Source organism: Notolabrus celidotus, chromosome 13 (assembly GCF_009762535.1).
Source record: "Notolabrus celidotus isolate fNotCel1 chromosome 13, fNotCel1.pri, whole genome shotgun sequence".
NCBI classification, from domain to species: Eukaryota; Metazoa; Chordata; class Actinopteri; order Labriformes; family Labridae; genus Notolabrus; species Notolabrus celidotus.
Window position 1 is genome coordinate 33,217,513 of NC_048284.1, and position 72,089 is coordinate 33,289,601.

The window sequence follows — 72,089 nt, forward strand, 5'->3', positions numbered from 1 at the left end:
TCTTCCTCCTTTGCTGTCCTCCTTACTGTACATGGCATGTGACACCCCTCTGACTGAAGAGTGCATTCATTTATCAGCTCCAGTCTTCATCTGTGGAGTCCATTAATGAGGCGTGCCCCGGTAGAATTAAAACCTCGGAGGGCTAATGACTTCTCCATGGGGAAATGATGGGAGGTGTGGTGCAGCTAATAGGCTCTTCCATTATCTACAACCCCAATTCCAATGAAGTTGGGACGTTGTGTAAAACTTAAATAAAAACAGAACCTATATTCAATTGACTACACTACAAAGACAACATATTTAATGTTCAAACTGATGAACTGTTATTTTGCAAATATTCTCTCATTTTGAATTTGATGGCTGCAACACGTGCCAAAAAAGCTGGGACAGGGGCAACAAAAGACTGGGAAAGCTGAGGAATACTCAAAAAACACCTGTTTGGAACATTCCACAGGTGAACAGGTTAACTGGAAACAGGTGAGTGTTATGACTGGGTATAAAAGGAGAATCCCCGAAAGGCTCAGTTGTTCACAAGCAAGGATGGAGCGAGGTTCACTACTTTGTGAACAACTGCGTAAGCAAATAGTCCAACAGTTTAAGAACAACGTTTCTCAACATGCAACTGCAAGGAGTTTATGGATTTCATCATCTACGGTCCATAATATCATCAAAAGATTCAGAGGATCTGGAGAAATCTCTGCACGTAAGTGACAAGGCCGAAAACTAACATTGAATGCCCGTGACCTTCGACCCCTCAGGCAGCACTGCATTAAAGGTGACATATCATGCAAAATTGACTTTTTAATGGTTCTCTACCTGAAATATGTTTCCCTGGCATGTCTACAACCCCCCCGAGAATGAAAAAAATCCATTCTGCCCCTGTTCTGATTTCTCCACCTTTCTGTAAATGTGTGTGAAACGAGCCGTTTCAGACTTCAGTGTTTTTGTTACGTCACAACAATATCCGGTCTGTCACGGAGTCAGAGCTCGGAGCTTGTTCAGCCCATAGACTGTATAAACTAATACTGAATCCCTCCCCCGTTTTTCATTACCTGCACAAATGTGTGCAAACAAGGAGCTTAGGAGGGAGGCATGCTAGTTGTAGGCTGTCTTAATAAACACAAAGGTCGGTTTTACTCCCCACGTCTGCAGATTTGAAGATCTAGTGGATGATTTTTATTTGTCATGGATAAGTGCTAGCGCTAGTTAGCATAGCCACATAGCTATATAGTCATAGCTGTAGCTGTAGCTGTGTACCAAGACACACGTCGACATACTGACAAATAAAACAACAAGAAACACTAAATCTGTGACCAATCCTTCAGAAAAGGTCCTGCTGCCTTTCTGGCAGAGGTCGGTTTTACTCCCCACGTCTGCAGATTTGTAGATCTAGTGGATGATTTTTATTTATCATGGATAAGTGCTAGCGCTAGTTAGCATAGCCACATAGCTACATGTTCGTAGCGGTGTACCAAGACACACGTCTACATACTGATAAATAAAACAACAAGAAACACTAAATCTGTGACCAATCGTTCAGAAAGGTCCTGCTACAGGCGCCTCTCCGTCAGGATCAGATTCTGGATCAGATTCAGAGGGTTGAAATAACGTGATCTCTGAGCAGCCGTGTATATTCAGCCAACATGTAAACATTAGATCAACGTGCTGGAGAGCCGAGGCACATCCACTTCCTGAGGGGGCGTGGTCAGAGGGAAAACAGAGTGTTCTGATGAGGAATGAAGAAGAGGACTTCTCAGGCATGCCAAAATCTGATTTCAAAGTGTTTTTTTGAGCATAAACTTTAAAGACATGTTTTGGGGACCTCTTAGACCAATATGTATTGATGAAAAAAGCGTGATATGTCCCCTTTAAAAACCACCAATTTTGGGACCAAAAAACGGTGATTGGTTGGTGTTTTCCCAGGTTTACTCCGGCTGTAGATAGCAGCTTTTTTTTTACCTCTTTTTAAAGAATACATTATGTATTGTTTACCATCAGGACATAAAGATCATTTTAACCAGTATAACAAAAAGTGGATCTAAATTTGACTACCAACCCCAGCTTTAAATACCAGGTCTTTTAGTGATTAGAGAATCTCAACCCTTTTTGCATATCTTTCAATCAGTATCACACTCTGAAGTCCTCACTGTGGTGAGATGCCTAAGTGTACCTGAGGTGTCTCGCCTTCACACGTACCCTGTTTACAAAAGCTGAGTTTCTTTAACTTTCAGGTCACTGGTGTGATATTTGTATACATGTAAACCTTGGCTTGTTTGCTCGGCTGCTGCTCAGAGAGAAGGGAAGTCTGGGATCAGGAGGGGTTTGATTTGTAAATGTCGTCTGAGGTGTGCCATGGAGGTGATTTGCCTTGGCAAATCATCTGAGGGGCTTTATCGGCTCAACTTGTTATGAAACGACACAGAGCTGTTCAAACACTCATCGTGGTTTCTGACGTTTGAAGCATGATCACCTGCAGGGATTTGTACTGTAAGTACTATCTGTATATCCTTCAGAGGCTAATATTGGATAAAAAAGAAGATCTTTATAACTTGATTATTATTATTATATCTTCATTATTATTATTTGTATCATTTAAAATTGTATACTCTTTCCAGCCACATGTGCTGGATTGAAGAGTTGGATTTATTCAGTACACACTTGTGAGAACTGGAAAAATATATATATATATATATGTAGTGGTGTAAGAAAAATGAAAAATGAAGAGAGAAAAACATTTAAAAAAACAACATCCAAAGTGTAATAACTTTGAACTTTGTTGCGGCAGCAGGCTGAAATAAAACTGAAATACTGGACGATAAAACAACTTTCTAGGGCTCTCCATGTTAAAAAAAAAAAGTGACCTCACTCAACCTTCAATGTAAGAGAATTAATACAATTTGTGATTTTGTCAATATACAGTGGATATCAAAAGTCTACACACCCTGTTAAAATGCCAGGTTTTGTGATGTAAAAAATAAGACCAAGATAAATCATGTCAGAACTTTTTCCACCTTTAATGTGATAATAAAAATAATACATTTTATTTAAAGGCGCCTTTCTCGGCACTCAAGGACACCGCACAGATATAAATATATATATACACGAATTCACATTAAAGGAAACAAAATCAGAGTCAGAAATGAAAACAATATAAACTAACAAGGGGTAAGAAAAAAAAAGAAACAATAACAAAATGACAGAGCAATTGGAGTCAGACGGAGTAAGCGGTTTTGAACAGATATGTTTTGAGTTGTGATTTGAAATGGGGGAAAGAATCTGTGTTTCTGAGTTGAGGTGGTCATGAGTCCCAGAGACGGGGAGCAGAGCGGCTGAATGCTCGGCTCCACATAGTGGTGAGACGGGCGGAGGGGACAGACAGGTGTATGGAGGAAGAGGATCTGAGGGAGCGGGAGGGAGTGGGAACATGGAGGAGGTCGGACAGATATGGGGGGGCGAGGTTGTGGATGGTCTTGAATGTCAACAGAAGGACTTTGAACTGAATGCGGAACTGAACAGGGAGCCAGTGGAGCTGTTGGAGGACAGGAGTGATGTGGTGGATGGAGGGGGTTCGGGCAATGATACGGGCAGCTGAATTCTGGACCAGTTGGAGTTTATGGAGGGATTTGTGAGGGAGGCCGAAGAGGAGAGAGTTGCAGTAGTCCAGACGGGAAGTGACAAGGCTGTGGACAAGGATGGCGGCAGTGTGGGGGGTGAGGGAGGGGCGGAGACGATTGATGTTACGAAGATGGAAGTAGGCAGTCCGGGTGATGTTATTGATGTGTGATTGAAAGGATAATGTGCTGTCAAGGATGACACCCATGTGACCTATAACATGAACTATTCAACTGAAAAATAAATGTAAAATATTTTAGGGGGAAAAATTAAAATAAAAAGCTAAAATAATGTGGTTTCATAAGTGTACACACCCTTTAACTAATAACTGTTTGAAGCACCTTTTGATTTTATTACAGCACTCTGTTTTTTTTGTAGGAGTCTATTATCATGGCACATCTTGACATGGTGATATTTGCCCATTCTTCTTTACAAAAGCTCCAAATCCATCAGATAGTGAGGGCATCTCCTGTGCACAGCCCTCTTCAGACCACCCCACAGATATTCAACTTGATTCAGGTCTGGACTCTGGCTGGGCCATTCCAAAACTTGAATCTTCTTCTGGTGAAGCCATGCTTTTGTTGATTTGGATGTATGCTTTGGTTTGTTGTCGTGTTGAAAGGTGAACTTCCTCTTCATCTTCATCTTTCTAACGGAGGTCTGGAGGTTTTGTGTTAAACTGACTGGTGTTTGTAACTGTTCATACTTCCCTCCACCTTGACTAAGGCCCTGGTTCCAGCTGAAGAAAAACAGCCCCAAAGCATGATGCTGCCCCCACCATGCTTCTCTGTGGGTCTGGTGTTCTTTATGTGATGTGCAGTGTTGTTTTTATGACAAACATACCTTTTGGAATTATAGCCAAAAAGTTCAACCTTGGTTTCATCAGAACATAAAACATTTGATGTTTTTGGGAGACTTCATGTGTGTTTTTGAAACATGTTGCAGGGCTTGGGTTTTTTTCTTCATAAGAAAAGTCTTCCGTCTTGCCCCCCTACCCATAGCAGAAACATATGAGGAATAGGAGAGATGTTGTCACATGTAGTACACAGACAGTACTAGTCAGAAATCCCTGCAGCTCCTTTAATGTTGCTGTAGGCCTCTTGGAAGCCTCCCTGAACAGTTTTCTTCTGGTCTTTTCATCAGTTTTGAGGGATGCCCAGTTCTTGGTAATGTCACTGTTGTTCCATATTTTCTCCACTTGATGATGACGGTCTTCACTGTGGTCCATGGTATATCTAATGCCTTGGAACATGTTTGTCCCCTTCTCCTGACTGATACCTTTCCACAATGAGATCCCTCTGCTGCTTTGGAAGCTCTCTGTGGACCATGGCTTTTGCTGTAAGATGAAACTGAGGACATGTGATGAAAATCCTCCTAGAACAGCTGATCTTTATTGGGATTAATCAAAGTCACTTTAAATTATGACAGGTGGATACTGACTACTATTTGTCATGAGTTTGAATGTGATTGTTAATTCTGAACACAGCAACATCCCCAGTTATAAGAGGGTGTGTACACTTCTGAAACCACATTATTATTATTATTATTATTAATATTTTATTCTTCCCCCTAAACTATTTTGTTTTCAGTTGAATTGTTCATGTTATAGGTCACATTAAAGGTGGAAAAAGTTCTGACATGATTTATCTTGGTCTCATTTTTTTACATCACAAAACCTGGCATTTTAACAGGGGGGTGTAGACTTTTGATATCCACTGTACATGAAGATTAGGGGTGCAAGGATACACAAAATTCAGGGTTGGTTTGATACGTTTTTGTCCCGGTTCGATACGTTTTCGATACAGAAAAAGAGACATTTCCATGCCTTTTTCTACTTGTAGTTTATTGAAATTATTAACATTTGTTTCAGCTCAGAAGCACAGTTTTTAAATTAAATTAAATGTATCAGGGGCAGCTATACTTGACACATGTTCTGCTGTGCATGGGGGGGTTGTGCGTGTGTGTGTGTGTGTGTTTATATGTATGTATGTATGTATGTGTGTGTGTCTGTCTGCGCGAGCATCTGCCGTGCGTGATAGAGAGCAGAGGAGAATTGTGAAAGCGTGACCATGTAGAGACAGAAATGACATCCCATCATGTAAATAAGATAAATAACATATTAGGATATTTAGTCTGTTAAATAAAAGAACAAGGTATAGACCTGATCTATGAGAGAGGGAACCTTAAATCACTTCTGCTTTGACTTCCAAGGGGGGGCGGGACCCGCCGGTTGAACATATGAACCCAGGAGACCGTCGTGTGGTGAAATATATATTTCCATATCTTTCAGCACAGAGCGCCTCGTCAGAAGTTGATCAAATAAATATAAAATTGTGTATTATTTGGTTCAAAGGGCGTACCGAACCATGACCGCTGTATCAAACGGTTCAGTACAGATACACGTATTGTTGCACCCTTAATGAAGATGTGGTGTTTATTTAAGTTATTCATTAGATAGCATATATATATGTATGAGGGATGGAGTAAAAACAAATCAATATTCATGATGAATATTTTTTTTCCATTTCAAAGTCATTTCCTTCCAGTTTTGGCTCCTCTCTGGTCTCCAAGGTAAGATTTAACTTGTGCTTTCAATATGTTGTTTCTTGAGTTTTGCATTTTGCTATTTGTTCTGCCGGCAGTTTGGGTAATGTTTAACCCTCTGCACATGCTTTATAAATTGCACAATGTGTTTTTGGTTCATGTGCACAACTAAAGTGGATGTAAAAGCCGTGCAACCCTTTAGTGAATTAGGCCTTAAGTTGTCTTCACGCTGATGACATGTTGCTGCTCTTGCCAAATCACTAAGAACTCATTCTTTGGAACACTTTATTTTTCTTAGATTGAATTGTGTTTTTTTATTTTGCCTAACCTCTTTGGTGTCTAAATGACTTTGTTCTAATCTATGCTAAGAAATTGTTCTGCATTGTAAAAATAATGGAGTTGGACATGAAAGGTTGTTACAAGTTTCCCGCTGTTCAATTCCCTCTTTTTGTATCTGTTACCGTCAAGCTCCTCCTACTTTGCCAAATGTGGCACTTATTGGAACGGCATCTCAGTCAACAACGGATTTTGGTGGTGTGGCTTCTGCGGCCATTGATGGGAATCGAGACTCAGACTATAGTTCTGTGTCCTGCACACATACATCAGTTGGACCGAGCCACTGGTGGAGTTTGCTGCTGCCAGATTTTTACAGGATCACAGATATAAGTATCACCAACAGAAATGCACTGGGGTGGAGGATCAACAATGCTGAAATCCTCATCGGAAATTCCCTGGAGAACAATGGCAACAACAACCCGAGGTGATTACGCAAAATCTTACTTTTATACATCTCTACATCATAAGAGATCACCAATGTCACATTCTGTGCTTTCCAAAAATGTTGAATATTCTGTCATCAGTGCAAATGATTGTTATTTTTGTCTCTTTTTCATAGATGTTCTGTTATCACCTCCATACCAGATGGAGGTACCCACATCTTCAACTGCGGAGGAATGATTGGAAGATTGATCAATGTGAAACTTGAAAGCTCAAACCCAGACTCTGCATTGACAATCTGTGAGTTAGAAGCGTATGGAGGTTAGTAAACTTGAACTTTGCACAGTTTCCTAAGAAGAAGTGAAAGGCAGTTTGTGCAAAGTGAAGTCCCTTTTTTGATTCAGCCACCCTTCCTGCTGCATCTCCAAACCAGATCTGCTATTTTTCACATTTTTCAGAACTTGCAGCCCCTTCACCGTCCTTCAGCGCCGTGGTGATGGGGAGGAGCGTAGAAGTGGTGGAGAAGAAGCTGTGTTGGTCCGATGCTCTGTTCTACTGCAGAGACTACTACTGGGACCTGCTCAGCGTACGCAGCGAGGAGGAGCAGAGGGAGGTGGAGGAGGTGCTGGAGAGTGTCTCCTTCTCCCTCACTAAACATGTTTGGTTGGGCCTGCGCAGGTAACAGGGTCATTTTACATCCAGCAGATGCTCTTCTTAGTTCTTTCTGTGCTTAGTAGGTCAAATATTCTCTGTAACTGTAGTCAGGTTATGTTTATGTTATAATTCAAAATCAAAACAACAACAAAACACCAAAACCATCACAAACCAACAGTTCCATGCTGGAGCAGAATTCTGCAACTACAAAGAATGACCATAGCAGCCACTTTGACTGCTCAGACATTATTTGTATATAATTTGGGTCATAACTTCTCTGAAATTACACATGCAAACTCAAACTGAATCTATTTAATCCTTGAAAATAGGTCAATGTCATCATAAGACCTTAACACTGAAAAATCAACTGTTTGTTGAACAATAACAAATTGTTATGTTTCACCATAAAACAGAAACTTGATTCCCCATCAGCAGAACTTCACTGAGTTTGTATGATAAGTGTCCTGTCGTCAGACATGGACATGATGACAGTTATGGATGACATTCTCCTTCTAGTTGTCATGTTTGCATCTCTGGGGTTTTGAGTGAGGCTATAAATAGATTTAAAAACAGAATAAACAATAGAGCAGGAGAAAGAGCAGGAACATGTAGCATATATACATGCTATAGGTATAGCTATATATGCTATATGCTATAATATGACACCCCTTGTAAAAAGCATGCAGAGTAATACTCCGATCTCTTTTGTGTTTTGAAATTGTAATGATTAAACAATGTTAGAATAAAATATACACCCATTTAGGAAAAGTCAGGGTTCTATTGGTACATAGGTTTTCTTTAAACAAAGTTATGACGTTGTAAATTTTGAAAGCAGTCACAATGACTGCCTTGGTGTTAAGTTTCTCCAAACTTTGATCAATTGTATGTTTTTCTTGATTTGGTGAAAAAGGCCCAAACCTTTTCGACAAGTGAAAGAATATTTGTGTCATACAAAGTAAAAAATATTGTGTGATTGGATTGGCGCTCAAATTCAAAACTACTAGATACTAGACAAAGATACAAAAAAACTATATTTCTATATCGATCTCCTGACGAGGTATGTCACTTAGTATGAAAATGAATCATTTTGGAGTATTTGTATGTATTTTATTTTGACAAATATCAATGTGTGTATATTTAAATATACATTAAGTCTCTGCTTATGTTTTCCCATCTTACACAGAGATTGAAAAATGTCTGAAATGCTTTCATTAGTTGAAAATTGAATTATTTCCGATTGCAATTGAACACATCATGTTTCCACTATAATGATTCTACAGTCATTAGCTCGATATCAGGGCCATTCATAATAGCACTGCACTGGCAGACAACCATCTGCTGTGTTATCAACACGCCATTAAAGGAGCAATAATACTGAAACAAAAGTCACAGCTAATAAGCTCTGGTGATTGACACCTGAGAAGCTGCGGTGAGTTCAAGTGCTCACTGTTTGTGGTCCCTGTGTCTCTGCGATAAAGACAGCACTAAACTGAATGCTTGTGTCACCTCTCATGTCAAAGTTCAAACGTCATGCCATGATTTGTAGGTACCTGATGGGTGACACCTGGTTTTGGATGTCTGGTGCGACAGAGAAGTTCACCTACTTTGAGACAAGCTCCTACTGGACGGAGACCAGTCCATGTGGTGCCATGGACACCAGCGATGGCTTCCACTGGAAGGATCGTCCATGTGAAGAGCACCTACATTTCATCTGTTTGAAAGGTGAAGATCCTGCCTCGTCTTTTTATCCCCTGTGCGTGTGTGTAAACTGAAATGTGGATGTGAACCGCTCTCTGATTGGATAGATGTCCAGAGATTTTGAAACAATGCTACTGGAAGATGGAAAAAGTACATTTAGAGCAAAGCAGGTCATCAAAAAATGTTTTTAACACTGTTTCCTTAAGATTTTGATGTCCCAGACTTCTGCAGACATTAAACACCTCTGTGTTCAAATATTAAGCCTCCAATTCCCACAATTCAACTTAAAAACAGCCACATTGGGAAAGTGCTGTGTTTGGCTAGTAGCAGGTAATGTAGCTTGAGGCGTTTTTCGACCAGAGGATCTTTACCCCATGCGTTTCAACTGGTGGACCCAGGGACTAAATTTAGTTCAGGGGTAGATAATCTCCCCACTAAAAAGCCCCTGCTAGGGGGGTAGTACTTTTCAAAGGTCCTGGGACTTTCAGGGGGCGGGGTCTGCAATGCTGAACGTGTCCACAGTGTTTTTATTCCTCCCTCCGTCCACAATAACATCCCACACATCTGTGATTCACTTGATTTCTCATTCTTTCATTAGTTTTTATTTGTTCTATCTTTTTTGTATGTGTGTGTACTTTTCAAAAGAAGAAGCTGTGATTCTCTTGATTTAGCAGCTTGTAACAGTAGTCTTCTCTCAGCCCACCGTGAATGCGTCTCTCCTCCCGGTGTTCCAGTTTTAAAAGTGACCCTGTAAACTGGAGACCTTCAGCTGAACGTGTCAGTGTTTGTGGAGTTTACACAGCTGTTGAAACACAGAGGGAGTTCCTGGGAATGCAAACTAGTTTAGTTTTTATTAAGATTTCAAAATATCCTCATCAGATATTTAATGATCGTCTAAAGACGTTTATGAGGGATGCATCCGGCTGAAAGTCTCCAGTTAACAGGGTCGCTGTTTAAACCAAAACACCGTCTGATCTCTGCCACGGCTTTTTGAGTTCAAAAGGATTTTAAAGCCGTGTTGAAACGTCTTTGCTACTCGCGCTTATCTCCTCTCACGTGTTGATTCAGTGAATCCATCTGTGATGAAATATAGCACCATCTAAAACAGCACCAGCTGAGTCTCTTCATGCTAACAGGCTAACTGTTGTGTTGCTCATAATGATACCTGCCTGCATTCCTCTTTGTTTTACTGCCCTCTACTGGTCTGGTGGTGTAGTGCATTTACTTTTTTTTTTCTCCATACCTCACTGACCTGATTTGCACAATCTACCCGGGACTTCAGCCGCGGTCAAAACGCAGACAACATTGGGGGCACAGGAACCTTTTAGTTCAGGGGAAAGTAGTTCTGGGGGCTAAAAGACCCCAGAACTCTTGGTTGAAATGCACCTTTAGAGTTTCTCACCTGCAAGTGACATCACATGAGGCCTCAACACCAGCCAACAAGTTCCATGAGCAGAAAGCAGATGATATAATCCAAAATTTTCTGACACCTATTTTTCTACCAATGTTTATCAATGCGTGCACAATTCCCCATTTCATGAAGTTCTTTTATTAATCTCTTTTTTTGGCTTCACAGACATTCAAAGTGACAAGAAGAAATTGGAGTTCTACAGCAGCAGAAGACCGTAAACACAGCATGAAGAGAAGCTCAAGTCTCACTCTGTTCTCCTCAGAGTGCAGACTGTGTACACTCACTGTTACATGGGGCTTAAACAGGGTTGCCTCTGAATACAAAAATGTTAAATTGACTAATAGTCAGTGGGTTTAGTCAGAGATATGCCATGCTGCAAACACTTGGATTTTAAACTGCAATCCTATTATAAGATACTGCCCTCTAATCTATTAAAGGGGCATCCTGTGGCTTAAATAACACATTATCTACCATTTAACATCAGCATACCTTACTTTTACTGTTAATGTAATGTTGATGTGGAGAAGACTTTGAATCATGCACGGTGAGGTTAACTGCCATAGCTTCATGCTTTATTGAACAGGTAGTTTAGAGCAGGGGTGCCCAATACTTTTTGGTACCAAGATCTATTTTTTAAGTTGTCAGTGTCCCGAGGTCTACTACAGTTATATAAAACACACAGAGGTTCTGGTCTGCAGTCGTAGCCTTCCTCAGTATTTATTATACACAATAGAAACAGAAGTAAACCACATAAAGGTCAAATATGGAGAACTTTTAGAAGTTAGAATAGCAAAAATACAGGTGTGTACCTGTATGTTTTCACGGCCTCAGACCATACCACCTCAGACTTAACGGCTTCAGAAAAAAATGATTTATTTCATTCTGAATCACAATATTATTAGCCTTTTTAGGAGTTAGCCCAAAAAGGTTTTCCGGAGATATGACAGAGCTTTTCCAGAGACATGATGCTTTTTCATCTGAGGTCTGACACCTCACTCTGAGACCCGAGCATGTCCTAATATGTAAACCATGTTGCTCCTTTTGGTTTCTCTTCATCAATTTTTTTAATTTTTTTTTAATTTAACCTTTATTTAACCAGATAAGTCCCATTGAGGTCAAGACCTCATTTTCAAGGGCGACCTGGCCAAGAGGTCAGCAGCACACGTCAGAATAAATGGCACAACTCAACAACATGGAACATATATGCAGACAGTATGTAGAAGCAAACAATAATAATTTAAAAAGTGCAACTTATTTTCAAGTAAAGTGCAGATTGTGAATGTAAAACAGCATTTAAAAACACAGGCACTGTTCTGGGGTCTTTCTTTCATTTAAGATAGACTTAAAGGTGTCCAGAGAGATGAGATCTGACAGATTCAAGTCCTTCTGGAGTTTATTCCAAGCAGTAGGAGCAGCAAAACTGAACGCTCTCTTACCGAACTCTGTCCGAACACGGGGAACACACATCCGCAAGGTGTCGCAGGAGCGCAAGGCATAGTGACTTCCTGATCTCTGAAGATAAACACATAAATACATTGGGACCAAGCCAAGTAGACATTTGTAAATTAGATGAAGCCAATGTGTTTGCCTGCGCACACTCAGGGATGGCCAGTCGGCTCTGACATAAAGCTCACAGTGGTGAGTGAGGCGTTTGCAACCCGTGACAAACCTCAGCGTGCAGTGATACACACTATTTAAAGACAACAAACATTTAGCCGAGGCTCCCAAGTACAAGACATCACCATAATCAATAAGAGGCAAGAATGTTGCAGAGACTAAAAGTTTCCTCGCTCTGAGGGAGAAACAGGATTTATTCCTGTACAGGAAACCTAGTTTCACCCTAAGTTTGGAGACCAGGTTGGATATATGAGTTTTAAATGAAAGCTCCCTATCGAGAATAAAACCCAAGTATTTGTAATTAGCGACAAGTTCTATGTGGTTCCCTTGTGAGGTTACGATTGAGGGGACGTTTCTTTTGGACTCATTTGACGAAGAAAAAAGCATCAGTTTGGTTTTGTCTGCATTCAGGACCAGTTTTAGTTTCAGCAGACGAGACTGAATGATATCAAAGGCAGACTGTAAAAACTCAAAAGCTTGAGTAATTGATGATGAACAAACAAACTAAATGACCCCTCAGTGTTTAATGATTAGTGTTCCTTGTTTTGTGTTACAGATCTGCTGAAGTCTGGGGTCCAGCTGCCTCTCTAAGTTCATTTGAAATGTTCACCTTTGATCTGTACTTTGTCTTGGTTGAGGCAGCTGCAGAGAAAACTCTCACACAGGTAGCATGTGGCAAAGTAAGGAGTGTGGCTATCTTTTCTAACCACTGTTCTACAGCTAAAGCTGAGGACAAGATATGACTCACCATATGTTCTTGTCTTTGTTTTAAAAGTTGTGATGTCTGCTGTAGATTAATTGTCACCCTGGCATTTACCTGGAAGTCATGTAACACAATTTGCCATGCTTTGCCATCCTTCTTCCCTTTTTCCTATACCTCACTTCTTCCCCTGCACTGCATTCAGACTGACACCCATGCCAGCATATGACGGATGTCCCCTTTTTATTAAGTGTGTTGGTAGAAGTTAAAAGGTGTTTCTTCTGTTCTCAAGGGATTTTTAAAATGTAAATATCTGAATATTATAACTTGCTTGTCAATAAAACTATTTTGATGAATGAAATTAAAATGTATTGTCTTTTTGTAATGCTTGGAATCAAAATAATATAGCTTCTTTTCAACTTAAATGTACCATTTAGATACAAAACCTTCTGTCTCATAGGATTAATCAGGTCTGAATAAAAATGCTAAGATGTACTTCTGCTGGTTCACCAGCATGGACATTTTGATGCAGTTTCAAACTTTCATATTACTTTTTAGAAGATGTGCATGATTTCTTCTGTATATAAAACAAGGAAATCAATGATATTTTCATATCTTGGTAAATGTTAGTAATTAAGATTTTTAAACTAAAAATGATTTCTACATTAAGTCCAGGTACTTCACTCTCAATGAACAAATTAACAACAAACAATCAGCCTAAATCTCATCTTATCTCAGATGTCTCAGTGGGGATTTGAACCCACACTGAGTAAGCATCCTGACACCTTGGATTAAAATAAATAGACACTTAATGCTCTCTGTTTTTCCTCCTTCTCCTCCTCCTCATCACTCTGTTTCTCCTCCTTCTCCTCCTCCTCATCACTCTGTTTCTCCTCCTCGTCACTCGTCCGTCTCTCTCCTCCTCCTCCTCCTCCTCCTCATCCCTTTGTTTCTCCTCCTCCTCCTCATCCCTCTGTTTCTCCTCCTCATCACTCGTCCGCCTCTCTCCTCCTCCTCCTCCTCCTCATCCCTTTGTTTCTCCTCCTCTTCCTCATCCCTCTGTTTCTCCTCCTCGTCACTCGTCCGTCTCTCTCCTCCTCCTCCTCCTCCTCCTCCTCATCCCTTTGTTTCTCCTCCTCCTCCTCATCCCTCTGTTTCTCCTCCTCGTCACTCGTCCGTCTCTCTCCTCCTCCTCCTCCTCCTCCTCCTCCTCATCCCTTTGTTTCTCCTCCTCCTCCTCATCCCTCTGTTTCTCCTCCTCATCACTCGTCCGTCTCTCTCCTCCTCCTCCTCCTCCTCATCCCTTTGTTTCTCCTCCTCCTCCTCATCCCTCTGTTTCTCCTCCTCGTCACTCGTCCGTCTCTCTCCTCCTCCTCCTCATCCCTTTGTTTCTCCTCCTCCTCCTCATCCCTCTGTTTCTCCTCCTCGTCACTCGTCCGTCTCTCTCCTCCTCCTCCTCCTCCTCATCCCTTTGTTTCTCCTCCTCCTCCTCCTCATCCCTCTGTTTCTCCTCCTCATCACTCATCCGCCTCTCTCCTCCTCTTCATCCCTCTGTTTAATCCTATTGGCTGATTTTCTGTTACAGCTATTCGAAGCTGGCCTCTGCGTGTGAGGCGAACGTGATAACCACTACACTATGGAAACTTACAAGAGTTGAGGCTGGGTTATGCGTTGCATAATGCACTTGCTGCCTGATCTCCAACACTCCACACAAGCGACTTTGAGTATTCAGAAAAGCGCTATAGAAATTCTTTGAATTATTATTATTATCATTATGTTGCTGGAAAACTGCTTATCAAGAGTTGAGCTCTCTGTCTGCTTTAGGATTATCTACAGAGAATGACAAAACTACCAAGTGGCTCAGATCAACACATCCTTCTGGACAAGACAGATGGGGGTCACCTTCATGATGAACACAGAAGAGAATTAAGATATAGGCAATACACTGTAGCTCAAGTGTACGTGATGACTGGAAAGGAACAGGATAGGCCAGGTTGCCAGTCCCTGTCTGTTGGCCTCATGGGCAAACTCCAGTCCAATGTGCACACTGGGCTATGTATGAGTGGGCCATGTGAGGTTTTGACAGAGTACAGTTGGAGAGATAATGAGTTCTTGTGGAAAACAACAACACGGCACAGTGTTTCCGCCCAGTTTCCAACTGGGGACCTGGCCTTCAAGTGTGAGGCGAACGTGATAACTGTTACAATGTTACAATGTTCCAATGTCATTTAGCAGACGCTTTTATCCAAAGCGACGTACATACGAGAACAAGAACAACACAAGCAAAGATCTAGACAAGAGGAAACAAGATCAGTAAGAGGAACAAAGTGCTTCAAGTCAATTTGGGTGCAGGTACTGCCAAGCAGTGTAAAGGCAATGCACAAAAATAAGTAAGGATTTTTTTTTTTTTTTTTTTCCTGAAATAAGGAACATCTACAATGAAGCAACCAACCAATTTAAGACCTTCCATTATCATCATCAACAATTAACATTACCACAATAATGACCAAAGTACCAAGTGCTGGGTCCCTCAAGAGCTGAACACAGATTCCCAGAGTAGAGCAGGACAGTGCGATGTGATGGAATTCAGCAACAAACACTGGACACAGAAGACTCAGGAGACTCGGACGGCTTATGTTGAAATAGTTTATGTAGAACTTGATCAAGGAGAAATAACATAACAGTACACAGGCAGGAGAGTGCAGTGCAATGCCAAGTCAGTTCTGCCAGACAAAACCCTTGGCATGGTATTTATTCCCTCTGAAGACGACACTAAAGTTAGATAACCATGTTTGGACAATAGGAACACAACAAGTAGGAAGAAGACCTGTGCTCTAGTTCTGGAGACAGTAAGTCGGCCATAACACATAGATAAAGACAGGAGCAGGGGGAGAGACCTTGACTACTACCCTGACACTATCTCGCCCGTCACAGACGACATAGGAACAAGTTACTCTAAACATGACATTTAGACTGAAAGAATACGATAGTTAAACATTCTTACATACATATATATAAGACTATGAAAATTCCATGACAATAACTACTACACTACGGAAACTGGCACACTTGCCAGGTGGTTCTTGTCATGGACTCCATCGCTCGTTTACAGGTTTTTGCTGCTAATGTGTTAAAGCTAGTGTTAAAGTAGGGTTGGTAGTCACGGAAAACTAGCATGAATTTGAATGTAGCATTTCCTCAGGACTCAGTCTAACCCCTCCCCCCCTCCCCTCAGGGCTCCTCCACATGCACGAGCGCCGCTGATTCATGACCATATGATGGTGACTGATTCAAAACCAGTCCTCAGCACATGGTTTGTGTTTTGCACTACGTCAACTCATCGGGACATAAAGATCACTTTAACCATTATAACAAAAAGTGTATCTAAATCTGACCCCAGCTTTAACTGTTTATTGCAAATTGTGTAATCATCAGTCCACAACAGCTAATAGACCCTAACCTGATAAAGATAAGAATAAACACATGCATGATAAATGTGCATCACTTTGTGTTGAAACCACCTTAAATACTACATTGAATTCACATACAATTGACTCCTATGTAAATGGACAAAACAAAGATGATCTAGGGTTTGATTCAGAGGAGATTGAGTTAACTGCTGCTAATATTAACCCACTAAAAGATGAATTGGTAGATTGGGATTACAGGTGTGTGAATGTGTGAAAGTGTGGTCTGACGTGGCCTGTAAGAGGCGTGGAGCGTAAAGAGAGGCGTTGTGATTGGTTGACCCATGAGTTCAAGACTTTCCTTGATGACAATTCTGAGTTGATATCTATACACAGCGCTGGTTACACACGTTGGCATGCTGCAGTCATAATCATGAAAGAAACACGTGAAAATGCAGCAGACTCCAGTCTGCTCCTTCAGGAGAGACAAAATCAGACAGGTGGTGACAAGCCACGGTGAACTTGTGCTACTCTGGACCTGCTGTGCAACATCAAGCCTGCTGTGGATCTTCAACCGAAGCTTTGGCCGAGGAAAAGATGATGGTGGGGACGTATTTGCTGCAGAATAAAGAGGCGTCCTTTTCATCCACCCCTACCCTCCATCATCCTGTCAAATGTCTGTTCTCTCAAAACAATATGGACTTGCTACATGCCAGGTGCCGACTGCAAAGAGCTTTCAGGGACATCTGTTCATGTCCACTGGGCCTGGTAGAGGAGTTGCTGGAAAAGAGGGACACAAGAGTGTGAGCGTCTGGAAAGAGAGACGAAAGGAAAAGAGGAGGGCCTGGCAGAGGAGTGGTTGAAAAGTGCTGAGTGCAAGAAGAGAACAGAGCTAAGAGAGCTAAGAGAGGGAGGGGGTTCGCGCATGGGATCTTCACAGGACGTCCCCTTTTCTTTTCTCAAACTGTAACACAGCTTCTTAATAAAGGCTGATTTGTATTATAATTACCGCACAAATTTCTCTTGAAATATCGCGCTATTTATTATTTATAATTATACTATTTCCCGGGACCTGAGGTGGACCTCCCACATAGACACTATCAGAAAAAAAGGCCCAGCAGAGGATGTACTTCCTGCGTCAGCTCAGGAAGTTCAACCTGCCCCAGGAGCTGCTGATCATGTTCTACACCTCCATCATCCAGTCTGTTCTGTGTACCTCCATCACTGTCTGGTTTGGATCTGCAACCAAACTAGACAAACACAGACTGCAACGGACTATAAGGACTGCAGAAAAAATCATCGGTGTCGACCTGCCCCCCATCCAGGACTTGTACTGGTCCCGGGCCAGGAAACGGGCAGGTAGCATCACCGCTGACCCCTCACACCCTGGACACAAACTCCTCCCCTCCAGCAGGCGCTACAGATCACTGTGCGCCAAAACAACCCGCCATAAGAACAGTTTCTTCCCCCAGGCTGTCACTCTGATGAACACTAAACAATAACAGTGTCATACCTGTTGGATCAATACTCTCAATGCAACAATTCTCAAGCAGAATTCCATATTTCTATTTTTTGTACTATTTAACTTCTATTTTTTATAATGTAAAAACTACCTCTGCAACTCACCACTGCACTTTATCATATTACTTTAGCCTGTACATATTAGTCAAGCCTATTTGTTGTTTCTCTGTATTTATAGCTAAGGTCATTGTTATTATATTTTTATTTTATTTTTTATTGTAGGTCTTATTCTTATTCTTATGCCTTGTGCAAAGAGAGCACAGTTTTCTAAAGTCAAATTCCTTGTGTGTTCAAGCATACTTGGCGAATAAAGCTGATTCTGATTCTGATATAAACATATCACTACAGCTGTCACCCATGCATATTCTTCAATTAAAGCAAGTCATGGATTAAGAAAGTAGCACAATTCTTTGTAATCAAACAAATCAAAGTTATCTATGACATGAAAATATACCGTCTCTTAAACTTCAAAGATGAGTTCTCATTGATGATTCTCATTATCTTGGAGTGCAGATTTCATAACTTGTGAGAAGTTGAACATAATCCTAGCAGGACACAGAATTTACACACAAGAGAGAGAGATGTTGACCACATGGAAGAAAACACAATTAACCCTGTTTTTAATCACTTTGTCATAATATGTCGTAGAACTTTGGGAATTTCGGTATTCTTATCAAAGTCTCAAAATGAAAGTTTTTATCTTAGCTTCAGAATGATAAAATCATGTGTTCATATAAAGTTTTGGAAATGTCTAAAACTTGTCACTTAGAGTGTGAGCTGAAGAGACAGGTATTTACGACTTGATTAGATAGACAGATAAGAAGGGGTCTGTTGGTGTGAGGGTCTCTGTGTGTGCGCGTCTATGTCTGGGTGCATCTTAGTTACGAGCAGTTAAAACACATAACACAGCAAACCAACATATTTGTTAAACATTCATTATATTGTATTCATTTTCATTGTCCTTTGTTCATGGTGATATCCAGAAGTCCTTTGGATGAAGAAAACATTTAATTGCACACATCTGGAAAAAGTTAAACACAGGGAGATGGACAGAAAAGCAGCTCTTCTTCCTGTGAGGATCTTGGCACACTTTTTATTGCAGGTTCACCTCTGATCTGTAGAGAGGCTCCTTTTGCCATCAATTATAATATTCTGGAATTAAGTGTCATTTCACTAGCAAGGACCACGCCACACAAGGATATAAGTTGAACATTTAATGAATTAGTTGTGCGTGGTGTGCCCAGCAGAGGGAGACTCAGGATGGGGGTTCCGTCTCAGCGTTATCCTGCCGGAGCTGATCTTGACCCAGGTTGTACCTGGAAGTAGACAGGGCATAGAAGGAGCGAGCACGAGTTGAGTAGGAGAGGACAAGGAAATAGGTTAAGTGCAGTAGAGTAAGGTGAGGGAGGGTGGGTTGAAGAATCACGGACAAGCAGTTGGAGTAGGCTGGCTACGTTTAAGAAGGCTTGTCAGGTGATTGAGGGTGTGGTTTAGGCGTGGTCCTGCTCCTGAATCTAAGTTAACACCTTAACTTCATTTATGGTTTGATGGAATGTAAAAAGAGGGAGTGGGAGAGGTCTGTTTTTGGGGTGACCTGGTCTCTGGTCACCTCAAAGAAAGGAGTTTTTAATGCTTCATTTTGATAAAAGTCTTTCCTGGTATTTCGAAAAACTCACATTGCACTGTCCTCGCTACACACTCCTGAAACAGAGACAACGTCAGAAGAGTCTGACCTGGGCTAATAAGAGCTGGACTGCTGCTCAGAGGTCTAAAGTCCACTTTAAGATGAAAGGTAGCATTTCATTTGTGAATCAAGGACCCAGAGTCTGGAGGAAGAGTGGAGAGCTGCAGAACCCAAAGTGTTTGACAGCATTAAAGATCAAACATGAACATTTAAACAGTGGATTAGAGACATGTTACATTTTGTAAAGCTGGAGAAGATAAGGTATACTGTCAGGGGATCAGCTAACAAGTTTTTACTGATATGGCAGCCCTTTCTGAGTCGTGTTGACGTTTTAGGCTCTGATAATTTTGTGGATGAGTAACCTTTCATGTCAATGTAAGCAATAAGAGGCATATGAAAATGGAAGGACCCTTGAGATGCCCCTTTGGCTCATGCGGCTTCTCCCCTCTTTTTGTTACGGGTGTGAGGGTCAACCCAAAAGCAGCACACTGGAGCCCGGAGGAAACAGCAGGTAACAAGTCTTTGCAGGTCTTTACTAACCCGGTCACACAATGTCTGTTGAGATGCTGGTTTCGCTGTGTGGAGGATCAGGCTGGAAACAGACGAGGAGCAGGCAAATCTCTTGGTCGGGGACAGAAGGCTGAGGTAGTTACCAGGGCAGAAACGAGGAAGGAAGGTCGGGGACAGGCAGGGTCGAAACCGGGAGATCAGTCCGAGGATAAGTGCTGGAGAGTCTTGCATTTGCAGTGAGAACAATCTGGCACTGAGTGGGCTGAGACCGGGACTTAAATACTGGCAGCAGGTAATGAGAAACAGGTGATTTGTGTTGGCTTAATGAGGAGAGTGTGGTTCAGGTAAACGAAGGGGAGTGGAAATGTAGTGGGCTGAGAGGCTGAGCAGATGTGGCAGGTGATAACTGTGACACTTTTGTGTGTTTCAGTGCTTGTGTATGCCCTAGATAATAGTGTACTGTTTTAACCCATAACATTTCACTTTCTTAACTTTGGTATTTATTTCAATTTATGTATTGTATTTCATATTATTTATTTTATTGTTATTATTTATTCATTTGTTTTTATTTCATTTCATTCCATTGTAATGTTTTGATATTAAGTTGTATTCCCTCTTAATGTTACCATGGGTGGGGGTGGTGGGGGATTCTATTAATCAGTATATGTCATCACTGTACATTATTATTATTGTATTGAAAAATTCATAAATAAACTTTGTTTAAAAAGATCAAACATGAGAAATCATTTCTTGTGTTTTCTTATCATTCAGAGTCAACTACCAACAGAGGACTTCTCTTTCTGCAGAGAGCAGCTGTTCATCAGACTTCCTCACCATAAACAGCTGCTAAATACACAAGATGTTGATACATGTGATCATCAGGGATCAATACATTCATTTCTCCACTCTTCTATTTATTGAAACATGAAACAAGTCTGAGTGAGGCCTGATGTTTTCACCAGAGAGAGGTCAAGAAGTTCAGTGAGCCAGGTTTCCATTGAGTCCTGCTCTTTATTATATATATATATATTTACAGACATTCATACTGTACTGCTGAGACATGATTAGCTGAAGTGTGTGTGTGTGTGTGTGTGTGTGTGTGTGTGTGTGTGTGTGTGTGTGTGTGTGTGTGTGTGTGTGTGTGTGTGTGTGTGTGTGTGTGTGTGTGGAGGAGGAGGAGACTCTCCCTGCTACACAGAACACACACACACTGAGGAACCAGAAGACAACCTAAACCCAGGATACAGAGGTTCAGTGAAGGAGGTGCTGAAGGTGTGGAGGTGGATCAGAGAGTCAGAGGAGACTCTGTAGAAGGACAGAGTGCCAGCAGGACAGTCCACATACACTGCTACTCTGTGAGAGTCAGAGGACGAGGAGAGAGGGAGGACTGTTCTTATGTTATTGTGACGGACAGAGTAATGTTCATCAGAGCAGAGCAGACTCCAGGACTGATCATTATATCCAAACAGACATGCATCGCTGTCTCCTTTCCTTCTGATTCCTCTGTAACTCACTGATATATGAACCAATCCTCTCCACTCGACCTCCCAGTAACAGCAACCAGTCAGACCATCTCTGCACAGCAGCTGATGATAGGAGTCAAATCTGTCTGGATGGTCAGGATATGACTGATCCTCTTCCACACATGTCACCTTCCTGTTGTCTTCAGACAGTCTGAGGTATCTGTGTGCTGTGTTTGAGTCCAGAGTGAGTTCACAGACATCTGATGGAGAGACAAAGACACAACACAGCAGCAGTTTATCATCAGACACACCTGAAGGCTTTATTCTTTGTTAGCTGACAGTCTGCTGTTTGGTCCTCATGAGTCAAACTGATTCCACACTTACACTTCTGCAGTCCAGGTTTTAACCTCTGCTCTCCACCATGGTCCACCCTGGAGGAAGAAACACAGTCAGAGTGATGTTCAGTCCAACATGAGTCCTACCTGCTGTTCAACATGAAGCAGTGTTCCTCAGTTTGTCCCTGTGACAGAGAAACAGGCTGAAACTCATCTGAGCCAGCTGTCTCCATCACTCTGTCTCTTTTTCTGACAGTGTTGAGAAGTCAAAGACTCAAAAAGCAAAGGCTGGCTGGTGATCTTTGGATCCATGAAGTCCAGATTCTGCCTCTCATGTCCTCTTTGAAGACAGCAAAGACGATTCCAGCTGAATCTTTGTTCTGTCACTTTAAAGTAGATACAGTATGTCTATGCTGACAGAGAAGCTTAACATCATTTTAAGAAGACAGGGCAGCTGTAGGTTACCTGATCAATCAGCTGATCATCAAAGATTATCAGTTTGTTGACATTTAGTGAGAGTCTGAGTCGGGCCCAATCACTGCTCTCAAAGAATTAAACAAAACAAGATATTTTTTAGTGAATGAGATGTTTTCTTCTGCACCTTCAATGTTTGAGTTCTTGTTGTCTATTATACACTGCTCAAAAAATAAAGGGAACACTTAGAAATTACAATGTAACTCCAAATCAATCACACTTCTGTTATATCAATCTGTCCAGAAGCAACACTTATTGTGAATCATTTCACCTGCTGTCGTGCAAATGGAACAGACAACAGGTGGAAATGAGAGGCAATTAGCAAGACAACCCCTATAAAGGAAAGGTTCTGCAGGTGGAGGCCACAGACCATTTCCCTGTCCTCATCCTTTCTCCTGGATTTTTGGTCACTTTTGCATTTTACCAGTGCCCTCACCACTAGAGGTAGCATGCGGCGGTGTCTGCAACCCACAGAAGTTGCTCAGGTAGTGCAGCTCATCCAGGGTGGCACATCAATGCACGCTGTGGCAAGAAGGTTTGCTGTGTCTCCCAGCACAGTGTCAAGAGCATGGAGGAGATACCAGGAGACAGGCCAGTACACTAGGAGACATGGAGGGGGCCGTAGGAGGACAACAACCCAGCAGCAGGACCGCTATCTGTTCGTTTGTGCAAGGAGGAACAGGAGGAGCACTGCCAGAGCCTTACAAAATGACCTCCAGCAGGCCACTAATGTGCATGTTTCTGCTCAAACTGTGAGAAACAGACTCCATGAGGGTGGTATGAGGGCCAGACGTCCACAAGTGGGGCATGTGCTCACAGCCCAACACCGTGCATGCCGATTGACATTTGCCAAATAACACCAGGATTGGCAGGTTTGCCATTGGCGCTCATTGTGCTCTTAACGGATGAGAGCAGGTTCACACTGAGCACATGTGACAGACGTGACAGAGTCTGGAGATGCCATTAAGTACCGGGATGAGATCCTCAGACCCATTGTAATGGTGCAGTGGGTCCTGGGTTCCTTCTGATGCATGACAATGCCCGACCTCATGTGGCTGGAGTGTGTCAGCAGTTCCTGCATGATGAAAGCATTGATGTTATGGACTGGCCTGCCCGTTCCCCAGACCTGAATCCAATACAGCACCTCTGGGGCATCATGTCTCGTTCCATCCAGCAACGCCACGTCGCACCACAGACTGTCCAGGAGTTGATTGATACCCTGATCCAGGTCTGGGAGGAGATCCCTAAGGAGAACATCTGTCGTCTCATCAGGAGCATGCCCAGACGTTGTAGGGAGTGTATACAGGCACGTGGAGGCCACACACACTACTGAGCCTCATTTTGAATTGTCTTGAGGAATTTCCACAGAATTTGGATCAGCCTGTGATCTGATTTTCCACTTTGATTTTGAGTATGATTCTGAATCCAGACCTCCATGGGTTAATGATTTTGATTTCAATTGATCAATTTTATGTTATTTGGTTCTCAACACATTCCACTTTGTAGTGAATGAAGATTTTCAACTGGAATATTTCATTAATCGTGATCTAGGATGGGTTGTTAAAGTGTTCCCTTTTTTTTTTTTTTTTTGTTGTTGAGCAATGTACCTCAGTGTATCCAGTCTCCAGAGCGGATCCTCCAGTCCAGTAGACAGAAGATCCACCCCTGAGTCTCCTGGATGATTGTAACTCAGGTCCAGCTCTCTCAGGTGGAAGGGGTTGGAGCTCAGAGCCGAGGCCAGAGAAGCACAGCCTCTCTCTGTGATCAGACATCCTGACAGTCTGGGGTTAGAAAATAAAGAATGCAGTAATTAAAAGTCTACAGATTACTACTATTTCTAAAAACCTGAAGCATAGTGAGCAGGAAATCTGACCTGAGAGTTTCCAGTTTACATTGAGGACTCTTGAGTCCAGCAGACAGCTTCTTCACTCCTGAATCCCGCAGGTGGTTGTTACTCAGGTCCAGCTCTCTCAGACTGGAGGACTGGGAGCTGAGAACTGAGGACAGAGCTTCACAGCTTCTCTTTGACAGGTTACATCCACTCAGCCTGAAGATGATGAGAACAAACAAAGGTTTCAGTTGTCATGAACAGAATGAATTCTATTTCAAATGTCTCACTCATGAACTCACACAGCTTTGTTGGAGGCTTTGATCACTGGCAGCAGCCTCAGAAGAGCCTCCTCTGAAGCAGAGTATTTCTTCAGGTCAAACACGTCCAGATCTTTCTCTGAGGACAGTAAAATGAAGACCAGAGCTGACCACTGAGCAGGAGACAGTTCCTCTGTGGAGAGGGGTCCTGATCTCAGGGACTGTTGGATCTCTTCCACTAGAGAACGGTCCTTCAGTTCATTCAGACAGTGGAACAGGTTGATGCTTCTCTCTGCAGACAGATCCTCACTGATCTTCTTCTTGATGTACTGGACTGTTTCCTGATTAGTCTGTGAGCTACTTCCGGTCTGTGTCAGCAGACCTCTCAGGAGAGTCTGATTGGTCTTCAGTGAAAGACCCAGGAGGAAGCGCAGGAACAAGTCCAGGTGTCCGTTTGGACTCTGTAAGGCCTGGTCCACTGCACTCTGATGGAGACGGTTCAGTTTAGGTTTGTCTCTAAAGATTCTAGAGATTAGGGACGTTGGTTGTTCTTCTGGTTGTTCTTCTTCCATCAGGTTGAGTCCAGACTTGGTGAAGGTCCGATGGACATGAAGAGCAGCCAGATACTCCTGAACACTCTGGTGGATGAAGCAGAACACCTTGTCCTGGTACAGTCCTCTCTCCTCTCTGAAGATCTGTGTGAACACTCCTGAGTACCAAGAGGCTTCCTTGATCTTGATGCCACACTCTGTCAAGTCGGACTCATAGAAGATCAGGTTTCCTTTCTGCAGCTGATCAAAAGCCAGTTTTCCCAGATACTTGATCATCTTCCTGTTCTTTTTATTCCAGGGTGGATCAGTCTCAGATCCTCCATCATACTTGATGCTCTTCAGTTTGGACTGGACCACCAGGAAGTGGATGTACATCTCAGTCAGGGTCCTGGGTAGCCCTCCTCCCTCTCTGGTCTTCAGCACATCCTCCAGAACTGTAGCATTGATCCAGCAGAAGACCGGGATGTGGCACATGATGTGGAGGCTTCGGGATGTCTTGATGTGGGAGATGATTCTGCTGGCCTGCTCCTGGTCTCCAAACCTCTTCGTGAAGTACTCCTCCTTCTGAGAGTCAGTGAACCCTCTGACCTCTGTCACCATGTCAACACACTGAGGAGGGATCTGATTGGCTGCTGCAGGTCGTGTGGTGATCCAGAGACGAGCAGAGGGGAGCAGGTTCCCCCTGATGAGATTTGTCAGCAGCACATCCACTGAGGTGGACTCTGTAACATCAGTCAGGATCTGATTGTTGTGGAAGTCCAGAGGAAGTCGACACTCATCCAGACCGTCAAAGATGAACAGAACCTGGAACTCTTCAAACCTGCAGAGTCCTGCTTCTCTGGTCTGAGTAAAGAAGTGATGAACAAGTTCCACCAAGCTGAACTTTCTCTCTCTCAGCACATTCAGCTCTCTGAAAGTGAAGGGGAATGTGAACTGGATGTCCTGGTGGTCTTTGTCTTCAGCCCAGTCCAGAGTGAACTTCTGTGTTAAGACTGTTTTCCCAATGCCAGCCACTCCCTTTGTCAGCACTGCTCTGATTGGTTGATCTCTTCCAGGTGAGCCTTTAAAGAGGTCTTCTTGTCTGATGGTGGTCTCTGGTCTGTGTGGTGTCCTGGATGCTGCTTCAATCTGTCTGACCTCATGTTCAGCACTGACCTCTCCAGTCCCTCCCTCTGTGATGAAGAGCTCTGTGTAGATCTGGTTCAGAAGGGTTGGGTTTCCTGCTTTAGCGATCCCCTCAAACACACACTGGAACTTCTCCTTCAGGTCAGACTTCAGTTTACGTCTGCACTCTGCAGCAACAGTTCCTGAAAGAACAAAAGAGAAATGTGATGAATGATCTGAAGCTACAATCAGTCTGATGAATTTACACTTTCAGACATCAGGATGGATTTGATTTTCCTCCTCTCTGAAATCTCTTCATCAGCTGTGAACACTTTCTCACAGCTCATAGATGTGATACAAATGTGTGCATCATATTAACAGCAGAGTTGTAAATGTAAACCTCTCCCATGTTGTCTCCATTTCCTCTCTCCATCATGTTAAATGCGTTCAAATCCTCTTACTGCTCTGCAGACAGTCAGCCAGCTCCTCCTGCTTCATTCTCCTCAGGAAGTGCAGAGTGATCTCCAGAAAGGCCTCTCTGCTCCTCCTCTGCTCTTCATCTTCATCCTCCCTCTGACTCTCTAAGCATTCTGGGTAATCTGGACTCAGAGCTCTCTGGATCTTCTTCAGCTCGGTCTTTACAAAACTGATGATGTTCTCCTGGAGCAGCTGGAACAGAACAAAACAGAACATCAGATCATCTGTGACAGACAGAGAGCCTGCTGGTCTGCAGAGTCCAGCTTGGAGACTGGATCATAATGCTGCTTCGGGACTTAGTCTGTGGATGGTCCTGTCTTCTACAAATCAAGTTTCACTGAAATGAACTTCCTGTTGGAGAAATCTCCTGGTGTGCTTTCATCCAGAAAAAGTCTGCAGTGACTTTAGACCTGATGTGTTTATTAGAATGAAGCTGAAAGCAGCAGCTGTCATTAACATGAAGCAAAGTGTTTCTGTTGTTTAGACCTCAAACTGGACTCACTTTGTGAACTCTGCTGCCAAAGTCTGAGTCTGTGTGAGAGCAGCATGACCTCTGACCTCTGACTGTGTGCAGCTCAGAAATGTAAGGCTTCATTCAATCAGTCAAACACTGAGTGTGAAGAGAACTCAGGCAGAGATGATGTTTGCAGTGTGATCAGGAAACAGAAACATCCAAACAGAATGAGTGTGTGCTCTGATTCTCAGGAGGAGCTGTGTTTGTACATTTACTCACCATCAATATGGAGTCCAGCTGTGTTTGATGCTGCTGGGCAGACTGACCAATGGGAGCCTCTGATCTCTGACCTCTGTGGAACAAATATAATATCATGTAGTGTATATAATATAATGACACACAGTGTTGATGTGATAGATTCTATGTCAGGGGTGTGAAACATACAGCCCTTGGGCCAAAACAAGCCCGCCAGAGGCTCCAATCCGTTTCCGTTGCTTAGCGCCGCTTGAGTGTCTGCTTGTTGCAGCAGCTCTCTCTTTGTTGTTCTTTTTTCATATCTGTTTAGTTCTCTTTGTATTTGGAGCCTGTCATGACTTTTAATGACTCATTTGTTGGCCATAGACACCAGGCTGGCTACGTTTGCAGTGGTTTTTTTACTATTTTTGTTCCTATGTGTGTCCTGAGATCCTGTGTGTAACCATGGTAACATACGAGATCAGCTGTTAGCCTCCCGTAGCGTGTTGATGCTAGACGATGCTAAGCGATGCTAAGCCCCATGTTCCCTGCGAGCTGAGGAGAAGGAGGCGGGGACGACGTGCTGGTGTTGAGGTGCAAGCTAGAAGGGACGGCGTCGACCTGTCCTTCCACTCACCGTTATGGGGACTGTGGGATCTGTCTACGATGAGGTGGACCAGCTAACCCAGCACCAGAGTAGCATCATGCTAACAGAGCTAACACCGGACACGAACGCCACATTGGAAGGATTTCACCTGCTGTGGGCGGACAGGATACAGGAGAGCCAGACTGAACTAAGTGGTGAAGAAGGCCAGCACAGTCCTGGACCCTGTGGAGGTGGTGGCTGACAGGAGGATTATGACCAAGCTGTCGTCTCTGATGAACATTTCTTTTCTATATATATTCTTGTTGAAATTCTTGTACTGTACACCTTCTTGTTTGCTGCTGTAACTCCATTAATTTCCCCGTTGTGGGACGAATAAAGGAGTATTTTATCTTGATCCAACCCACAGGATGTCTCCGCAAAGTGAAAAAATTACAGAGGGGGTCGCAAAAATCATAGTGCTGAGGGAGCAATATTTGTAAACTTGTCACAGCAGGAGCTGTGGATCCACAATCTCCGAAAGGAGCCACATATTGTGTGCATTCTTACCAAACATGTGCATGCGTCACAGGTGTGCTCCGTCACTACTAGCACTACTCCCCTGCATACAACACTGTCCAGCAAGCAAACTGTTCGCGCAGGAGCTGACGGGTCCACAATAGTCAAGTTTACCTTCTTCTAGGGATGTAAATTTCAAGTAATTTCCATTATCGATCTTTGGAAATGTTAACGATCAATTATTGATTAATCATTAAAGAAATGTAAATGTTTTCCATCAAAAATAATGCCAAATGCGTTTTTTTCCCTGAATCAAATTCTCCTTCATGACACAATGTTTATAACTGACAGTATTGAATATCTACGGATCATACTGAGGTGTTCAAAATGTTAAACACGCTGAATATCAACGTGTGGAGCAGGCTCATAATCTCTGTGGACATACAGTCATTAAAAGTGAAGGCTCAGACTTCAACAAGAGAACTGAACAGAAACATATTTCAGACTCACAGTGTCCACTTTTGTGTCTACTCGTTCTTATTGAGAAGAATAAGCATGTGTAGGTGGTCAGGTGTCAGCCGGGAGCACAACCGGGTCATACTCAGTCCGGGGCGGAGAAAGAAAGCGCTCATGGAGACCTGTCACTCAGCCGCAGCCCCCAGCTGAGCGTCTCTGCTGTGAGCAACACCTTCAGTCAGCTGATTCACTGAAACATGCTTTAAACTTCAAACTCCTCCCTGATAGCTGAACCAAATATAAGACCACATGATGTTTGTTCACCGTGATAGAAAATCAAAACAAAAAAATGTGTTCAAGTTCTTAACAATCAATCAATCAATACTTGATTAATCGATAACATCCCAACCTTCTTCATTATTAAGGCTGATTTATACTTCTGTGTCTCCCCTACACAGCAGGGGCTGACGCAGACATGAGCCCCACATACTTGTGCGTTGATGTGTTCGTGTCACGCAGCAATTCTCCTCGGAAACGCTTGAGGGCAGTGTGGCCTCTCTGATAGCCGGTCGCCTGCTTCCGGTGCCGCTACGATCTCTGTTTACTTTTCCACAGAGATTCAGAGCGTGTTCTGTTAATCTACAGCTGATACATGTTGCTGTTTATCATACACATAATAAAAGAATATAATATTTGGCCCCTCTTTGAGACTCATTATGGTGAAAAATACAACAGCTGTTTTTGTAGAAAGGTAGTTCATGTAATGTGATCATTTACAGAATGTACTTGTACTTTTTTGCACTAAAACTAAGGGAAACATTTTGAGTTGTCCTTCTCTATAAGTTATAATGCTGTAATTTTACTGGTCCGGCCCACTTCAGATCAACTTGGGCTGTATGTGACCCCTGAACTGAAATTAGTTTGACAGCGCTGTTTTCTATGTAGTGGATCCTGGTAGAAACACTGCTGGATCCTCCTACAAACACAGGACACACATGAAGATACTACATGCTGAGTACAGTTCTTTCTGCCTCCAGTCTTGTTTACTGCTGTTGATCCTGATAGAAACACAACCAGTGACTAATGTTCACCTTCACAGAGAAAACACCAACCACAGTTACAAAGGTTTCACACACAACAACAGGAAGTTCACTTTGAGAGTCTTACCTTTCATCAGCACTCATCTCTACAGATTTGAAGTCATCGAATCGACACAAAGACCCGCCCCTCTTTAAGGACACACAGCTGGGTCCAGGTCCAGGAGAGTCTGGTCTCTGATGTTGGATTCTGACGGAATCACAAACACTGATGAACAAACATGAACTCTGAAAATCTTCCAGGTTTTAGTGCTGCTGAAATTTACTACAAACTTTTCAGATGTTTGATTCTGATAAAAACTCTGTGATCGATTATTACTTTGGACCATCAGACTGACACACATCTTTGAAGTCATTAGGTAGATCCTTAGACCAATCACTCTTTAAGGACACACAGCTGGGTCCAGGTCCAGGAGAGTCTGGTCTCTGATGTTGGACTCTGACAGAATCAAAAACACTGATGAACAAACATGAACTCTGAAAATCTTCCAGGTTTGAGTGCTGCTGAAATTTACTACAAACTTTTCTAATGTTTGATTCTGATAAAAACTCTGTGATCGATTATTACTTTGGACCATCAGACTGACGTCCATCTTTGAAGACATTAGGCAGATCCTTAGACCAACCACTCTTTAAGGACACACAGCTGGGTCCAGGTCCTGGTCCAGCAGAATCTGGTCCATGCTGCTGATCTAGCCTGCAACACACACACACACACACACACACACACACACACACACACACACACACACACACACACACACACACACACACACACACACACACACACACACACACACAGTGAGTGCTGAGCTCTGACATGAAGCAGAGTCATGGACAGGTAGAGATCCTCATCTCACCTCAGAGCTTCATGTTCCCCACACAGAGTGCTTTTAGAGGGAGGGGCTCCCTCCTCTCCCTCCCCACACTGATTCATAGCAGAGCCTCCACCTTCACACAAACACATCAAACATGTTCATCATTACAACAAGCTTTACACCACAGGACACACACTGCTCTCTGACACAGTGTCATTCCTGCTTCTACCACCAGATGGAGCCACATTCATTATCTTCCTTTATTACCCGGCTCTCTTACTGACTTCAGGCTGTGTACAGTGCTTGATTCTGATTGGTCAAAACCCTTTAATAAATCATTTAAATCACTAAAATCATCTTTAATCAATGTTTTTAACATTAATGTTTATATCTTAAGTTAGCAGTCCATAATAAGCCGGATAATGTTTGGGTGGACACTTGTCTTGTCTCACTCTGTTGGTATTCTATTTCCCATAACCACCTGCTCACCATACATTATCCTTCACTTAATAAAGCTTTCTGTCTTGTTGACTACAGAGCTCATCTGGATCCATTTAGAGTTCAGTTCAACATGAAGACATGAGAAAACTTTTAGTTTGATGTTTGTTAGAATGAAGAAAGTACTCACCAGGTGAATTCAGACCCACTTCCTGCTTCCCCTGTAGAAGGACCACAGAGAGAGAGACTGTGGTGGAAGAACTTTGTCTTGTTAATAAAATACCTTTACAAACAGATCAGAGCAGACAGAGTACAGAGTCTTTTCTCTGCTGACTGACAAAAAGAAACTGTATCTGCTTGTTACATCCTCTTTGTGGATTCCTAAGCTACGTGCTCTCTTCACTGTTCCTCTTTTAGTGGCAGAAGAGAGCTGACAGCACCTTGTCACACATCCTGTTTTCCGGGATGAGTGACGTGACATGACGTGACATGTTTTCCAGCAAATAGGATTAAACATTAAACACATTTACAGTAACTGTCCATCACAACACTCTGCAGCTGCTCCTCCTTCATCAGTTCATCATCATCACTCCAAGGACGCTGTCACGCTCTCACCACTGAACAGTCAAAGTCTAGAAACATGAGCAGGACATGAATTCACTCAGACCTACAACCAGAAAGCAGAGTCCAACTCCAACCACAGACAGCAGGAACCTGCAGAGACTTACTGTCAGGACATGAATTCACTCAGACCTACAACCAGACAGCAGAGTCCAACTCCAACCACAGACAGCAGGAACCTGCAGAGACTTACTGTCAGGACATGAATTCACTCAGACCTACAACCAGACAGCAGAGTCCAACTCCAACCACAGACAGCAGGAACCTGCAGAGACTTACTGTCAGCACATGAGTGAGAAAGCTCAGAGTCATGCAGGGTAACATCTGATTTCACTGCTACTCATACTGTCATATGGAAACATTCATGGTACCCTTCTTTAGTCTGCTACACAAACAAACACCATCTACTTGAGCTCTGATAAGAAGGATGACCGCTCCGTGAAGAAATATGTATATATGTATAAATATATATATAGAGTGGAAACCAGAAGTTTACATACACTGTATAAAAAGAGACATAACCTTTTTTTTCTCACTGTCTGACATCAAATCAGACTAATCCTTTTTGTTTTAGGTCAGTTAGGATTGCCAAAATTATTTATATTTGCTAAATTTCAGAATAATGAAAGAGATAATTTATTAGAACTTTTAGTATTACTTTCTTTAAAGTCAAAAGTTTACATACATTTCCAGAGTATTTGGTTGCATTGCCTTTAAACGGTTTGACTTGGGTCAAACGTTTGGGGTAACCTTCCACAAGTCTCTTACAATAGTTTGCTGGAGTTTTTGGCAGTATGCTTAGGGTCATTGTCCATTTGGAAGACCTATTTGTGCCCAAGCATCTTTCTTCATGATGCCATCTATTTTGTGAAGTGCACCAGTCCCTCCTGCAGCAAAATACCCCCACAACATGATGCTGCCACCCCCATGCTTCACAGTTGGGATGGTGTTCTCAGGCTTGCAAGCTTCCCCCTTTTTCCTCCAAATGTAACGATGGCTGTTTTGGCCAAACAGTTCAATTTTTGTTTCATCAGACCACAGGACATGTCTCCAAAAATTATGGTCTTTGTCCCTGTGTGTGTTTGCAAATTATAATCTGGCCTTTTTATGTTGCTTTTTGAGTAATGGCTTAATCCTTGCTGAGTGGCCTCTCAGCCCATGTCGGTGCAGGACTTGTTTGACTGTGGACAACGACACTTTCTTACCAGCTTCAGCCAGCATCTTCACAAGGTCTTCTGCTTTTGTTCTGGGGTTGATACACACATTTCACACCAATAAATGTTCATCTCTGGGACACAGAAGCCGTGTCCTTCCTGAGCGATATGATACCTGGACATTCCCATGGTGTTTATACTTGTGTATAATTGTTTGCACAGATGAACGTGGAACATTCAGGCATCTGGAAATTGTACCCAAGGATGAACCAGAGTTGTGGAGGTCGACAATTCTCTTCCTGATATCTTGGCTGATTTCTTTTGATTTTCCCATGATGTCTCAAAAGGAAGCAGTGTGTTTGAGTTGTGCTGTTAAAATACATCCACAGGTGTGCCTCCAATTAACTCAATAGTTGTCAATTAACCTATCAAAGCTTCCAAAGCCATGACATCATCATCGGGGCTTTCCCAAATTGTTTAAAGGCATAGTAATCTTAGTGTATGTAAACTTTTGACATTTAAGAAAGTAATACTAAAATCTCTAATAAATTATCTCTCTTATTATTCTGACATTTAGCAAATAGAAATAATTTTGGCAATCCTAACTGACGTAAAAGAAAAAAAGATTAGACTGATTTGATGTCAGACGGTGAGAAAAAAAAGGTTATGTCTCTTTTTATATAGTGTATGTAAACTTCTGGTTTCAACTGTGTGTATATATATATATATATATATATATATATATATATATATATATATATATATATATATATATATATATATATACAGTCATGGCCAAAAGTTTTGAGAATGACACAAATATTACATTTTCACAAAGTCTGCTGCTTCAGGGTTTTTAGGTGTTTTTGTCAGATGTTTCTATGGTATAATGAAATACAATTAGAAGCATTTCATAAGTATCAAAAGCTTTTATTGAGAATTACACAGAATTCATGCAATAAGTCAATATTTGCAGTGTTGACCCTTCTTTTTCAAGACCTCTGCAATTCTCCCTGGCATGCTGTCAATCAACTTCTGGACCAAATCCTGACTGATGGCAGTCCATTCTTGCATAATCAATGCTTGGAGTTTGTCAGAATTTGTGGGTTTTTGATTGTCCACCCGCCTCTTGAGGATTGACCACAAGTTCTCAATGGGATTAAGATCTGGGGAGTTTCCTGTCCAAGGGCCCAAAATCTTAATGTTTTGTTCCCCGAGCGATTTTGTTATGACTTTTGCTTTATGGCAAGGTGCTCCATCATGCTGGAGAAGGCATTCTTCGTCACCAAACTGCCCTTGGATGGTTGGGAGAAGTTGCTCTGGGAGGACGTTCTGGTACCATTCTTTATTCATGGCTGTGTTTTTAGGCAAGATTGTGAGAAAGCCCACTCCCTTGACCGAAAAGCAACCCCACACATGAATGGTCTCAGGATGCTTCACTGTTGGCAAGAGACAGGACTGATGGTAGCGCTCACCTCGTCTTCTCTGAACAAGCCTTCCTCCAGATGCCCCAAACAATCGGAAAGGGGATTCATCAGAGAAAATGACTTTACCCCAGTCCTCAGCAGTCCAGTCCCTGTACCTTCTGTAGAATATCAGTCTGTCCCTGATGTTTTTACTGGAGAGAAGTGGCTTCTTTGCTGCCCTCCTTGACACCAGGCCTTCCTCCAAAAGTCTTCGCCTCACTGTGCGTGCAGATGCACTCACACCTGCCTGCTGCCATTCCTGAGCAAGCTCTGCACTGGTGGTGGCCCGATCCCGCAGCTGTAACACCTTGAGGAGACGGTCCTGGGGCTTGCTCGACTTTCTTGCGCGCCCTGAAGCCTGTTTGGCAACAATTGAACCTCTCTCCTTGAAGTTCTTGATAATTGGATAGACGGTTGACTGAGGTGCAATCTTACTCGCTGCTATAAACTTCCCTGTTAGGCCCTTTTTGTGCAATGCAATGATGGCTGCACGTGTTTCCTTGCAGGTAACCATGGCTAACAGATGAGGAACAATGGTGTCATGCACCATCTTCCTTTTAAAGTGTCCAGTCACTCAATCATGACAGATTGATCGCCAGCCTTGTCCTCATCAACACCCACACCTGTGTTAATGTGTGTGACACCTGTGTGTCATTGTAATGATGTTAGCTGGTCCTTTTGTGGCAGGGCTGAAATGCAGTGGAAATGTGTTTTTGGTGATAAAGTTCATTTTCAAGGCAAAGAGGGACTTTGCAATAAATTGCAGTTGAGCTGATCACTCCTCATAACATTCTGGAGTATATGCAAATTGCCATTATAAAAACTGAAACAGCAGACTTTGTGAAAATTAATAGTTGTGTCATTCTCAAAACTTTTGGCCATTACTATATATTGTAAGCTGTTCAGGAAATTCTAATATATTGAATGAAAGTCTGAATATATGGAATTAAAAAATGATGTCATCTTTCATTGGGGCCATCTTGTGTTTTTGACATGTGGCCATGTTTCCTACACAGTCGTGGTTTAACTCCAAAAATGAGTGAGGCAGTACGGAATTTTGTCGCTGTAATTCTCAGTAATGAAGTTATTATCAGAATGCTGGCCAGAATAATGCAATCAAACGCGGCCCAAACCATTCTACTGAAGAAGAAGTTCATTCGCTGTTTAATCGTGGACCGAGTGGCGTGAGCGTCACAAGTCAGGTAGTTGCAGCGTGCCAACCAAATGTGCCCGCCACATCACAAGAGAGTCCCAGAACAGCCCCTGTCTACAATCTTCGCCCGTTTACTCAAAACTGCTCAAGACAGGAGAGGTAAGAGTAGGACTGATTATATTTGAAATGCTGTAAATAAAGTTAAACAGAGGTATCAGAGATGAGAATGTTGGACAGTTTAGGCAATTGTGAAGACAAGATGCAAATAAACCACAATAATCCAATAAAATGACTAGAATGTTGTTTATTAAACATTTCAGTGTCATAAGATCCATCAAGCCAATTTTCTTGGGAACAAAGCACATCAGTCAGCAGCTCAGGATGTTATTCTTTGAAATAAAAATATGTTTTCATTCACGCCCTGTTGACACTGTATAGACTCAATTTAATTCTATTTCAGAATTTGTTTAAACCAACTCAGAAATTAGAAATTTGCATTTGTCAACATTCGCCTGTGTTAATCATGCTGCTTTTTTCATACAGTTCAAATCTAAATAAAAAGGTAAATATACACATACATGCTTACTTCAGCCCAGTATTGTTGTGTTTTACTGTAATTTTTTTTGTTTCATTCACACTTCAGGAGTACACGTCCTGTGTCTCAACATTTCACCAATGACGTAGGAACGTACGTGCAGTGCGCGACAGAGAAGCTAAAGTTAGCATCAGGCTAATATGGCTCCATGAATGTCAGCTTGGCTTCGTATTTTACAAAGATTACAAATTCACCACAACAACACAAAAACGGATAAGAACACATCACGTGTTGATCGTCAGTGGGACATAAAGATCATTTTAACCATTATAACAAAGAGTGTATCAGGATCAGACCACCAACCCCACCTTTAATCCACTTCTCCTTTTTCAACACTCTGCCTTGTGTTGCTGTTTCAGCTCTCCTCTTTGTAAGGGGCTTGTTCACATACAGTACAGTGGGGCAAAAAAGTCAGCCACTGATTTTGCAAGTTCTCCCACTTAGAAAGATGAGGTCTGTAATTTTCATCAGAGGTACACTTCAACTATGAGAGACAAAATGAGAAAAAAAAATCCAGGAAATCACATTGTAGGATTTTTAAAGAATTTATTTGTAAATGATGGTGGAAAATAAGTATTTGGTCAATAACAAAAGTTCAACTCAACACTTTGTAACATAACCTTTGTTGGCAATGACAGAGGTCAAATGTTTCCTGCAAGTCTTCACCAGGTTTGCACACACTGGTATTTTGGCCCATTCCTCCATGCAGATCTCCTCTAGAGCAGTGATGTTTTGGGGCTGTTGCTGGGCAACACAGACTTTCAACTCCCTCCACAAATTTTCTATGGGCTTGAGGTCTGGAGACTGGCTAGGCCACTCCAGGACCTTGAAATGCTTTTTACGGAGCCACCCCTTTGTTGTGTTTGGGATCATTGTCATGCTGGAAGACCCAGCCACGTTCCATCTTCAATGCTCTCACTGATGGAAGGAGGTTTTGGCTTAAAATCTCACGATACATGGCCCCGTTCATTCTTCCCTTAACACGGATCAGTCGTCCTGTCCCCTTTGCAGAAAAACAGCCCCAAAGCATTAGGTTTCCACCCCCATGCTTCACAGTAGGTATGGTGTTCTTGGGATGCAACTCAGCATTCTTCTTCCTCCAAACACGACGAGTTGAGTTTTTACCAAAAAGTTCTATTTTGGTTTCATCTGACCACATGATATTCTCCCAATCCTCTTCTGGATCATCCATATGCTCTCTGGCAAACTTCAGACGGGCCTGGACATGTCCTGGCTTAAGCAGGGGGACACGCCTGGCGCTGCAGGATTTGAGTCCCTCTCGGCGTAGTGTGTTACTGATGGTAGCCTTTGTTAATCTGGTCCCAGCTCTCTGCAGGTCATTCATCAGGTCCCTCCGTGTAGTGATGGGATTTTTGCTCACCGTTCTCATGATCATTTTGACCCCACGGGATGAGATCTTGTGTGGGGCCCCAGATCGAGGGAGATTATCAATGGTCTTGTATGTCTTCCATTTTCTTACAATTGCTCCCACAGTTGATTTATTCACATCAACCTGCTTGCCTATTGTAGATTCACTCTTCCCAGCCTGGTGCAGGTCCACAATTTTCTTCCTGGTGTCCTTGGACAGCTCTTTGGTCTTGGCCATGGTTGAGTTTGGAGTCTGACTGTTTGAGGCTGTGGACAGGTGTCTTTTATACAGATAACCAGTTCAAACAGGTTCCATTAATACAGGTAATGAGTGGAGGACAGAAGAGCTAGTATTGAGTTGAACTTTTGTTATTGACCAAATACTTATTTTCCACCATCATTTACAAATAAATTCTTTAAAAATCCTACAATGTGATTTCCTGGATTTTTTTTCTCATTTTGTCTCTCATAGTTGAAGTGTACCTCTGATGAAAATTACAGACCTCTCTCATCTTTCTAAGTAGGAGAACTTGCAAAATCAGTGGCTGATTAAACACTTTTTTGCCCCACTGTACACCCCTGTACCTTTCAGACTTGATGCACATGTTATCAGCTTAGTGTTGTGTTTCCCATCCACACATCACATGATTATATTTGACTTGTTGTTTTGTTTCTGTGCTATGGTATGACAAGCAGCACTGTTTGTTCCATCTGTAGGATGGCCTCTGTTGTTGAAAAATTTGATGACTTGGTGTAAAAATGTAATCTTTCCAAAAAGCATGAAGGCACACTGCAGGGTTAGAGTAGAATCAAAGACCTTTATTTGACATGTTAGTGTGTATTTAAAACAGTCCACACATTGTGACCAGCTTCTGTCTCCTCACTGCTGCTTCATCACATCTGACAGTGCTGCTGTTTGTTTCATATGAAGGTTAGGTAGCACCATCTAGAGGTCAGATAGTAGAACTACATCATGTGATCAGTGTGTAACCTGACACTGACTGGGTTTCTGTCACAGGTGAGAGTGACGTCACTCTGAAGGTATGAGGGTGTGACGGCGTCCTCAGATCAAATGCACACAGACACATCAGGACTGACGAGGGACAAACCAGCAGCTTCTTCTTCTCTCCACACATGAAGGTGGAAAGTGTCTGTAAGCTGACCTGAACTCACTTCAACAGGTGAGAATCCTTCCAGAGAAATCTCTACATGTCTGGTGATCAGGATCACTGTGCTCACACGCTGCTGGATCACTGTTTGACTGGAGGAATGTTTCTGGATGCTGATTGGCTGTTTGAAATATGTTGTAGAGTTTCTGTCTGAGTTAAAGAGCAGTGATTTGACAAAGATTGACCTGTTCTATAGTTTGTGTTTGTGGAGTAGAGTCAGCAGCAGTTTGATTGTAATCACACCATCAGTAAGAAGTACAGGGAGTGTGTGAACCGGTCTGATAGCCTGGATCAACTTGGCTCAGGTGCTTTGATTTATTAACTCTTTCACTGCCAGCATTTTGGCACCTGTTGAAGCTCCCTCTATGAATATGTAAACAATGAACATGTCATGATCCTCATCATGGCAGCCCTCCCCTCTCCCTCTTTGTGTGTGTGTTTTGTCATTTTCCTGTCTGTTACTCCTCCTCCTGTGTCTCTTCCCCATGTTTGTTCCTTGTGGGTGAATGTGGGCGGGGTTTTCCATCAATAGGCAGCACCAGGTGAAGCCATTCACTAATCAACCCTCTACTATAAAGCCTCTGGATTTCCTCCCACTCATCGCCAGATCATACTTCAGTTTTAGTAGTATTCTGAGTCCGTGGCTCCTCAGCATTTAACTTTTGCTTGTCTTTGTGTGTATTTAGCAGACGTCCTTGTGTGTTTCCGTCTTGCTGCAGAGATTGCCGTGCATGCTTCCTGCTCTCGGGCTGATCGCTTCCCTGTCTGCTGCTGAACCCGCCTGCCTGTTGCCTGAGCTCCTGTTTCTCTCTGTGTGAGTACGCTGGAGAGAGGGACTGCTCAGCTCTGAACCCACGGCGCCATTACCACACGGTGGACGCCACTCCTGCCTCACGCAGCGCCGACATTGTCACGTGGCTGACTCCAAATAAAAGACTTGTATATTCACAATCGATCTTTGACTGAGTTCTGCTTTTGGGTCCAGTTCTGGTTACAATCCATAACAGAACATATCAAAAGAGAGGGCACAGCTTCAGTTTGCATTTATTCTAACTTGTTTAATTTTTGTCAGCATTTGAAATTTGATCATTTTCATTAAAAAAACATTTAATTTTTTATTAAAGTGTTGCAGAATGATACAAGATGGGTAAGAGACATGAAAATACAGCATACAGTATACAAAACAATGTGAAACACACGACTACAGGTGATCACTGAAGAGACAAAACCAGACACACAGACGAGCAGGAACCTTACAACGGACTGTAATATTGAGTTTTGAGGAGAAGGGTGTGGCCTTGTGAGTATACTATCAATGACAGTAATAATTATATGATGATGCATTGAAACCTTTGCGTTGAAAGGAGTCAGCTGAGGTGGTTCGGGCATCTGATAAGGATGCCTCCTGGATGCCTTCCTTTAGAGGTGTTCCAGGCATGTCCAACTGGGAGAAGGCCCCGGGGTAGACCCATAACTCGGTGGAGGTATTATATCTCCCACCTGGTCTGGGATCACCTCGGGATTCCCCAGGAGGAGCTGGAAAGTGTTGCTGGGGAGAGGGATGTCTGGGTCAATTGGTGGTAGAAGCAGGAATTACACTGTCAGAGAGCAGTGTGTGTCTCTGTGGTGTAAAGCTTGTTGTAATGATGAACATGTTGTTGTTTTTGTGTGAAGGTGGAGGCTCTGCTATGAACCAGTGTGAGGACAGAGAGGAGGGAGCCCCTCCCTCTAAAAGCACTCTGTGTGGGGAACATGAAGCTCAGAGGTGAGATGAGGATCTCTACCTGTCCATGACTCTGCTCCATGTCAGAGCTCAGCACTCACATCACTGTGTGTGTGTGTGTGTGTGTGTGTGTGTGTGTGTGTGTGTGTGTGTGTGTGTGTGTGTGTGTGTGTGTGTGTGTGTGTGTGTGTGTGTGTGTGTGTTGCAGACCAGATCAGCAGCATGGACCAGATTCTGCTGGACCAGGACCTGGACCCAGCTGTGTGTCCTTAAAGAGTGATTGGTCTAAGGAACTGCATAATGTCTTCAAAGATGGCCGTCAGTCTGATGGTCCAAAGTAATAATCGATCACAGAGTTTTTATCAGAATCAAACATTAGAAAAGTTTGTAGTAAATTTCAGCAGCACTCAAACCTGGAAGATTTTCAGAGTTCATGTTTGTTCATCAGTGTTTGTGATTCCGTCAGAATCCAACATCAGAGACCAGACTCTCCTGGACCTGGACCCAGCTGTGTGTCCTTAAAGAGTGACGGGTCTTTGTGTCGATTCATTGACTTCAAATCTGTAGAGATGAGTGCTGATGAAAGGTAAGACTCTCAAAGTGAACTTCCTGTTGTTGTGTGTGAAACATTTGTAACTGTGGTTGGTGTTTTCTCTGTGAAGGTGAACATTAGTCACTGGTTGTGTTTCTATCAGGATCAACAGCAGTAAACAGGACTGGAGGCAGAAAGAACTGTACTCAGCATGTAGTATCTTCATGTGTGTCCTGTGTTTGTAGGAGGATCCAGCAGTGTTTCTACCAGGATCCACTACATAGAAAACAGCGGTGTCAAACTAATTTCAGTTCAGGGGTCACATACAGCCCAAGTTGATCTGAAGTGGGCCGGACCAGTAAAATCACAGCATTATAACTTATAGAGAAGGACAACTCAAAATGTTTCCCTTAGTTTTAGTGCAAAAAAGTACAAGTACATTCTGTAAATGATCACATTACATGAACTATCTTTCTACAAAAACAGCTGTTGTATTTTTCACCATAATGAGTCTCAAAGAGGGGCCAAATATTATATTATTTTATTATGTGTATGATAAACAGCAACATGTATCAGCTGTAGATTAACAGAACACGCTCTGAATCTCTGTGGAAAAGTAAACAGAGATCGTAGCGGGGCCGGAAGCAGGCGACCCACTATCAGAGAGACCACACTGACCTCAAATGTTTCCGAGGAGAATTGCTGCGTGACACGAACACATCAACGCACAAGTATGTGGGGCTCATGTCTGCGTCAGCCCCTGCTGTGTAGGGGAGACACAGAAGTATAAATCAGCCTTAATAATGAAGAAGGTTGGGATGTTATCGATTAATCAAGTATTGATTGATTGATTGTTAAGAACTTGAACACATTTTTTTGTTTTGATTTTCTATCACGGTGAACAAACATCATGTGGTCTCATATTTGGTTCAGCTATCAGGGAGGAGTTTGAAGTTTAAAGCATGTTTCAGTGAATCAGCTGACTGAAGGTGTTGCTCACAGCAGAGACGCTCAGCTGGGGTGACAGGTCTCCATGAGTGCTTTCGTTCTCTGCTCCCGGACTGAGTATGACCCGGTTGTGCTCCCGGCTGACACCTGACCACCTACACATGCTTATTCTTCTCAATAAGAAGGAGTAGACAGAAAACTGGACACTGTGAGTCTGAAATATGTTTCTGTTCAGTTCCCTTGTTGAAGTCTGAGCCTTCACTTTTAATGACTGTATGTCCGCAGAGATCATGAGCCTGCTCCACACGTTGATATTCAGCGTGTTTAACGTTCTGAACACCTCAATATGATCTGTAGATATTCAATACTGTGAATCAGTGTGAGGACAGAGAGGAGGGAGCCCCTCCCTCTAAAAGCACTCTGTGTGGGGAACATGAAGCTCAGAGGTGAGATGAGGATCTCTACCTGTCCATGACTCTGCTCCATGTCAGAGCTCAGCACTCACATCACTGTGTGTGTGTGTGTGTGTGTGTGTGTGTGTGTGTGTGTGTGTGTGTGTGTGTGTGTGTGTGTGTGTGTGTGTGTGTGTGTGTGTGTGTGTGTGTGTGTGTGTGTGTGTGTCTGTGTTTGTCTGTCTGTCTGTCTGTCTGTCTGTGTGTCTGTGTGTCTGTGTGTGTGTGTGTCTGTGTGTCTGTGTGTGTGTGTGTTGCAGACCAGATCAGCAGCATGGACTAGATTCTGCTGGACCAGGACCTGGACCCAGCTGTGTGTCCTTAAAGAGTGATCGGTCTAAGGATCTGCCTAATGACTTCAAAGTTGGACGTCAGTCTGATGGTCCAAAGTAATAATCGATCACAGAGTTTTTATCAGAATCAATCATTATAAAAGTTTGTAGTAAATTTCAGCAGCACTCAAACCTGGAAGATTTTCAGAGTTCATGTTTGTTCATCAGTGTTTGTGATTCTGTCAGAGTCCAACATCAGCAACCAGACTCTCCTGGACCTGGACCCAGCTGTGTGTCCTTAAAGAGTGGCGGGTCTTTGTGTCGATTCAATGACTTCAAATCTGTAGAGATGAGTGCTGATGAAAGGTAAGACTCTCAAAGTGAACTTCCTGTTGTTGTGTGTGAAACCTTTGTAACTGTGGTTGGTGTTTTCTCTGTGAAGGTGAACATTAGTCACTGGTTGTGTTTCTATCAGGATCAACAGCAGTAAACAGGATTGGAGGCAGAAAGAACTGTTCTCAGCATGTAGTATCTTCATGTGTGTCCTGTGTTTGTAGGAGGATCCAGCAGTGTTTCTACCAGGATCCACTACATAGAATCTATCTCATCAACACTGTGTGTCATTATATTATATACACTACATGATATTATATTTGTTCCACAGAGGTCAGAGATCAGAGGCTCCCATTGGTCAGTCTGCCCAGCAGCATCAAACACAGCTGGACTCCATATTGATGGTGAGTAAATGTACAAACACAGCTCCTCCTGAGAATCAGAGCACACACTCATTCTGTTTGGATGTTTCTGTTTCCTGATTACTAGGGGTGACCCCGACTAAGGATTTGCTTAGTCGAATCTGATTCGTCAGATTTTGCCAAAGGTCGACGAATCGTCTAATGTGTTTTATTTTCTTTCAATGACCCATAGTCTGCATTTTCGGGACCTTATGATGTTATAACACATGCTTATTTACAATTATGAAGGCACATATAGATAAAAAGTTAATAAAAGAGTCTTCAGTTAGGTATAAAACTTTTGATTTTCATCTTAATTGCACACAAAAACAACACCCTGATTAATGTGAAAAACTGAAATCAAAGTGTCATTGTAAAATAAATAATTATAACAATCAGGCTTACACATGCATAATGATTTAAACCTTCAATCTTAAGGTTTTTGTAAATCCCTTGTTACTTTTAATAAAATGAAATGTGGAATAAACATTAAAGCTGGGGTTGGTAGTCTCGGAAAACTAGCATGAATTTGAATGTAGCATTTCCTCAGGACTCCTTCTAACCCCTCCTCTCCTCCCTCGGAGCTCCTCCAAAACAACCGCCCCGCTCACATTCACGCGCGCCGCTGACTTTCGACCATATGATGGTGACTGATTCAAAAGCGGTCCTCACCAAAACATTCTCATAGTGAAAGTTAAAAACACAAACAAACATGGCTGCTGTTAGTACTCACAACTGTCATGCTAGCATTATCCAGTTGTACTGGTGACACGATATCAGGAGAAAAGTTATAACACATATATAACACTGTAACAGCTCTACTGTTTGTTAAACGTGTTCAGTGTAGATGTTCTTAATTCCTACAGTGTTGACAGTCAGTGAAGGCATCAGGAGAGGTGTACAGTCATGTCCAAAAGATTTGAGAATGACACAAATATTACATTTTCACAAAGTCTGCTGCTTCAGGGTTTTTAGGTGTTTTTGTCAGATGTTTCTATGGTATAATGAAATACAATTAGAAGCATTTCATAAGTATCAAAAGCTTTTATTGAGAATTACACAGAATTCATGCAATAAGTCAATATTTGCAGTGTTGACCCTTCTTTTTCAAGACCTCTGCAATTCTCCCTGGCATGCTGTCAATCAACTTCTGGACCAAATCCTGACTGATGGCAGTCCATCCTTGCATAATCAATGCTTGGAGTTTGTCAGAATTTGTGGGTTTTTGATTGTCCACCCGCCTCTTGAGGATTGACCACAAGTTCTCAATGAGATTAAGATCTGGGGAGTTTCCTGGCCAAGGGCCGAAAATCTTAATGTTTTGTTCCCCGAGCCATTTTGTTATGACTTTTGCTTTATGGCAAGGTGCTCCATCATGCTGGAAAAGGCATTCTTCATCACCAAACTGCCCTTGGATGGTTGGGAGAAGTTGCTCTCGGAGGACGTTCTGGTACCATTCTTTATTCATGGCTGTGTTTTTAGGCAAGATTGTGAGAGAGCCCACTCCCTTGACCGAAAAGCAACCCCACACATGAATGGTCTCAGGATGCTTCACTGTTGGCAAGAGACAGGACTGATGGTAGCGCTCACCTCGTCTTCTCTGAACAAGCCTTCCTCCAGATGCCCCAAACAATCGGAAAGGGGATTCATCAGAGAAAATGACTTTACCCCAGTCCTCAGCAGTCCAGTCCCTGTACCTTCTGCAGAATATCAGTCTGTCCCTGATGTTTTTACTGGAGAGAAGTGGCTTCTTTGCTGCCCTCCTTGACACCAGGCCTTCCTCCAAAAGTCTTCGCCTCACTGTGCGGGCAGATGCACTCACACCTGCCTGGTGCCATTCCTGAGCAAGCTCTGCACTGGTGGTGGCCCGATCCCGCAGCTGTAACACCTTCAGGAGACGTCCTGGCGCTTGCTGGACTTTCTTGGGCGCCCTGGAGCCTGTTTGGCAACAATTGAACCTCTCTCCTTGAAGCTCTTGAGGCGGGCAGAACGGCAGGACGGGATTTGATTGGTTTAAAATTTTGGGACCCAAAAAACGGTGATTGGTTGGTGTTTTCCCAGGTTTACTCCGGCTGAAGATAGCAGCTTTTTTTACCTCTTTTTTAAGAACACATTATGTATTGATTACCATCAGGACATAAAGATAATTTTAACCAGTATAACAAAAAGTGGATCTAAATCTGATTACTAACCCCAGCTTTAAGGGATTCCGGAAACAAACTTTTTGCCTTTAAGTGTTCAAGAACAACACAAATTAGGAAAAGAACATCAATTTATATTGAACCAAATAAAAAAACACACACACAAATCCCCTTTAAATAAAAAATAAATGTAACAGGGAGCTATAATTAGCTATTCACACTTCAAGTGATTTCACATTTTTCACTGTCAGCAGATTAAATTAAATTGACCAATATTGCCTCTCGCCACCATACTCATTATAATGTTTAAATAACATTTAAGCCACCATAAAATGCTCAACATTTTCATGAAAATAAACAAAACATGAAATTATATTAGAAGCTAAGGGGCTTTAAAACCTCTCAAGTTAACCGTAACTTTTTAAACAGAAAGTCTTTCACTGCGTCTGTGTCCGCTTAGTCTCTTTAAACTGTGCACAAGGAAAACCAACTGGTTAATGTTGCCAGGCAGAAGTGCGCTCCTCGCTTTGCTATCGATAAACCCTGCCTTGGAGAATATCCTCTCTGATGGTGTGGTGGTGGATGGGATGCGGAGGATAGTTTTGGCAGCTCTGGACAGCTTTGGGTATCTGTCTTTGCTTTTTGTGTAGTCCTGTATGTATGCCTTCATCTCATCGCCCTCTTCACGAGGCTGCTCCTCGTCTTCACCACTTGACAGCAGCATTGCCAACACCTGGTCCTTATCTTTCTGTTTTTGGGGGGCTGTGGAATCATGCTCCACGAGGTCAGTGTCAGTGCGCGCCTGGGAAGTTCTATTGGCAAGACTCTCAGGTAAATTAATCACTGCTGTGTTTGCCTCATCTCTTTGTGCATCAGTGAAAAACGACAGCTTCTTGAAACGTGGGTCAAGCACAGCAGCTTTGATGTATATCCTTATCTGGAGGTGCTGCTCCTTGAGTCTCCATCGTCTGTCAATCGCATCAGTCAGCACCGTTTTAAGGCCCTTAATGACCCTGCTGTCGTCATCATGCACCACCAGATGTCGCTTTTGTATGTTAATCAGCATCGGGACAGAGGCAGAAAGAGATGTATTCATGTCCAGTGACAAAAGCTCTGTAAGGGTGATCATTGGCTTGAGAACAATATGTCTTCTGCTGTTCTCCACTGAGATAAGACAAGATATTCCTTTATTCTTCCCACAACGGGGAAATTTAAAGTGTTACAGCAGCAAAGTAGGCAGTGCAAAACAGTACAAAGTAAATAAGAGCAAATATAGCAATTATTAAAACACTAGTAATTAAAATTAAAGAAGTAAAAACAAGCATATCTTACAAACTTATACACACAACTAAATAAGTCACTTTACAAATATTTACAAAACCAGTGCATGGTAAAAAATGTGCACAGACTTGTAACCAAGGTTTAAATCAATGTACAGAACTGAGAAGATGAGTAGAAATAACATATTGCGCATGTAAGAAGAGAGGGATGAGTAATTATTGCATGTTAATAAATAGATTTGGGAGATATTGCACATGAGTTCGTTTTGGTGATGTAATTGTTATGGATTATAAAGTCTGAGCACTGCAGGAAGAAAAGACCTGCAGTATCCAGTGGCGGCTGGTGGAGTTTTCTCCAGGGGGGGGTATAACTCCAAAATAGTACATGTTTGCTTGCTTTTTGGTAAATGTCTGGGGTATCACACCAGTGTATTTACATACACGAAAACAGCAAAAGCAACATTGTAATGTCATGTACTGTTCTAACTTTTGTACATAAATTTCGCTCTTCTTTCCTTGAGAGAAGCAAATTTCTCAATGACTCTATGGTTAAAGTCAGCGATGCTTTTGACAAGTTTCTTCTCCATAGAGAGCATGGCCAATTCATTGAGACGATCCTGTGACATTGTGTTCCTGAGGAAGGTCTTGATTCTCTTCAGTGTTGAGAAGCACCTCTCAGATTCAGCAACATTCATTTGATTGTCTTGCTGCATCACCTGTAATAGATAAGTGACCATGGTGATGGTGTCTGGTGAAGCTGTGTAAGCTAATCATTGTCTCAGTACTTATTTAAAGAGGTGTAGATATTATTCATGAATCACCAATTAATGTGTGTGTAGTAATGATATTACATGCTCGCCAGCAGAGGGCGCTGTTACACTGTGTATAATGCTTGTTAACAAATAATCTGTCAAATAATAGCATTACTATTCCTGCCAGTTTAACTTTTTTGAAAAGTTCTTTAAATCAGTAATACCTGTCTTAATCCATGCTGGGTCAGATCCTGATGTTTGGAAAAGGAGGCAGGGAAAGCAGACTAACGCATTAGCATCACTGCATGTAGTTAGCCTTGTTGCTAAACCAAGTCCTGGAAAAAGACCGGGTGTGTTGTCTCCCTCTGTCTTTGGACTGATGATTAATGTTGATGTTGGGCTGATCAGGTCCACGCTCTTTCACGTGGAGCTTCTCCTGGTACGTTCTCCTCTCTAAAGGTGATGTTTTGAGTGACTTCACTGAGTTATTTACTTTCTCTCCCTCCATTTTGCGTCTCTGTCCGATCGTCTCCAACTCCCACGGCTCGACCAGTCAATCAGCCGCGCTTGATGACAGACGGCTATGACGTCAGCCCCATGACAGGAGGGTGGTGGTATGTAAATCAAGCTGCATTCATGTCGGGGCGCAGGGAAGGTGCGCCCCGACATGGTCCTATCTCTTGTATTGAAGAGGAGCTACTGCGCATGTACAACTTTTAACCAGAGTCTATGGACAAAGATTTCTGCGCCCCGGGGGAAAACCGGAGAAAACCAGTCCATGGGGAAAACCCATGGGGAACATACGTCACCAATCAGACAACACAGATGAACGAAACAGCTTTACTAATAATTATTTAACTATACAATATTAATCTTGCTCATTTTAAAATATATATACATACAGTTCAGAATATTATTTTATTATTTAATATATATATATATATATTTTTTTTTTTAAATGTCTTGTGGTGGGTGGTGGGGCGGCGCCCTAGCGCCCCTATTGGCCAGTCGCCAGTGGCAGTATCTCTCCGTGAGACACCGCGGGTGAAGAAGTCCGTCACTGAACAAGCTTCTTAGTGTTGTTATGGTCTCCTGGAGGGGGTGTGACATGTTGTCCATCAGAGAAGATAGCTTTGCTATCATCCTCCTGTCAGCCACCACCTCCACAGGGTCCAGTGGGCAGCCCAGGACAGAGCTGGCCTTCTTCACCAGTCTGTTCAGCTTCTTCCTGTCAGCAGCAGAGATGCTACTTCCCCAGCAGACTACTCCAAAGAAGATGGCTGATGCCACCACAGAGTCAAAGAAGGACTTCAGAAGAGCCCCCTCCACACCAAAAGACCTGAGTCTCCTGAGCAGAAAGAGTCTTGTCCCTTCTTGTAGAGAGCGTTGCAGTTGTCTGACCAGTCCAGTTTGTTGTTCAGGTGAACACCCAGGTACTTGTTAGATTTCGCAATCTCTATGTCCATTCCCTGGATGTTCACTGGTGTGGGAGAAGGGAGCTTGTGTCTTCTGAAATCCACCGCCAGCTCTTTGGTCTTTCCTGCGTTGAGCTGGAGGTGGTTTCTCTGGCACCAGACTGCAAAATCCTGCGTCAGCTCTCTGTACTCCCTGTCCCCATTGGGGTTGAGGCTAACAATGGCGGAGTCGTCAAAGAACTTTTGCAGGTGGCAAAAGAGCTCCAAATCTCAGTCAGACCGTTTGCTGACATTACAGTCCATCAGCACAGCTGAAACAGGCACTCTCTGCTCTATCAGGCGAGTTGTGACATCTTGCATTAGCTTATGCTCAGCCACGTTCTGCTCTCTCTGTTTTTCTTCAACAGAGAGCGGCCTTGACGCTTTTCTTGAAGTGAGACACAACGCGCCGGGCTGCTGCAACAGTGCGGCACACGGGATCCAGCGCAACGGACCGCCTCTACGTCTCCCCATGCAGGGTCCTGTGCCATCTGATTTGTGCATGCAACCATGTTAGTTGTGTTGTTGTGAATATCAGCCACTACTTTAGCACCTGGAATGTCCCAATCAGACATGATGTCTCTCAGAGTTTGTAAAATGTGGTCTGCTGTGTGACTTTCCTCCATCCTTTTCGTTTCAAGCACTCAAGTCTCCAACCGCGACTCTTCAAAAATGAAGTGTGTCGTAACTGTCAGACATGCTTCCATTTGAAGTGAGGTCTAGTGTTAATTTTGGCGGCTATTTTAGATTTAGTCTTAGTCTTAAGACGTAAATGCCTGTTAGTTTTAGTCACATTTTAGTCTTTTCAGTCCTTTATAGTTTTAGTCTAATTTTAGTCGACAGAAACTCAAAACATTTTAATCTTTGATTTTTGACGAAACATCTTCACTCTTTAAATAATTCATGTAGTCGATCAGACATTTGTGTCAGGGTTATACCAAGTGTTAAAATCGTCAACATTTCACTCTAACACATTTGTTTGTGTAATATCTTAAGTGAAATAATTCAGCCTGTCTCTGCTAAAAATGTCAAAAGCAAACATTCTTGATGTGTCCACTGTGACTGTATCTTGAATCTCTTGATTCACAGAAAAATGCCATGAACACAAAATACAAGGGCTGCATTGCACATTTACAATGGTCCTTGAATGTACCTGCAGTGACAGGCGCACTGGACAGAAATGCATCTGCATCTTTGATGATGAGGAGTTGATCAAAACTTACTAAACATGTCTGATGTATCACGAAACTGGATTAAATCAAGCTGTAGACGGGAGCTTTTTACAGTAATGGTGGCAACAAAGTCAAACATCAAATATTAAACAGACGTCCCCCGGTTGTGTCTTTGTCACTGACGCACACGGGGGGTAAAAATCCTCAATGAAGATGAGACAGATGCATGGAGGTGAGGAGAGCTGGTTCATAAAGCACACCTGCTGCAGGTAGAGACCAAGCTAACACTGCTAACCCTCAGATAATAACTCAGCCTGTCACAGGAAGTCATCACTTTATCTGTAGTGTTCTCGTGCAGTGTGTTGAAACTCTGACTAAACACCAAGGTAAACCAGAGCCAATGAAGAGAGAGTCGAAGCAAGATTGACCGTTTACTTTGGGTTCCTTCACTGACATGCTGGTGAAAACTGTAAATAAAACAATACAAAACAATAAGCACTGTATATAACTTAATGTTACATTTTAAGTGGCTTCAAACATGAATTAACTTCACTCAATGCACTTTGAGTACCAGCTACATTAGCTGCTAGCATGTTTAAAATAGCTTTTAAATAAATGTAAATAATCTCTATTTTTCACCTTTTATCCCTAAACGTTTTTAACAATATATCACTATTTATATTCTTAACATCCTAAACATCACATTTATGAACTTACGGCAATGCCTCTATGATGAATTTGAGCAGATGGCGGCGGATAACATTCAGACCATGCTCCACATGTCTGCCTTGCTTTCTGATGAGCCAGGAAAAGAAGCTAACAGGAAATGACCTAACAGAAACAGACCTGACAGGATGTGACGTCATCAAATGACCAACTTTCAAAATAAACCTCTTTTACAGGCACTTTTAACTTTTAGCAGCTTTTAACATATTCTTTAACTTTAATTAGTGCAAAATGAATTCCCATGTTATAAAAACCAAATTAACTGCCTTAGTGGCAGCACATTATCTTTAAAGACCCACAGCGGGGGAAACATGGATTCTTAATGTCTGACGGTCCGCCACTGTTTTCGTCTCGTCAACGAAAAGTAAACCTATGATCGTCAGAGTTTTTATGATCAGTGATGCACTTAAGCTCGTCATAGTCTCATTTTCATCATGAAAAAATGAGTCATTGACGAACATTTATCGTGAACAACTCATTTTTAACACTAGTGAGGTCCAAATGTCTGTAAAATGTAAAACTTACTGCTTCACTTTTCAGGATTAATCTTAATCTCAGACTTTGTGGCTGTGTATTTTGCATTTATGGCATGCATTACTGTCTCTCTTTTGGGAACAGTGTACCCTGGTTCTAGTCTGCGCATTAACTCTATAAAACTTTCACCTTCAACAATATTTACTGGTCTCATGTCAAGAGCAACAAATTCTGCAATTTTGTCGGTGATATCTCTTTTCCTCTTCTCAGAGAGTGGGAGCCTCAGGTCGAGCTTCAGCTGAGTTAATCTTGAAGCTGTTGTGCCACTTGATGAGCTGTCATTAATCTGAAGCTGGGGGTGTATCTAAAGAGAATAATATATCCTATAAGGCCTCACGTCATATAATGTGTTAACATCAAGAATAAGAAGAGATTGACAAAAACAGTTTTCTTATAGTTTACTCCTTTTCTAGCTAAGCTACTTACCTGTTTTAAGTGGAAGGCCTTTTTACTTGTTGTCGAGTGATATGAAAAAAGCAGTTGACAGCTTGGATTTCCCCTTTATGGGATTGTGTTTAACTTTTACAAAATGTTTTCACACCTTTAAGTACTTTTTGGTTGATATTTTGGGCCAGTGTGCACCTAAACTTGAGGTCAAAATTATTAGCCCCCCTTGTGAAATCAGATAAAACCCTTGATTTCTCCATGAAAATGATCATTAAAAACAAGTGTTTATAGTTTATGTGTTTCCAAAATAACAAAGTCAAAATGTTCATTATGTTTGACTTTGATATTTTATTGATGCCATGAATTAAAACAAGAAAAGGTAAAATCACACGTCCATAATTATTAGCCCCCTGGCCCTAAGTAGTCACTAGTGCACCCGTTCTGAGCCACACCTGACAACAACCTCTTCAAGTAGTTCTCTACAAGGTTGGCATGTCTTTTGGCTCATTCTTCTAATGTAAATTGTTCCAGCTGGTCCAAAATACATGGTTTCTGAGCATGGACATTCACTTTGAGCACCCGCCGCAGATCTGGGCTCTGTACGGGCCACTCCAGGACCTTGGTTCAGGTGTTCTTTAAGAACTGTTTGACCAATTTTGACGTAAGCTTTGGATCATTGTCTTGCTGGAAGACTCAGTGCCGACCAAAGCCTAGACTAAGAGCAGAGTTCTTGATATGATCCCTCAAAATGTCAACATAACTTTCTTTTTTCATGATGCCATGCACCAGAACAAGATTTCCTGTGCCTGAGGCTGCAAAACAGCCCCACAGTAAGATGCTCCCTCCACCACGTTTAATTCTGAGGACCGTGTTCTAAGGGTTGAAGGACTCTCCCTTTCTTGGCCAAACATGAACAACATCCATATGCCCAAAAAGTTCCATCAGATCAAAAGACAGACTTCCAAAATTCATCTTTACCTTTCAAATGTTCTCGGGCAAACCTCAGTCTGGCTCTGATGTGCCGCTCTTTGAGTAAAGGGGTTCTTCTGGGATGATGGTCCTGAAGCCCACTATGATGAAGATCCCTCACAACTGTGTTCCTTCAAAAATCAACTCCAATGGAGGTCAGGTCAGAAACAATCATCAGGGCAGATGTCATGGGCCTCTTGTTGACATCTTTGACTACTTTCATCCCCAAAGTTCTTGAAATCTTGTGTTTTCTACCACGCCTAGGTTTGTTTCTAACAGAGTTTGTCTCCTTGTACTCTGCAATGATGCAACGTAAAGCTGTTCCAGACACTGTAAAACGCCTGGACATGACAGTATAGCCTTCCCCTTATATAAGACTGATTTCCTTTGTTTTTGGCATGGTGAGTATGAGTTGTCTCTCTCAATAACGTGTTCAAGTGCTCTGTTTGGAGTCCCTGAAGTAAATCTCAATGCTGTTTGAATGCTCAGGTGTTGTTAGGAAACCAGTTAACTTCACAGGTGTGTTTTAAAAGCAAAAATTCAAATAGGGGCTAATGTTTCTGTCTACCCCATTTTTCCCTATATTTGATATAAAGTTTTCCTAAAAATGTATTTTACATTCTTAAATGTACCAAAGCTACTAAAGAACACTGGTGAATGTTTGCTTATATCAAGTTTTATCAATGATGCAAACATTGGGCAGAATTTAAGGGAAATGTTCCAGAATTCCTGGGGGGCTGATCATTTTGACCTCAAGTGTAAAATGATTTTAAGGCCAGTTGACGTGCCGTGGCTCCAAAGGCCCCGCTAAATGGGATAGTCCACCTTTAATTACCAGGGGACAATTGAACTACCATAGGGGATTACCATATTCTAGTATTTGGGGTCACCCCACTGATTACACTGCAAACATCCTCTCTGCCTGAATTCTCTTCACACTCAGTGTTTGACTGATTGAATGAATCCCTACATTTATGAGCTGCACACAGTCAGAGGTCAGGGGTCATGCTGCTCTAACAGACTCACACAGGACTTCCACCAGATCCGTGTCCGGTCCCTCTCCGATCTGCTACAGTCCTGCTCCGTGCTCCCTCGTCCGTCAACACCCACAGGTTGTGTTTTCGGAATGCAGCACGGAGTAGGACCGCCGGACAGCTGGGGTCATGTAACTGAGGTGTTCCTCGGTAATTACTGAATCAAGGATTCTCCTCCTCCTCCTCTCCTCATCCATGTTGTCTTTCTGGTCCTCTGAAAACCTCAGACCTGTTGACTCCAGGCCTGGCTCCACTCATCATGACTTTGGTTTGTTGTTGTAGTTAAGTGAAATACGATCTGGTGATAACACAGAGTGTTTTATTCTGAAAATTAACCGGATGTTTTCATTTTGTTTTGGTGAAACCTGACTTCCTGTCTCGCTCCATCTGCTCTGTTGAGATTGATGCGTCATGCTCCGGCATCCGGCAAAAATAGAAGTCTTGTGTATCTGATCCGTTGCGTTCTGGCATGCTGGATCAGAGATGCAGTCGACACGCAACGGAGAGGATCCAGTGGAAGTTAACACATAGACTAGAATAGAAACCTATCAGATCCGGTGCTGTGATGGATCAGAGACGGACCAGACACAGACCTGGTGGAATTTGGCTGTCAGACTTTGGCAGCAGAGTTCACAAAGTGAGTCCAGTTTGAGGTCTAAACAACAGAAACACTTTGCTTCATGTTAATGACAGCTGCTGCTTTCAGCTTCATTCTAATAAACACATCAGGTCTAAAGTCACTGCAGACTTTTTCTGGATGAAAGCACACCAGGAGATTTCTCCAACAGGAAGTTCATTTCATAGGAACTTGATTTGTAGAAGACAGGACCATCCATAGACTAAGTCCTGAAGCAGCATTATGATCCAGTCTCCAAGCTGGACTCTGCAGACTAGCAGGCTCTCTGTCTGTCACAGATGATCTGATGTTCTGTTTTGTTCTGCTCCAGCTGCTCCAGGAGAACATCATCAGTTTTGTAAAGACCGAGCTGAAGGAGATCCAGAGAGCTCTGAGTCCAGATTACCCAGAATGCTTAGAGAGTCAGAGGGATGATGAGGATGAAGAGCAGAGGAGGAGCAGAGAGGCCTTTCTGGAGATCACTCTGCACTTCCTGAGGAGAATGAAGCAGGAGGAGCTGGCTGACTGTCTGCAGAGCAGTAAGAGGATTTGAACACATTTAACATGATGGAGAGAGGAAATGGAGACAACATGGGAGAGGTTTACATTTCAAACTCTGCTGTTAATATGATGCACACATTTGTATCACATCTATGAGCTGTGAGAAAGTGTTCACAGCTGATGAAGAGATTTCAGAGAGAAGGAGAATTGATGTCTGATTTCTGAAAGTGTAAATTCATCAGACTGATTGTAGCTTCAGATCATTCATCACATTTCTCTTTTGTTCTTTCAGGAACTGTTGCTGCAGAGTGCAGACGTAAACTGAAGTCTCACCTGAAGAAGAAGTTCCAGTGTGTGTTTGAGGGGATCGCTAAAGCAGGAAACCCAACCCTTCTGAACCAGATCTACACAGAGCTCTTCATCACAGAGGGAGGGACTGGAGAGGTCAATGATGAACATGAGGTCAGACAGATTGAAGCAGCATCCAGGACACCACACAGACCAGAGACCACCATCAGACAAGAAGACATCTTTAAAGGCTCAACTGGAAGAGATCAACCAATCAGAGCAGTGCTGACAAAGGGAGTGGCTGGCATTGGGAAAACAGTCTTAACACAGAAGTTCACTCTGGACTGGGCTGAAGACAAAGACCACCAGGACATCCAGTTCACATTTCCCTTCACTTTCAGAGAGCTGAATGTGCTGAGAGAGAGAAAGTTCAGCTTGGTGGAACTTGTTCATCACTTCTTTACTCAGACCAGAGAAGCAGGACTCTGCAGGTTTGAAGAGTTCCAGGTTGTGTTCATCTTTGACGGTTTGGATGAGTGTCGACTTCCTCTTGACTTCGTCAAAAATCAGGTCCTGACCGATGTTACAAAGTCCACCTCAGTGGATGTGCTGCTGACAAACCTCATCAATGGGAACCTGCTCCCCTCTGCTCGTCTCTGGATCACCACAAGACCTGCAGCAGCCAATCAGATCCCACCTGAGTGTGTTGACATGGTGACAGAGGTCAGAGGGTTCACTGACCCTCAGAAGGTGGAGTACTTCAGGAAGAGATTCAGAGACCAGGAGCAGGCCAGCAGAATCATCTCCCACATCAAGACATCCCGAAGCCTCCACATCATGTGCCACATCCCGGTCTTCTGCTGGATCACTGCTACAGTTCTGGAGGATGTGCTGAAGACCAGAGAGGGAGGTGAGCTGCCCAGGACCCTGACTGAGATGTACATCCACTTCCTGGTGGTCCAGTCCAAACTGAAGAGCATCAAGTACGATGGAGGAGCTGAGACTGATACACTCTGGAATAAAAAGAGCAGGAAGATGATCGAGTCTCTTGGAAAACTGGCTTTTAATCAGCTGCAGAAAGGAAACCTGATCTTCTATGAGTCCGACCTGACAGAGTGTGGCATCAAGATCCAGGAAGCCGCAGTGTACTCAGGAGTGTTCACACAGATCTTCAGAGAGGAGAGAGGACTGTACCAGGACAAGGTGTTCTGCTTCATCCACCTGAGCATTCAGGAGTTTCTGGCTGCTCTTCATGTCCATCTGACCTTCACCAACTCTGGACTCAACCTGATGGAAGAAGAACAACCAACGTCCCAGATGTCTAAAATCTTTAGAGACAAACCTAAACTGAGACGTCTCCATCAGAGTGCAGTGTACCAGGCCTTTCAGAGTCCAAACGGACACCTGGACTTGTTCCTGCGCTTCCTCCTGGGTCTTTCACTGCAGACCAATCAGACTCTCCTGAGAGGTCTGCTGACACAGACCGGAAGTAGCTCACAGACCAATCAGGAAACAGTCCAGTACATCAAGAAGAGGATCAGTGAGGATCTGTCTGCAGAGAGAAGCATCAACCTGTTCCACTGTCTGAATGAACTGAATGATCGTTTTCTAGTGGAGGAGATCCAACAGTCCCTGAGATCAGGACGTCTCTCCACAGAGAAACTGTCTCCTGCTCAGTGGTCAGCTCTGGTCTTCATCTTACTGTCATCAGAGAAAGATCTGGACGTGTTTGACCTGAAGAAATACTCTGCTTCAGAGGAGGCTCTTCTGAGGCTGCTGCCAGTGGTCAAAGCCTCCAATAAAGCTGTGTGAGTTCATGAGTGAGACATTTAAAATAGAATTCATTCTGTTCATGACAACTGAAACCTTTGTTTGTTCTCATCATCTTCAGGCTGAGTGGATGTAACCTGTCAGAGAGAAGCTGTGAAGCTCTGTCCTCAGTTCTCAGCTCCCAGTCCTCCAGTCTGAGAGAGCTGGACCTGTGTAACAACCACCTGCAGGACTCAGGAGTGAAGACGCTGTCTGCTGGACTCAAGAGTCCTCAGTGTAAACTGGAAACTCTCAGGTCAGGTTTCCTGCTCATCATGCTTCAGGTTTTTAAAAATAGTAATAATCGAAAGACTTTTAATTACTGCATTCTTTATTTTCTAACTCCAGGCTGTCAGGATGTCTGATCACAGAGGAAGGCTGTGCTTCTCTGGCCTCAGCTCTAAAGTCCAACCCCTCCCACCTGAGAGAGCTGGACCTGAGTTACAATCATCCAGGAGACTCAGGAGTGGATCTTTTGTCTTCTGGACTGGAGGACCCACTCTGCAGCCTGAAAACACTGAGGTATAACAGACAACAAGAACTTAAACACTGAATGTGCAGAAGAAAACATCTCATTCACTAAAAAATATCTTGTTCTGTTTAATTCTTTGAGAGCAGTGATTGGGCCTGACTCAGACTCTCACTAAATGTCAACAAACTGATAATCTCTGATGATCAGCTGTAATGTCCTCATAATGGTATACTCTAACCAAAATTAGACAGCCAGCCAAACTCCCTGAGTAGACAACATGAGAGTCTGAGTGCTACTATCTTGTTCCAGTTTAAATGCAGACTGTTGATGAGCATGTTTGTAAACTATAAGAAGTATACAGGGTTCCCACGCATCCTGGAAAACCTGGAAAACAGTTGACCAGTTTTCCAGTACTGGAAAACACCTGGAAAATGGGAGAAAAAGTAAAATGTCCTGGAAAATTATTCCAACATGACTGTGTGTGACCTGACAAGGTTAAAAAAACACAAATCCCCATTCAACATTTGTGGCCATTTTTGTCATTCAGTTCTATTTCAGTCAATTAATGCACTGATCCTCTGATTGTTATTATTATTTATTTATTTCACTAAGGCAGCTTCCAGATTCCTTTGTTGGCTCTTTTGTTTTTTTCTTAGCTCATTTTATATTTTTTGAGAAAAGAGAAAGCTGAGATGAGAGATGCCCATCATTGTACAGGTGTAACACAAAAATCTCTCAATAGATTACAACTGGTACAAAATTCAGCAGCAAGACTTTTAACTAGAACCAACAAGAGAGAGCACATTACTCCTGTTTTAATGACCCTACACTGGCTGCCCATTGCTTTTAGAATAGATTTTAAGGTTTTACTTATCACTTTTAAAGCACTTCACGGCCTGGCCCCCGAATATATATGTGATCTGCTGTCACCCTACCAGCCCGGGCGCAGCCTCAGATCCTCAGGCAGGAACCTCCTTGAAGTTCCCACTACAAAGCTGAAGTATAAGGGTGAGCGAGCGTTTACTGTGCAGGCTCCTCGACTGTGGAACGACCTGCCTGAGGATCTCAGGCAAGCTGCATCAGTATCTTCTTTTAAATCATAGCTGAAAACACATTTTTATCGAAAGGCCTTCCTTTAATATTGTTTTATCCAAGATGCTACATTTATTTTTTTCTATTTTTTATTCACTCATCGTTTTATTGTTTTACTGATTTTAATTGTTTTATTGTTTTAACTGCTTTTAGTAGTTTCTCTTTTGGTTTCTCTGCTTAAATTGTCTTGCTAGCCCATATACCCCCCCCCCCCCCTTGCTTTGTTCTCTTTATTGTGGGTTTTTATGATGTTAAGCACTTTGTAACGTCTGTTTTGATAAGTGCTTTATAAATAAACTTTATTATTATTATTGTTACTTGGTTGCACTAATAACATGCTGTACATCTGTGGCAGCATTGTTCTATTAATTTGCCATCATTTTTAAGCATGTAGGAGATGATTTCATGGATAGCCATAGAATGCATGACTTCAATGTAGACTTCCACTGAGAGGAACATATTAGGCTATTTAGGAACTAAATTAGGAACTCAATTTAGACCAGCTTGATCATCACTGAAAATGTCCTGAAAAATGATCTCTGGAAAAGAGTGGGAACCCTGAGTAAAACTGAAAACAATACAAAAGGACACTGGGCTACAATTTACGAAAAGTAAAATACACAAATGTTTTCTTAGACTATACATTCATCTAAATTCACTGATGCATTTAACATTTCAATATAAAAGAAAGACCTCTGACACAGGTCTCAGGTATGTTTTTGGAGTTCCATGGGCTGTGGTCTTGACTTTGGTTTTGCACACCTTAGGTAGGACTCATGTTGGACTGAACATCACTCTGACTGTGTTTCTTCCTCCAGGGTGGACCATGGTGGAGAGCAGTGGTTAAAACCTGGACTGAAGAAGTGTAAGTGTGGAATCAGTTTGACTCATGAGGACCAAACAGCAGACTGTCAGCTAACAAAGAATAAAGCCTTCAGGTGTGTCTGATGATAAACTGCTGCTGTGTTGTGTCTTTGTCTCTCCATCAGATGTCTGTGAACTCACTCTGGACTCAAACACAGCATACAGAGAGCTCAGACTGTCTGAAGACAACAGGGAGGTGACATGCGAGGAAGAGGATCAGTCATATCCTGACCATCCAGACAGATTTGACTCCTGGCCTCAGCTGCTGTGTGGAGATGGTCTGACTGGTCTCTGTTACTGGGAGGTCGAGTGGAAAGGATGGGTTCATATATCAGTGAGTTACAGAGGAATCAACAGGAAAGGAGACAGTCCTGACTGTGTGTTTGGATATAATGATCAGTCCTGGAGTCTGCTCTGCTCCGATAAAGGTTACTCTGTCCGTCACAATAAGATAAGAACAGTCCTCCCTCTCTCCTGGTCCTCTGTCTCTGACAGAGTAGCAGTGTATGTGGACTGTCCTGGTGGAACTCTGTCCTTCTACAGAGTCTCCTCTGACTCTCTGATCCACCTCCACACCTTCAGCACCTCCTTCACTGAACCTCTGTATCCTGGGTTTGGGTTGTTGTGGTCTGGTTCCTCAGTGCGTGTGTGTTCTGTGTAGCAAGGAGAGTCTCCTCCTTTCTACACAAACACTACACACCCTTCATCTGATCATGTAACTGTCTGTCTCAGCAGTATGAGTGTCTGTTAATAAAGAGCAGGACTCAATGGAAACCTGGCTCACTGAACTTCTTGACCTCTCTCTGGTGAAAACATCAGGCCTCACTCAGACTTGTTTAATGTATCATTAAATAGAAGAGTGGAGAAATGAATGTATTGATCCCTGATGATCACATGTATCAACATCTTGTGTATTTAGCAGCTGTTTATGCTAAGGTAGTCTGATGAACAGCTGCTCTCTGCAGAAAGAGAAGTCCTCTGTTGGTAGTTGACTCTGAATGATAAGAAAACACAAGAAATGATTTCTCATGTTTGATCTTTAATGCTGTCAAACACTTTGGGTTCTGTAGCTCTCCACTCTTCCTCCAGACTCTGGGTCCTTGATTCACAAATGAAATGCTACCTTTCATCTTAAAGTGGACTTTAGACCTCTGAGCAGCAGTCCAGCTCTTATTAGCCCAGGTCAGACTCTTCTGACGTTGTCTCTGCTTCAGGAGTGTCTTGATGTGAAGAATGTGATAGGTGTAGTCTCTTTCCTCGTCTGTGTGTGGTGGCTCTTGATGCTCTGACTCCAGCCTCAGTCTACTCTGCTTGAACTTCCCTCAGATTCTTGAATGGGTTTTGTTTGACCGTCCTCTGAAGGCTGCAGTTATCCCTGTTGCTTGTGTATCTTTTCCTGCCACACTTCCTCTCAACTTTCTGGTACTATGCTTGGATACAGCTCTCTGTGAACAGCCATCTTCTTTAGCAGTAACCTTCTGTGGCTTCCTGTGCAGGGTGTCCATGACTGTCTTCTGGACGAGTCAGCAGTCTTCCCCATGATAGTGTTCCTACTGACCCGGACTAAGAGACCATTTAAAGGCTCAGGAAACCTTTGCAGGTGTTTCCAGTTCCTCAGCTGATTACAGTGTGTCATTAGTTTATAATATTTCACTTTGTCACAGTAATTTTATGAGATACTGAACTTGGGGTTTTCATTAACTGTATAATCATCACAGTTAAAATAAATAACTCCTTAAAACATTTCACTCTATCTACCTTTTTAAAATCTTGATTCTTGCCTGCAAAAAAGGCCGTTTCAAGGAACTGGTTAAAAAGTGATCCTCCAAGTCCAGCACAGTGGTTGGCCTTAGTGGAAGAAATATATTCCATGGAAAAACTGACACATTATCTGCGGACTAAGGCACAGACTCATGATCAACGCTGGAATAAATGGACTGATTACCAGAATAAAAAGACATGTGGTGATACCTGCTGTGCAGAAAAGACTTCATAAAACAACAATGTAGATATTGAGAAGGTGCCCCTTACTATATTCATGTTTGTTTGTGTTTGTTTTGTGTATTCGTTCCAATATTGGAAAAAAGCAAATAAAAAGTAAAAAAAAACAAAAAACATTTCACTCTGTGTGTACTGAATCTGTGTAATACATGAGTTTCACTTTTTGAATTGAACTACTGTAATAAACAAACTTTTCACCATATTCTAATTTATTCAGATTCAGACAACTTAAAGCTGGGGTTGGTAGTCTTGGAAAACTAGCATGAATTTGAATGTAGCATTTCCTCAGGACTCCATCTAACCCAGGGGTGTCAAACTCATTTCAGTTCAGGGGCCACATACAGCCCAATTTGATCTGAAGTGGGCCGGACCAGTAAAATCATAGCATCATAATAACCCTATAAATAACAAAAACTCAAAATGTTTCCCTTTGTTTTAGTGCAAAAAAGTACATTCTGAAAATGTACACATTTAACGATCTATCTTTTTACATAAAAAGCTGTTGTATGTTGACTATTATGCCCCCCCCCCCAGCTCCAGCATGAACAGTGTGCTTGCTGGACAGTGTTGTATGCAGGGGTGTAGTGCTAGTGCTATTAGTGACGGAGCACACCTATGACGTACACACATGTATGGTAAGCATGCACACGATATGTGGCTCCTTTTTTCGAAAATAGTGGATCCACTGCTCCTGCTTTTTCAAGTTTACATATAAGATAACTTTAGTGTTGATTGGATCTTGAAGTGCTCTAAGAAGTCTACGAATTTCCACCGGATTATACAAACTGCAAATATTCTTCTAGGGGAAAAAAAGTCCCGGAGCGGCATTCAGGTGCGCTCCGTCAGCACTGTGAATGTATGCGACCCCTAGAGGACAAATCTGTAATAGCAGTTAATTTTCTTGAAAAATTGCAGTTAAGGTCTTCTCTGTAATTTTTCACTTTTGGAAGTCATCTGCGGGCCGGATTGGAATCCCTGGCGGGCCGGTTTTGGCCCGCGGGCCGTGTGATTGACACCCCTGATCTAACCCCTCCCCCCTTCCCCTCTGAGCTCCTCCAAAACGACGCCCCCGCTCACATGCAGGAGCGCCGCTGATTCATGACCATATGATGGTGACTGATTCAAAACTGGTCCTCACCAAAACATTATCATAGTGAAAGTTAAAAACACAAACAAACATGGCTGCTGTTAGCACTCACAACTGTCATGCTAGCATTATCCAGTTGTCCTGGTGACACGATATCAGGAGAAAAGTTATAACACATATATAATACTGTAACAGCTCTACTGTTTGTTAAACGTGTCCAGTGTAGATGTTCTTAATTCCTACAGTGTTGACAGTCAGTGAAGGCATCAGGAGAGGTGTAGAGTGTGTGAGCAGGAGAGAGGAGAGACAAGAGGAGAAGTTCTTCATTCATTCAAACATTGATTGTTGTTTTGTTGGTTGGCGTGATCACGGCCGACAGTGACCGGTTATTAAAGATCAACGTGTTCACCAATCGGCTCGTCATCACTACAGCGTCCGGTCCGGACGGACGCTACGATACAGATACATTTTCTGTAGGACTTACTAAATGTCATTCATTCTTTTGCTTGTCAGAGCCCCCGTGGTGAGAGCTTTTTAGACTCTGATCCGGACTACAGTCCTGAGCAAAGCACCTCATCGGGTCAGAGGGGACAGGCCGAGGTCGAGCGAGAGGGGCAGTAAATAGAGTCAGGGGAAGCAGAGGCAGGAGACGGGGACGAGAAGTACAGGCGGGGGAAATGTACGCGCAGGAGGCGGGCAGAACGGCAGGACAGGATTTGATTGGTTTAAAATTTTGGGACCCAAAAACAGTGATTGGTTGGTGTTTACCCAGGTTCACTCCGGCTGTAGATAGCAGTTTTTCTTCGCTCTGTTTTAAGAACACATTATGTATTGATTGCCATCAGGACATAAAGATCATTTTAACCAGTATAACAAAAAGTGGATCTAAATCTGAACACCAACCCCAGCTTTAAGTGATCCCAAGAAGGGCAATTCATTTATAGCTTACCATACAACATTTAACATTACAACACATCCATTATATGTATATGCTACAAGTCAAGCACCGGATCTGTTCATGAGACGAGAGGGTCTGCAAAGGACAGCAATAAGTAAATTTAGTTTACATGAAGTGTAAATAAATAACAGTAAAATAAAACAAGGATTAAAAGAAAATATAATCTACTTTGTCATACCAATGTTACTAAAATGACTAAAATGACTACTGTCTGAGTTTAAAAGCCTGATGGCAGAAGGGATACATGATTTGGAGTAACGATTAGTTCTCCTCAACAGTGCATAAAAACGGCGAGCTGAAGGCAAAGAACGTGATGACTAGCCAATAATGGTTTTAGCTTTCTTCACCACCTGATTCTCCCAGAGGGAACACAAGTCTCTTAGTTTGATTCTTGTGATCCTGGAACAAACCTTTACAATGCTCTGCAGGCTGTTCTTCTCCTTCATGGGTAAGCCAATGAACCAGCAGATAAAAGCAAAGGCTAAAAGACTTTCAATAAAAGAACAATAAAAGTTACTTAAAATCCTCTTACTGACATTAAAAGAGTCCAGCTTTCTCAACAGGTAAATCCTCTGCTAAACTCCATGATGACATCAAACTTCAATTTAGAATCAAACTTAGTCCAAAGATATTTGTATGACTCGTCAGTCTGTACATGTTCCCCGTGAATGACACTAACTTTGTGCTCAGTAATGTGTCTGAAATCAATAATCATATCCTTAGTTTTGGAGACATTAATGTCGAGGTAGCTGTCATCGCACCATGTAACAAAGTCAAGTAAAGCAGGACCATGGTCAGACTCTGAACCATGGAGCAGTGACAAGTGCACAGTGTCATCAGAAAACTTAACAAGGAACGTGTTCTCAGGCAATGAATTGCAGCTGTTTTTGTACATGATGAACAGCAATGGTGACAGCACAACAACCTTGAAGTGAACCTGTGTTAGATATACATGTTTTGGACATTTGTCCATTCACAAAGACCTGCTGGACTTGTCCAGTAAGAAAATGTAAAATCAGCATAAGCAGCTGGTCCAGGAGATTAAAATGGGACGCCAGACGCTCCATTAAGATGTGAGGCTGCATCTTATTAAAAGCAGAAGAGAAGTCTGGGAATCAAGGTCTGGCATGAGCTCCAGGTTTTTCAAGATGCTTAAGTACAGTATTTAAGATAAAAAACTTTGGCATCGTGTCACGGCAACACAACCCCAGGGATTCACATCATGTCCAGGGCTTCCGAGGCTTGGATGCCCGTGCATACATTTGGCTGCCAGCTAGAGGAAAATGGTAAAGGTGGGCTTACCCTCCCGGCGGCTCTCCTCCGGCTTGACCCGTTCGGCTTCGGCCAACCCTGACTGGGGTCCATCGGCGTCACTCCATGATTCTGACACCAGTTCATTTATAAATAGACGCGGACAAAAACTCAAACAAAAACGGATAAGGGGGTCTTCGGCTACAATCTTCTCTTCTCACGCAACTCTCAAATTGGCTGCTGCTATCTTGGAGTCTCTCAGCAGGAAGGAAGGCATCCATGGCTCCAAATCCATGTGCTACACCCTTGAACTCCTGGTTCAGTGCAGTGCAGTACCATTCAGAGCACTTTGGGCCACAAGGAGAGATGGAGATAAATGTAAGGCCAGTTTCCACCTATCATAACAAAATGTCTGACACAAATAATGCTTACATTATTCTTCACCCTCCCTCACTCTATCTTGTGAACTTACAAATATTTAACAAGTCATTTTTAAAAGAGACAGTTTACATCAGTGCTTTTGTGGTTTGTTTTGGTGAGCTGTAAAGAAACGTTTGACTAATTTTGTTGTTCTATTTACAGACGTGTGGCAAAAGCGCTCCACAATCTGTGGAGAGACTCTACGAAATGCTGCAAATGGTGACATGGCTCAAAGTCTGCAGGTCCAGATCAGACTCATGGCAGACAAGTGTAAAGTTATTCTTCAGCTTCTAGAGATCTTTCAGAGCAGACGCCCGATGACCACCAGTATATTTGATTACCTCCAGGATCTGCAGATTAACTTTGCAGCGAACAAAAATCTACAGTATGAAGCCTGTGCTCAGTACTTTGAGGGGCTAGACCTCTCTTTTGCCATCAAGACACACATCCTCAATACAGTGGAGCAGCCATACAACAATGCAGAGGAGAAGCTCAGCAAGTACATGTCGGATGGACAACCAGCCATCAACTTCCACTAAGAAGTCAGGGTGTTTGACCCACGTCACACTGCTATGACAGTGTTTCTAGCTACAAACACATTCCAGGCTTCAGCGCTGTCCCTCAAGATGAGTTGGAGGCCTACTTCATCCACCTGGGTCCAGCAGCACTCAGTGAGCACCAGATACTTTCTCGTGCGCACCAGATACTTTCACGTGCGCACGAGAAAGTTTCACGTGCTCACGAGATACCAAGTTAGCACTGGAGATCAACCAGTTTGGATCTAAAAATGACAGTACAGCAGTTAGTTGAGCTTTATTTCAACCTTGGGCTGCCTTGTATCTTGTTACATTTATATACGGACTGTTCAGTCTGCATTTACGAACTGTTTGTAATTTGTGAACCTCACTGCATTTGTGAATAGAATTTTTGAGACTGCAGGGCAATGTCTGTAACCAATCAGATGTCTCACTCCTATGCAGCCAATCATAGTGTAGATTCCAGGGTATGTGGTTGTGAAGGGATCCCTTCAGCCATGCCCGAGACCAGAGCGATTCCTTGTTGTTAGTTTGTTCTTTAAATGTCACTGGGACTTGATATCATTGTAAATGAGGGTTGCCCCTCAATGATCTCTCAAGTATAAATAAAGGTTGTTATATTATGTTATAAATGCAGCGCACTTGATTTGTTCTTTATCTGTATTTACAGTGAGACCGCAGATGAGTGGTATTAGCCCACGTATTTATCCCACAATGCATCATGTTGGGGAAGATTGTCCCAAATAACACCAGCACAATCAGCTGCATTTTTTGTCTTATCCAATGTTATCTTCTCAAACTATAGCATGATGAAAAGAGGGTCGGTAAGTGTGTTCCAATTGCTTTTAAAAATCCCTGAGCACTTAACCACTTGATACATGCTTCAACACTACGCAGATTGGTGTCCAAACTGGCAGAGCTGGGACTGTCACCTTCCATCTGCTGCTGGATCCTGGACTTCTTAACACATCGCTCCCAGAGGGTGAGAGTAGGCCCCCACACCTCCTCAACCATCAGCCTCAGCACAGGGCTGTGTGCTGAGCCCCCCTCACGATTGCACCCCCACCCACTCCAGGGACACCATCATTAAGTGGGTAGTGTGAGGACCTGGTCCATAACATCTTCAAGACAAAGGAGCTGATCATTGACTTCAGGAGGGAAAAAACAGACATTCAGCCTCTACCTGAGGCCTGACCTGGAGCGCTAACGCCACAGCAACAGTGAAGAAGGCGCAGCAGAGGCTTTACTTCCTGAGACTCCTCAAGAAGAACCACCTTTCACAAAAACCTCTTGTGTCTTTCCATCACTGTTCTATAGAGAGTGTGCTGACATACTGTGTGTGTGGTATGCATCCAGAGGGTCATCACCTCCACCCAGGAAATCATGGGCTGCCCTCTCCCCTCCCTGGAGGAACTTTACAGCTCAAACTACCTAAAGAGACAAACAGATCCTCAGGGACAAAACACACCCGGGACACCGCCTGTTTGAACTGCTGCCCTCGGGGAGAAGATACAGGACTATGTAAACCAGGACAAACAGGCTGAAAACTGTTTTGACCCTAAAGCAATAAGAGCACTAAATGCTACATAATGTAAATTTAAATTGGGGACTGTGCAAACATTTGAATGTCTGAATGTTGAACACTCTGTGTGTCTCTGTGTTTTTATTTATTATGTTTGTCTACTGTTCTTATGATTTTTATTCGTTAACTATTTTTCTTTTAATGCATTTTTTGCTGTGAAATGGGTTGCACTTCAGTTTCATTGTACAATTACAATAAAGATATATTCTATTCTATTCAAATGTCCCTTTAACATGCCAAAATGTCAACAAGTTTGTGCATGACAAAACGCACTCAGCTAAAGGCTGATTTATACTTCTGCGTCTCCCCTACGCAGCAGGGGCTGACGTGGACATGAGCCCCACATACTTGTGCGTCGGTGAGTCTGTGTCGCGCAGCAATTCTCCACCGAAACGCCTGAGGGCAGTGTGGTCTCTCTGATAGCCAGCCGCCTGCTTCGGGTCCCACTACGATCTCTGTTTACTTTTCCACAGAGATTCAGAGCGTGTTCTGTTAATCTACAGCTGATACATGTTGCTGTTTATCATACAGACATGATTACATGAAGAATAGAGAGGAGGAGATGAAATACACGGCCGATGTGCGGCCGATGTCTGGGATCCCGGAAGTGTTGTAAATGCGGGAAAGACAAAGCCGCCGAGCGGACCAATCACAGAGCTTGCGGTCCGCGTCGGCTCTACGGGGAGTTACATTTTGGAGGAGGTGCACGTCAGCTACGTGCGTAGGCCACGGCGTAGGTACAGGAGCTACGTGGACCCCCGACGTAGGGTACGCCGTTGATTCAACGCAGAAGTATAAATCAGCCTTAAGTGGGGAGAACTGGGACTGAGGGGCTTTCCCACTGCGCGCATTGGATCCTACTTACATCCTTGGGTGCTTGGCACTTGACCGTGCACAAGTCGGCCACATTTCTCTAACAATCAAAAGTGCAGCTGCGCTTGATTTGCACTTCATCTGTACTTATGGTAAGACTGTAGCTGAGCGGTATTAGCTCACGTATTTATCCCACAATGCATCTTGTTGGTGAAGTTGATTCCCATGAAGTTAAGAGACACAAGATTGCCGCCGGATGCCACTGAAGAAATATCAATGTAAGAAAAAGTATTAAAAATGCTAAATTGATTACTTTAAACTATATTTACATCATAACAATCCATACAGTTGTATGTTTGCTGTGAGCAGGTCTACAGAAGTTAATAATCAGGGTTCCCACGCGTCCTGGAAAAACTGGAAAACCTGGAAAACAGTTGTCCAGTTTTCCAGTACTGGAAAATGGGAGAAAAAGTAAAATGTCCTGGAAAATTGTTCCAACATGACTGCATGCGATTTAACAAGGTTAAAAAAAACACATCCCCATTCAACATTTGTTGCCATTTTTGTCTTTCAGATCTATTTAGCTCAACTTATGCACTGATCCTCTGATTATTATTATTATTTATTTATTTCAGTAAGGCAGCTTCCAGATTCCTATGCTGGCTCTTTTGTTTTTTACTTAGTTAAGACAATGCTGAGATGAGAGTTGCCCATCATTGTCACTTGGTTGCACTAATGAAGTTCTGTCCATCTGCGGTTGCATTATTCTATAATCAATTTGCCATAATTTTTAAGCAGGTAAGAGATGATTTCATGGATAGCCATAGACTGCATGTCTTCAACGTAGACTTCCACTGAGAGGAACATATTAGACTATTTAGGAACTAAATTAGGAACTAAATTTAGACTGTCATACCAGCTTGATCATCACTGAAAATGTCCTTGAAATGTCCTGGAAAATGATCTCTGGAAAAGAGTGGGAACCCTGAGTATTACTATGTTGATTTTATAAAGGGACCACTGATGAAACGCTTCAATCAGTCAATGTTAGAGTAATGAATTACCTTTTTACCCATGTACAGAGTACTTTTATCTTTTGTCATTCATTCATTCATTAACATAATTGTGGCCACGCTATATATCACAACTTCTACCTTGGTATGCAAATATGTTGTTATTAATAATCATTAGGAGTGTTTAATTACAGTCATATATTACAGTTGATGTATTAACAGCAAAACATCCCGGTGATCAAAGTATGAATTTTGCTCTCTATTCCTACATCTGAACATTAATCGCTGGTGGCTCCTCTTAAGAAATGACCCAAGCAGAGTATAACGGATGTGATTGAGGCTGACACAGGGACTGGTTTCCAGCATTTATTTGCTCTGTTGAAGACAAAAAAACACAAATTGTCTACTTCTCTAGGCTTTCTGCACATCTGCTCCCTCAGTATAGCATAACTTCACTGTCTGGAGCTACTTGTGCTAATAAAACATATACAATAACATTTACATCATTAACTGGTAATGTATGTGGGGGCCCAGCAGATAAAGTTTGGGAACCACTGCTGTAACAGATGTACAGACGTCAGACTGCTGCTCTGACCCGCTCAGTTAGGGCAGCGGACCCTCATCTGCCTCACCGTAAATTTCCCTCTTCTCCCCGTCTCTCTCCCTGGGACCGGAGCTGGTGGTCACAGCCATAGACCTGTATACGTAGACGCCGCATTGACTGTGCTTTCTTTTGCAATGCAATTTTGAAATAAAAGTAACTGCTATTTCAAAATTTTCCTCTGGAGGTCGCATAAAATCAAAGTGCTGACGGAGCACACCTGAATGGCGCTTTTTTTTCCTGGACTTTTTTTCTCAAAGTAAGGAAATAGATGACTTGCTGTTTGCATAATCCAGTTGAGATTCATAAAGACTTGTTCGAGCACTATAAGATGATCAACTAACTAATAACACAAGCACTACACCCCTGCATACAAACTGTTACTGCTGGAGCTGAGGGGTCCAAAATAGTCAACTTTAGCTTCTTCATTATTATAATCTATCTGTTCTTTTGCTGTAAACATTACACTCTGTGTCAGGTGAATGGGTAACCTGTGTGTTTGGTGTGTTAGCAGCAGGTTTCAGGGCTTAAAGAAAAAAATATTCTGCCCACTATGAGACACATCATGGCAAAAAATACAACAACTGTTTTTGTAGAAAGATAGTTCATTAAGTGTGAACATTTTCATGTACTTGTATTTTTTTGCACTACAACAAAGGGAAAAATTTAGAGTTGTCGTTATTTATAGGTTATTATGTTTAATTTTACTGGTCCGGCCCACTTCAGATCAACTTGTGCTGTATGTGGCCCCTGAACTGAAAGTAGTTTGACGCCCCTGCTGTAGATGGTTTGATGCAAAAGACAGAATTCTGACTTTAATCTCAGAATTCTGACTTTTTTCTCAGAATAATCTAAAAAAAAAAATTTGACCTTAATTTTTATTTTTTTTACAGTGGCCCTAATCCTCTTCCGTACAAATGGCCACTACAATCCCAGTAAATAAAATGTCTTGAAGTAATAGGACAGGTACTTGGGCGGACTTTGTGGACTTTGTTGACCACTAGGTGGCAGTGGTGCGCCCACACAGCTGCCCAACATCGAAACCACATGGAGTTCTGACGTCATCTGCAAGCGACGGTGGAGTCTTCAACTGTCGCCATGGCTGAGGAAGCGGAGTATGTATTTGCTGTTTAATAACATCCAAGTCCATCTGCTGTTTCTGTTTCTGTAGTCTTACTGGTTTGAGTCTTTTCATGGAGACACGGTTTTACTCCCTCGATGTAAAAATATATTGAGATGGTTTATGATGTAAAAGGAGCGGTTTCCAGGTTCCTTCTTCTCACATGGGGCTCAGTGTAAACTACCGGGGCACAACAACAAGGAGCATGCGTATTACTTTTCAGTCATTCTGTTTAAAGGATAGTTTGATATTTAGTTTAAATTCTGAGTTATTAGTGTAGAAAACTGTATCTAGTGATCTGCTGGGATGACATTTAACACATATATTAAGCCACAGATGTTTCCATCACCAGCTGTGCAGTTATGACACTTTGTATAACAGAAGAAAATAAATATCTTCCACCGATTAAAGGCAGTAAAAGATAACCTCTGTCATCTGTGAAGCTTAATATTTGACTCTTCCTCTGAAGCTCCCTGCAGTGTGTTTACTGTGTGTCTGCTCCTGTTTTCAGATCCAAGAAGGTGATCAAGCTGGTCCCTGAGTATCTGCTGAAGAAGAGGAAAGCATACCAGGCCATTAAAGCCACGCAGGCCAAGCTCGCACTGCTCGACAAGAGGAAGGTAAGTCATGGTGTGATGGGTTTGAAGTCAAATAGAGGGTATGCTTCATGCAGGGTAGGAGAAGCTCAAATACAGGTACATGAGGAAGAAGATCTGATGTTAGACATGCACACAGGTGAGACCTGGTGAATACTTATTTGTAGGACTGCTTTGAATGAGATCTCACTTAAAGATGGAGATTTCAAAAAGCAGCATGTGAGTTTTGTATGAAAGTGTTGACTTGAGAAGGTTTCTTAGTATTGATGACTCCAAAAGCTCTGAATCTGACTGTTCACACCTGGCATGTGATGATCAGGTGTTTCCAGATGTTGATCAGAATACCATTTGTGTTTTGATGTCTCTCATCCCTGCTCTGAGAAAGTGATCTGTTAGAGGTCCTGCCATGTCTTGTCAATGTCACCATAAATACTGAAACTTGTTTTAACTGAATCAAATTCATTCAAATAGCAAAAGAAGAAGAAGAATAGATCAGCGACAGTCGTGGCAATTTTCTCAGTTTCTGAATCTCACACTACTACACACGTATTTCCAGAGACTGAGCATGGCTGTAAAATGTAAACACACACTGACCGCTGCGTCACAGAAACACAGACATAAAGATGGAGACAGACGCTGACAGTGCCCACGACTAGCAGCACCTCGT

General features: G+C 42.6%; 3 protein-coding genes and 1 long non-coding RNA gene across 4 annotated transcripts in view; 2 read left to right on the forward strand and 2 right to left on the reverse strand.

Moving 5' to 3' along the window:
- Window positions 1–21,197: 21,197 nt before the first annotated feature.
- LOC117824633 lies at window positions 21,198–25,361 on the reverse strand. The gene is made up of 7 exons (XM_034700167.1): window positions 25,255–25,361; window positions 24,746–24,960; window positions 24,478–24,520; window positions 24,221–24,394; window positions 23,955–24,128; window positions 21,923–21,969; window positions 21,198–21,798 (listed from the first exon to the last, which is right to left on the reverse strand). Exons 1-7 carry the CDS (start codon window positions 25,359–25,361, stop codon window positions 21,266–21,268), a joined length of 1,293 nt encoding a protein of 430 aa, XP_034556058.1. The 3' UTR covers window positions 21,198–21,265.
- Window positions 25,362–27,342: 1,981 nt separating this feature from the next.
- Window positions 27,343–30,591, reverse strand: LOC117824153. Its single transcript, XR_004633537.1, has 3 exons — window positions 30,479–30,591; window positions 29,981–30,100; window positions 27,343–27,373 (listed from the first exon to the last, which is right to left on the reverse strand). It is a non-coding gene; the product is annotated as an uncharacterized LOC117824153 (long non-coding RNA).
- Window positions 30,592–54,755: 24,164 nt separating this feature from the next.
- Window positions 54,756–60,218, forward strand: LOC117824130 (NLR family CARD domain-containing protein 3-like; the record flags this gene model as incomplete). Its single annotated transcript, XM_034699524.1, has 6 exons — window positions 54,756–54,957; window positions 55,212–57,015; window positions 57,099–57,272; window positions 57,365–57,538; window positions 59,399–59,445; window positions 59,570–60,218. Coding segments are annotated over 6 exons (2,937 nt in total), but the record flags the coding sequence as incomplete, so codon positions are not given.
- A 10,471-nt stretch (window positions 60,219–70,689) lies between these two features.
- rpl7l1 (ribosomal protein L7-like 1) overlaps window positions 70,690–72,089 on the forward strand; it is a 12,192-nt gene continuing 10,792 nt past the window's right edge. The window contains exons 1-2 of the mRNA XM_034699552.1: window positions 70,690–70,821; window positions 71,338–71,446. Of these exons, the coding sequence (XP_034555443.1) occupies window positions 70,805–70,821; window positions 71,338–71,446 (126 nt within the window). The 5' untranslated portion in view covers window positions 70,690–70,804. The remainder of the gene's footprint in view (window positions 70,822–71,337; window positions 71,447–72,089) is intronic.

Bases quoted from the DNA above. Each gene is read 5' to 3' on its own strand.
- LOC117824633 (XM_034700167.1), bottom strand. From the start codon at position 25,361: ATGTACATCCACTTCCTGGTGGTCCAGTCCAAACTGAAGAGCATCAAG. The intron at 24,521-24,745 runs GTGAGGATCTGT...CAGAGGAGGCTC, and splicing joins GTACATCAAGAAGAAGATCA to TTCTGAGGCTGCTGCCAGTG. The intron at 24,395-24,477 runs GTGAGTTCATGA...CATCATCTTCAG, and splicing joins AAAGCCTCCAACAAAGCTGT to GCTGAGTGGATGTAACCTGT.